Source organism: Somniosus microcephalus, chromosome 3, assembly GCF_052327205.1.
Source record: "Somniosus microcephalus isolate GS21.2 chromosome 3, FLI_Smic_1.0, whole genome shotgun sequence".
Classification (NCBI taxonomy): domain Eukaryota; kingdom Metazoa; phylum Chordata; class Chondrichthyes; order Squaliformes; family Somniosidae; genus Somniosus; species Somniosus microcephalus.
The window spans coordinates 249070183-249142271 of record NC_140989.1 but is presented as its reverse complement, the minus strand read 5'-3'; the positions used below and the strand labels follow the sequence as shown (position 1 = coordinate 249142271).

General features: G+C 46.0%; 1 protein-coding gene across 1 annotated transcript; it reads right to left on the bottom strand.

Moving 5' to 3' along the window:
- Positions 1 to 13676: 13676 nt before the first annotated feature.
- Positions 13677 to 53444, bottom strand: LOC147121815 (L-selectin-like). The gene is made up of 8 exons (XM_085982323.1): positions 53365 to 53444; positions 50947 to 51327; positions 27047 to 27154; positions 23941 to 24107; positions 23645 to 23830; positions 16842 to 16961; positions 15794 to 15821; positions 13677 to 14208 (listed from the first exon to the last, which is right to left on the bottom strand). The coding sequence occupies exons 1-4, from the start codon at positions 53429 to 53431 to the stop codon at positions 23962 to 23964; spliced, it is 702 nt and encodes a 233-aa protein (XP_085838449.1). The 5' UTR covers positions 53432 to 53444; the 3' UTR covers positions 13677 to 14208; positions 15794 to 15821; positions 16842 to 16961; positions 23645 to 23830; positions 23941 to 23961.
- Between the last annotated feature and the right edge of the window lie 18645 nt (positions 53445 to 72089).

Below are 72089 nucleotides of genomic sequence, written 5' to 3'. Positions count from 1 at the left end.
TGACCGCAGAGCTCCGTCTGAGGGCCTGATCCTGGTGACGGAGCCGAGAGGCAGGTGTGGAGGTAGCTCTCCATCAGAGCTCATAGAGAGGGAGTCCAGCTAGGAGGAATGTAAGATGGGCATTAGTGCAAATCAGCCAATGCCTCTCATTAAACTCATGCATATATTTTTATGCTCCCAAATTTTAGACTTTTACGAGATGACAAATTTTAATGGCCTTTTTGAAATTTTAAAATAGTTGATCTTCTGTTCCATTACTCACTGGCATTTTTTTTTTTACAGCATTATACTTCTGTAACTCCTTGGGGGTGAAATGGATTTGGGCGGGGATGCAAAACAGGCTCAATTGCTTTTGCCGCCTGTATTAGGACAAGCCCGATCAATTCTATTGAAGTCGATGGAACTGAATATTGGGCGGGTTGTACAACGGGTGACAGATGCGGTTCCGCCTATTTTGTATCCGAAGTCTAATTTCAGCCCGCCCTCCATCTGCTTGTCTTCCACTTTTTCTGTCTCTGCTTCACACTTCCTCTTTGTTATGTACAGCTTTTCCCTTTGTGTAAGTCTCTCTCCTGTATATCTGTTTGGATGCTTCTTATACTGTCTGTATGCCTTTTACTTTTTTTTGTAGGTCTCCCACTCTAAACTTTTTTTTCAGTATGTCTCTTATTTATGTAAGTCTTGCACTCCTTTTGCTCTCACTTGTCAAGGAGATCTGGAAATAGATTTGGGTTTCCAAACATCTGATGACCATCAAAATTATCACATCACTCTAGCAGGTAGAGGAGCGTGACTGAATTTGAGCTCTGAGCAAATGGGGATAGTGGTGTTATGGTGGCATGAAGCAGGGAAGTGGAGTTTGGTAACAGAATGAGAAGCTTCTATATTTGTGCCACGGGCATGACCTGCGTGTACCTCTCTCCCATATTTATGCTTGAGCAGTGCAACCAGTTTTGGTGTACACCAGCTGGGACTTTGAACCCAGCATTCAATATATGTGCAGGCTGGCTGTAACTGGCCATTTAACCAGCTTCTCGAAATTGTTGATGGAAGTGAAGGTGGATGGGGCAGGGAAGACGAGTTTAAGGACACACTTGGTAGTGGCGAAAAGAAGCAAAGATAACTGGCTTCTTTTCGCCACTTCCAAGTATGTCCTTAAACCCGTCTTCCCTGCCCCATCCACCTTCACTTCCATCAACAATTTTGAGAAGCTGGTCAATTTCTTTATCACTAAGATTGAGCTGGATGTCAACTCGCCCCCTCTTCCCCCCCCCTCACCCCCCCCACCAAAAAAAAACCCCAAACTCTGTCCTTGCAAACTACCGCCCATCTCCAACCTTCCTTTCCTCTCAAGCCCTAGGATGTCATGTTGCCTTCCAAATTTGTGCCCATCTTTCCTGTAACACCATGTTTGAATATCTCCAAACGGATTTCTGCCCCTACCACAGGCCTTAATCAAAATCACAAATGATATTCTCTATGACTGTAACTATGGTGCATTTCTTTCCTCAACCTCTCTTCAGCCTTTCCACACTATCCTCCTCCAATACCTCTCCATGTCCAGCCCAATGGGACTACCTTTGCTTGGTTCTAATCTTAGCCATCCAATCGTAGCCAAAGCATCTCCAGCAATGGTCTCACTTCCCACCCCTGTATTATCACCTCGAGTCTCCCACGGGTCTAACCTTGGTCCACTCCTCTTCCTCATCTGCATGCTGTCCCCTGGCAATATCATCCAAAGACATGTGGAAAGCTTTGTAATGTATGCTGACGACACCATCTCTACCTCTTCACCTCTCACAACCTCTTCACTGCTTCTTTGTTGTCAGTCTATATGAGCCGCAATTTCCTCCTGTTAAACATTGGGTAGACTAAAACCATGTGCTTGGCCCCTGCCACAAATTCCGTACCCTTGCCACAGATTCCATCCCCCGGCCACTGTCATAGGTTGAACTAGACTATGCAACCTTGGCATCTTATGTGATCCTAAGGTAAGCTTCCAACCCCACATCCTCTCCATCACAAAGACACCTGGTTCCACCGCCACAATATCACCAGCGTTTCACCCTTGCCGCAGTCCATCATTCGTGCCTTTGTCACCTCCAGACTCAACTATTGCAATGTTCTCCCGGCTGGCCTCCCATCCTAAATCCTCTGTAATCTTCAGCTCATCCAAAAAAAATTGCTGCCTGTACCAAGTCCTGCTCATCCATTACTCCGGTCCTTGCTAACCTACAATGTCTCCCAGGCCTCCAATGCATCCAATTTAAAATTCTCATCCTCGTGCTTAAATTTATTTATGGTCTCATCCCACCTTATCTCTCATCTCCAGCCTTCTCCACCCCCTCCCTCCCCCCCCTGACCCCCGAACTGTCTGTTCCTCCGATTCTGGCCTCTTGTAATTCCCCGCCTCCTTTTGCTGCACTATTTGCGGCCGTACCCTCAGCTGTCTAAGCCCCGTGCTCTGGAATTTCCTCTCAGGGCAACTCTGCCTCTTCTCCATCACTGACGAGCTTTTTGTCACCCCCTTCTAATAATTCTTTCTTAAACTCTGGACCCGTTTTTGTCTGATTACACCTCTGCGAAGTGCCTTGGAACTTTTTTTATATTAAAGGTGCTGTATAGATGCGAGTGTTATGATATTAGCAAGTGTGATGCCAAAAAACCCCATTCACTTGGCTATATGAATCTGAACCGGTCAATGAAAGAGCAATTGTGGACAGTCCAAAATACAGTGTTCAAGTTCCTGCCTTAAAACGTGTAAGGAATACAGAAATTCCCACAGAAGAATTACCATCATGCATGATCAATAAAGCAGTGTGGAAGACAGTCAGAGGAGCTCCGATGATAGCCGACCGATGATGTGCATCTGTGTGCTAGCGTAATATGATGTCGCAACAATGGGCTTACACTGCATCTGAAACAGTGCATTCTTTGGCGCCACGTAACTTGTGGCTGTCGGAATGACTCATTTAAAAATGGTCTTCCCCGTCACTGGATAAAACAAATCTGTAGATATGCTGTAGGCTGTGCAAATGTGTTGGGAGCTGATCGCATATGATCGATATGCAAGCAGTGTGAGTTGGGCAGGGAGAATGAATGAATATTGGTCCCTGATACATGAGTAAAGATGCTTTAAATCCCATGGTTACAATAAATCAAATCAGGTCTGTGGGACACGATGGAATAGCCTAATACAATAAATTGCTTTTAAGCAACCAATAGATAATTAAATTGTATACAAATACCTAATGGATCGAAAAGAGAAAACAATGAAACATTTTCTTTGACCTCTTTTTCTGCCACTCCTCCGTTTTATTTTTCATTCTGCTTTTGTTAGGAATAGTTTTGCTAGATTACTTGTACACTGCTGCCAACCTCTGTCAGAAGTTATTGAATAATAAGCTTTTTTGTTCAATCCAAAAAAACCTGCCAAGTCTGTCAAGGTTGCTAAATTTCTTTCCCTTTTATATGTCAAGCATTTTTGTTAACTGGGACCAGGGGTAACAATTTTATTACTTGGATTTTAAGTCGGCCGGTCCCTAGGCTGCTTGAAGTGATTTTTAGAATCTTGTAGCCAGACAGAAATAAAAAGAATGGAAATACAGACAAAAGGAGGCCAAAACTTAGAGAGTGGAAAAAGAAAGACTTGCATTTATATAGCGCCTTTCATGACCACCGGATGTCTCAAAGCGCTTTACAGCCAATGAGGTACTTTTTGAGTGTAGTCACTGTTGTAATGTAGGAAACGCAGCAGCCAATTTGCACACAGCAAGCTCCCACAAACAGCAATGTGATAATGACCAGATAATCTTTATTAGTGATGTTGATTGAAGAATAAATATTGACCAGGACACCGGGAATAACTCCCTGCTCTTCTTCGGAATAGTGCCATGAGATCTTTTCCGTCCATCTGAGGGGGCAGACGGGGCCTCGGTTTAACATTCATCCGAAGATGGTACCTCCGACAGTGCAGCACTCCCTCAGCACTGCACTGGAGTGTTAGCCTAGGTTTTGTGCTCAAGTCTCTGGAGTAGGAGATGAGACAGTTGTACGGGGAGGGAGAGACATGCCCATTTTATGTTCACTTTTGTCTGTGACCAATGCCACGGAGATCAACTATTATTCGAATATTCTGCTATTGGATATTATATTATGGATTGTTTAGAAACAACCAAAGATAATAACCTATCATCGCATTTAAAAATACCTAATGTTATGAATCATTTTATAAACAGCCATTAGATCAATTTTATAAATTATCTAAATACCAAATGCAGTCTACTGAAAATTCAATGTTGTTTTCTGGCCTAAAAGAGTTTGAATTATCCCGTAAGTTAAATGAAGGGAAGTAGACTGTCGATAAATGATTCCGATACTATAAATGCAAATCGTCTGGAAGAGTGGAGCAGACACAGGCCCAGGCCTGGGGTGCAAAGCAGAGTCCGTGGAGGGGAGGAGAGGAGGAGAGATTATGCGACCGGAACACTAGAGGCAAGTGGCTGAGGGGTGGAGGAGAGGAAGCTGTGGTTTAAGAGTCCCAAGTGGAAGAAAGGTGCCTATGGAGGTGGGAAAAAACCATGGCTTGAGAGCACTTGGGGTAGGAAAGTTTCTAGACTGACCAGAATGCATGAGTAGTTTGTGATTTAAAATGTAGAAAAAAGCACCCAACAGTATAAATCCAAACTTGGGTTGTCCAAAAAGAGCATTTTGAGCTCTAGAAAACTTGGGAATGTAGCTGGACTGGTGGGTATAGGTCTGTAGCAGTTGTGATGGTGAGTGCAGTTGAGGTAATGATTTAAGAGTAGCAGGCACAAAGAATTTTACACAATATATTGGCTTAAGTGCAAATTTTCATATAGTTGTTAGCAGTTCACTAAATCAATCTAATGACAACATTAATGTTTCTGTTGTAACCCTGCATCAGAGGTACAAAATATTAACACATTATCCTCTTTCAGAAGCTGCCATACTATGGATTTCTGGCATTTTCTGTTTTTGGTTTTTGTTCTGGGGAGGGGGAAGAGTGATTCTTTAACTGGCATTAGAAGAAGTGGATTAAAAAAAGTTTCAGAACTTTGCTGTCCTCCTGGTCAATCCTTTCTTATATATTTCAGCTTTCTATTTTGAGAATGACGATGTTGAGGATGTTGGAAGTGTCACTGTTGACTTGCACACTGAGGCCGATTCAACTCAACAAAACTTCAGTACAGCAACCACCGCTGATGCACAGCAGGAAACCTTTTCTGAAACAATGGATCTAACGACAACAACTGGAACAGTGGGTATGTTCAGAGGGAGAAAAGCAAAACCTCAAAAAAATGTTTACATCTACCAGCTTAGCCCAGTCCTCCCACCCACCCACCCCCACCGGCGCTTCTCCCTATCCTGCCCCCCCCCACCATGCGCTCTCTTCCCTTCTTCCTTGTGCTCATCCCTTCTCCCCCCTCCCCGCATTCCTTTCTCTCACTTCCCTGCCGCCCTTTGGTGGAAGCAATGGAAGAAGACGACTCGTATTTCTGTAACAAAGCTGTGCTTGCATGCATGCATTAGCTATTTTTACCATGTAATTTAAAATGGATATAATGTATAAGAGAAATTTAAAAAAAAAATTGTTTCCAGCACACTGAAATACATTTTTCCCCCTCAGAGAGACATATTTCAATCCAACAGTCTGACGGACCTGAAGAATCTTATAGATATTGAAGGAGGTGAGTGGTTGGCCAAACGTTCAAGAGCTGCAGAGAAAAAGTTTCATCTTTAGCAGTCCCAATACAGTACAGAGCAGAGATTTGCTGCTTGGAGTGCATATTGGGAAATGAAGAGCCTGCTCGATTTACAAGCCCACCCACTGAAATCATTTTCCTGATTATCTGCAAAAAACAATAAACCTGAAAGCAGCGGGTCCTTTAAAACTATGGCACTGTGTGTCACTTGCAGCAAACTACTTTAGAAATCCATTACTCAGAGAGATGATGGGGTGTGTTATCAAAAGTTTTTTTATAGACTATATAGGCCCTGCTCATTTGTTGGTTCTGCTGTTTTTCGCTCTCTCTCCACTTTTCTATGTACCCCGGTATCCAAACTAAGAATAGGGGAGCAGGGAACAGTAACCCATTCCCTACCATCTGCCAAAGACATGAAGATGTATGAGAGCACTGGTTTCTTGTGTGACCGTTTCCTCCACTCTTCATCTCCCAATATGTGATTTGCCTTTGTTCAGAGGCTTTAGTAGTTGATTTGAGATTAGCAACTGGCTCATGCCAATTCAGAAGGGAAGCCTATGTCCTATCATTGTGGAGCATATTGCTATATACCTACCAATGCACTGTTATGAAGCTGGCTGATTCTGAATTTTTATTCAATATGTTAACTAAAATGGCAGTTATGCATTTGGTATTATATCAAGTCAAGCGCATCATTAGGGCAAGATGTTCAGTTTCTTTACAACTAAAAAGCATCGTTGTATTGAAACTAATCCTTACTCCTGTGATCAACTTGTAAACGTTAGTCTTCTATAGTCACTGGGAAGTTAAAATGCAGATCTAAGAGCTGCTTATTTAAATAAATTGCAGATTTTTTGGCGCCTTCTCACTTTTTCTAAGTAGTTTGCGTTAACTGCAGAAACGGTGAAGATAAGATTTCAAATTTGATTGCATACAAATAAACTTCTGTTGAAAGTGTAGCTAATCTGAGAAACAATTGGGGGAGCAAACATTTTATTGCAAAGCATCAAATTTACAGGGGATGCTTTTTCAATGACCAAAAAACAGTGTCTGCTTCCTCTTTCATTACCCTTAGTGTGGTGTATGTAACCTGTTCCACCTTAAGAGAACTACCTTAAGAGATGTACTACTTTCTCTTGGCTGCTGTATACTGTAATACCGGTGGTGACCACACCGGTATATAAGTGTTGTGTAGGGATTTGCTGGGCAGTTCAGCCCTGACCTCCAAATAGTAAAGACCTGTTAAAAGTTATTCTTGTTGTCTGTGTCCAGTGATTGATCCTAAGCATAACTGGGACACACAGACTCAACAGTGGCAACGAGTCCGATCTTACCGTGCGGCAGTTTTACATCCAAGGCAGCTTCGTCCTCAGAACGGGCGTCGAGAAGAGCCCTCATCATCCTGCTGAGCACCATCGCACGGGAGGCATCGAGAACCCGGGTTAAAAAGAAAAATTCTGACCACGAAGCCCTCCATCAGCGACAGGCAGTGATCATCCCTTCTACCACGGTGGTGGGTAAGCCGATCAGCGACACGAGCAGAAAGTCGGCCGCGTTGGCTGTGGAGTAGGGGAGGGAAAACGGAGGAATAAGGGCGGAGAACTCGACCACGGCTGGTAAAAAGGGCCGGGCTGCAATCGAGGCTGAAAGGCGCAGCGACTGGGGCAGCTTAAGGCACGAGAGCCGCGGAGAACTCAAACGCAGCCGGTGTAAAGGACCGGGCTGCAAGCGGGGCTGCGAGGCAAAGCAGCGTCGGGGAATTGAGAACCGCTGGGGAGGCGAGAACGGCAGCAGCACGGCAATCGCCATTGCAGCCAGCGAGGGAAGAAGGCAAATGCGGGAATCCGCCATTGTAGTCGGCGGGGGAAGAAGACGAGCGCGGGAAAGACCGCCAAGCGCGGGAAGCCGCCATTTTAGTAGGCGGGGGGTAAGAAGACAAGCGCGGGAAGCCGCCATTTTGAGAAAAAGGAAAATTTAAAAACTTGCAAGGATGCCTAAACATGGGAACATTAATACCTTTGATAGCGATATCGAAGATTGGACCACGTATGTAGAACGCATGGAAGTTTATTGTAAAGCAAATAAGGTACCAGATGATGAGAAAGCACTAACCTTATTAAGCTCAATGGGTGCGAAGACATACGGGCTATTGAAACACCTTCTATCACCAGATAAACCGGCGGATCAGACTTTCGCGAATATTGTTACTGTCCTGAAAAATCATTTAAACCCCACGCCGCTGATGATAGCGGAACGATTTAAATTTTACAGAAGAACGCAGCTGAAAGAGGAAAGCAACGCTGAATTTTTAATTGAACTGCGTAAGCTATCAAAGTACTGTCAGTTTGGAACAGGACGAGCAGATGCGCTGAGAGATAAATTTGTGTGTGGATTGTTAAAAGAAGGAACACAAAAGCGACTGCTTGAGGAGAATGATCTTACGCTTGATAAAGCTGTCACTATTGCAGCATCGCACGAAGCCGCAGCGAGAGGCACGGCGGAAATGCAGCTACGGTCACCGGAACTCAGCACCAATCAAATGGTCTTGGGTACAGTAAAATGTTATCGTTGTGGAAAGACAACGCATGATCAGAACCAGTGCTGGTTCAAAAATCAGGAATGCAGAAAATGTGGCAGGTTTGGTCACATAGCTAAAGTGTGCCGGTCAGGAAAGAAGACCAGCAACAAAAAGTCACCGCAGGAAAAGTACAGAAAGGTACACAAGGTGACAGAGAACAGTTCGAACGAACAGAAGTCAGATTCAGACTCCAGCAGTAATGAACTGGGTAGTCTAAGAGTACACAATGTTGGTAAGGAAGCAGACCTCCAAACAATTTGGGTCACACTTCAGATAGCAGGAGTCCAAGTGAAGATGGAATTGGACACTGGATCGGCATTGACAGCCATGAATAAACAAGATTACAAAAGGTTATTCCCACATATTCCCCTACGGGATACGGAGATTGTATTGAAAACATACATGGGGCAAAGAGTATACCCCATCGGGAAGATAGAGGTAAAGGTGGTCCACAAGGGCAAAGAAAGCCGAGGAATGGACTTATATGTGCTACCTGAGGGAGGTCCACCACTACTGGGACGGGAGTGGATTAGGAAAATAAATATGGACTGGCATTCCTTAAAAGCACTAACGGTAGATTCCGGTAAAAAAGATGTCAAACCTAAACGATTGTCCAGAATATTGGACGATGCTAAAGAGGTGTTCCAACAGGGACTGGGAACACTGAGAGGAATTACGGCAAACATCAAGGTTGAAGAACATGCAAACCCGAAATTTTTCAAAGCCAGACCGGTACCTTATGCGATACGACCTGCTGTGGAAGCTGAGCTGGAAGGGCAAGAACGTTCAGGAGTACTGTCTAAGGTGGACTGGAGTGAGTGGGCCACGCCCATTGTTCCCGTCATGAAGCATTCATCGAGCAACAAGCCGGGGGAACCGGGGAAGGTTCGCATCTGTGGAGATTTCAAGATCACTGTTAATCCGGTGCTTCACATGGTGCAGTATCCGCTTCCGCGGATTGAGGATATCTTCGCTTCGTTGTCTGGCGGGAAACACTTCACCAAGATAGACCTGGCGCAGGCGTACTTACAGATGGAAGTTGTGGAAGAGTCACGCCAGTATCTCACGATCAACACGCATAGAGGCTTGTACCGGTATAATAGACTGGTTTTTTGAGTGGCATCGGCTCCAGCAATTTGGCAGAGGGCCATGGAGCAGGTATTACAGGGAATTCCAGGCACACAATGTTACCTGGATGATATTCTGATTACAGGAGGTGATGACGAGGAACACCTTGCAAATTTGGAACTGGTGCTCACCAGATTGAAAGAATATGGACTTCGTGTTAATCGCCAGAAATGTGAGTTCTTTCAGAAGCGGATCTCGTACTGTGGTCATGTCATTGACCAGGAGGGGCTTCATAAGTCTCCTGACAAGATCGAAGCTGTTGTGAAGGCTCCCGCTCCGGATAATGTATCCCAGTTGAGGTCGTTCCTAGGGTTGATTAACTATTACCATAAGTTTCTGTCAAATTTATCCACAGTGCTGCACCCGCTGAACGCTCTTTTGCAGAAGGGAGTACCATGGAAATGGAGCGAGGACTGTAAGAGGGCCTTTCGCAAAAGCAAGGCATTGATCACCTCAGAGGAAGTGTTGGCTCACTTCAACCCAACACTGCCTATTCGTTTGGCTTGTGATGCTTCTCCATATGGTATTGGGGCAGTACTCTCACACAAGTTGCCAAATGGCCTGGAGAGGCCAGTCGCGTTCGCATCCAGATCATTGACCTCCGCTGAGCGCAACTATGCTCAGATAGATAGGGAGGCTCTCAACCTTGTGTGGGGAGTAAAGAAGTTTAATCATTACCTGCAGGGCCAAAAGTTTACGCTTCTGACAGACCACCAGCCGTTGGTATCCATTTTTAACCCTAAGAAGGGTGTTTCGGTGATGACAGCACAGAGACTCCAGAGATGGTCCCTTTTCCTAGGGGCACATCAATATCAGATAGAATTCAAAGGTACAAAGCAGCATGGTAATGCTGATGGGCTGTCGCGCCTGCCACTACCTACAGAGGAGGAGGCACCGAAGATTGACCCTGTTGAGTTATTTCACTCGACCATCATCGAATGTTTACCAGTCACCAATGCAAGTATTGAAAGAGAAACCAGGAACGACCCGACACTGTCCCGGGTCTACGAAGTGACAGTGAAGGGATGGCCAGCACATGGTGATCCACTGTTACCGGCATTCTCAGCAAGACGAGAACAGCTGTCCGTCTGTCAAGGAACATTGATGTATGGAACAAGGGTGATTATTCCTCCTAAGTTAAGAGAGAGAGTTCTAAAGGAACTGCATGAAGGTCATCTGGGGGGAGTCAAGATGAAAAGCCTTGCTAGGGCTTATGTGTGGTGGCCGGGTATCGACCAACAGATAGAGGATCTGACGAAAAGCTGCTCAGGGTGCCAAAAAGTGCAAAATGCACCTCCGATTGCACCGCTGCATCCATGGGAATGGCCTTCAACCCCATGGCAACGTGTACATATTGACTTTGCTGGTCCATTCATGGGCTCCATGTTTTTAATTGCGGTGGACGCACATTCTAAATGGCCAGAAGTGATTAAGATGACTACCACTACCTCGGAAAAGACGATCGCGGTGCTAAGAACGATATTTGCAAGAAATGGATTGCCAGAACAAATATGTTCAGACAACGGACCGCAGTTCGTGTCAGAAGAATTCCAGAAATTCATGAAGAAGAATGGGGTGAAACATCATACCTCTGCCCCATATCATCCGGCTACAAACGGGTTGGCCGAGAGATTTGTACAAACGTTCAAAAAAGCAATAAAGGCCATGAGCGAAGATCAGATCCCACTACAACACAAGGTGGACAAATTCCTACTGGCATATCGAAACGCCACTCATGCAGTGACAAACCAAAGTCCTGCCATGATGTTCTATAACAGGAGGTTGCGGTCCAGGTTGGACTTGTTAAAACCAAATGTGCGGAGGGAAGTTGAAAACAAACAGTTCCAGCATATAAATAACAAGACCACTCGGAGTTTCGAAATAGGACAACCAGTGTTAGCCCGGGACTATAAAAACGAGAAATGGCAATCTGGAACAATTCGGGCCAGACAAGGACCCCTGATGTACACGGTAGATATTGGTGAAAATGTAATACGGCGTCATGCTGACCAACTGGTAGAATCGAGAACAAGGGTCGAACCTATGGTTACGGCAGAGACAACCGTGGAAGAAGTTAGTGAACCTGAAGCATCTACCTCAGAAGTGAATGTACCTGATGATGTCCAATCCATAAGAGACCAACTAGATGAGTCAACCCAGCAACGAGAATCAGAGACCCCTGAAAGGCGTTATCCAACTCGAATCAGGAGGCCTCCTCAGAGACTGAATCTTTGAACTGTTTTGCATGAAGTTGTGTATATATATATGTTATTATGTTATGTTAAATGGGGATATAACTGTTAAGCTAAAAAGGGAGGATTGTGGTGTATGTAACCTGTTCCGCCTTAAGAGAACTACCTTAAGAGATGTACTACTTTCTCTTGGCTGCTGTATACTGTAATACCGGTGGTGACCACACCGGTATATAAGTGTTGTGTAGGGACTTGCTGGGCAGTTCAGCCCTGACCTCCGAATAGTAAAGACCTGTTAAAGTTATTCTTGTGGTCTGTGTCCAGTGATTTATAATAAGCATAACTGGGACACACAGACTTAACACTATTCATTATTTGATTATAGTTGCCTCTCCCCATACACACTCTGATACTCTGTGAGGTTTGATATAACACACATTATAAACCTGTTAGCAAAATTGAAGCCCATGGGATAAAAGGGGCACTAGCAGCATGGATACAAAATTAGCTAAATGATAGAAAACAGAGAGTTGTGGTGAATGGCTATTTTTCGGACTGGAGAGAGGTATACAGTGGTGCTTCCCAGGGATCAGTACTAAGGCCACTGCAGTTTGTGATATACATTAATGACTTGGACTTGGGGGTACAGGACACAACTTTTAAATTTGCAGATGATACAAAACTTGGAAGTGTAGTAAACAGTGAAGAAGACAGTAATAGACTTCAAGAGGACATAGACAGGCTGGTGGAATGGGCGGACACAAGGCAGATGAAATTCATTTCAGAAAAGTGTGCGGTGATAGATTTTGGTCGGAAGAATGAGGGGAGACCGTACAAGCGAAATGGTACAATTTTAAAGGGGGTGCAAGAAGAGAGAGACCTGGGGGTGTTTGCACGCAAATCTTTGAAGGTGGCAGCACAGATTAACAAAAGCATATGGGATCCTAGGCTTTATAAATAGAGGCATAGAGTACAAAAGCCAGGAAGTTATGCTAAACCTCTATAAAATACTAGTTCGGCCCTAGCTGGAGTATTGTGTCCAGTTCTGGGCACCGCACTTTAGGAGAGATGTGAGGGCTTTGGAGAGGGTACAGAAGAGATTTACTGGAATGACTCCAGGGATGAGGGATTACAGTTACGTAGATAGACTGGAGAAGCTGAGGTTGTTCTCCTTAGAGCAGAGAAGACTAAGAGGAGATTTGATAGAGGCGTTTAAATGATGAAGGGTTTAGATAGAATAAATAAAGAGTGCCTGTTTCCAATGGCTGAAGGGTCGATAACCAGCGGGCACAGATTTAAGGTGATTGGCAAAAGATTTAAGGTGATTGGCAAAAGAACCAGAGGCGACATGAGGAAAAACTTTTATACGTAGCGAGTGGGTAGAATTTGGAATGCATTGCCTGATGGTGGAAACAGATTCAATTGTAGCTTTTAAAATGGAATTGGATAGATATTTGAAGGAGAAAAATTGCAGAGATATGGGGAAAGGGCGGGGGAGTGGGACTAACTGGATTGCTCTTCGAAAGAGCCGGCGCAGACTCGATGGTTGAATGGCCTCCTTCTGTGCTGTACTATTCTATGATTCTATAATTTATGGCTCTCTCCATAACAGGTCCTTCACTATAACATATAATTTAACACAATCTCTAATCATTTTTATGGCTTGCTTTCTCTTTATTACACACTGTTCACAATGACATACTGTTCATCTGGTTCCCAGAAGAGCTAGTGTAATTGTAGCTTTTCGCAGTTCTTTACATTTGCTGTCTCTGTCCGAATTCTAATGTGATGATTATTACTGGATGTCAGCAACCTCTGCCTGCACTTGGATTTAGCTATGAAGGAGTAACATACTAAACAAGTTGTCCCTGCGTAACTGGGTACTCTCTGAATGTTTTCACAGATAATGTGTGGTAAAACATAAGTGTATTTCTAACCTCTAATCAATTAAGTATCATTTATTGTACTTGAGCCAAGCTCAAGTACAGTAAATGGAGCTGGCCTCGTAAAAAGTGAAACATTCTTTGTGACGAGAAGACACAGAGCCAAGGATTCGTGAATCTAAAGTTGATACATATATTAAGGGTCTTTTTAAAAATAAATCATTCCTTTCCAAATCTACAATAAAAACAAATCTTAAATTTTAGGATCTTACAGGAGATGGTATCTTTGGATCAATACTATTATTGAGAAGTGCTTAGCTGCTTCCTCCATCCTCAGATTATATATTTTTTTAAGTTTTCAATATTTGTACAAGGTACCATTGGCAACAGGAGTGAACATTCTCGAGCAACCTCATACACCTCCATTGCACAGCATGACAATTTCTACAGTCTCATTCGAGTTAATCATGGATGGGGTTCTGTGGGTTGTTTCTCAGCGTCTCTGCAGAGTTGAGTTCTGCTCTTTAGAGAGCTGTTCCTGCCCCATGTCACAAGTCATACTTCACACCAGTCCTAGAAGTCACTGAAATACTGTTAGAAGCTACTAAATTTTCATTTTACCCATGTGAGCAATTTAACACTGGTTGCAATCCAAAACATCAGACAGTTAAACTGCAGTTGTTTCCATATTTTCTTCATTTCTGTAAGGTGAAACAAAATATTTAAAGCTTTAACTGTTGCTGCTGAGCATATTCATATAATGAATAACAAGGAGTCGCTGTAATCTAATTGAAGGGTTTCCACATAGCATCATATTTGTGAACTTGTGACTCCCACAAGTTAGGTCACAGCCTTGAAATTACTCCTTTCCATCTGTTTTACATTATATACACAGGAGGCTTTTGTTAAGTCACTTGTTAGCCTTATCATTTAAACCTTCTTTGTTTTATCCATGGAAATAATATTTCACTTTCCATGGGCAATGGATGAGGAAATTCTCCAGTTCATTTGTGTACACATTTATTTGACATTTGCTGATTCTTCAATGATTTCTTCAACAAACTTGCTGTACAATTATTGAGAGTAACTTTTCTGACTTCAGTTCACTATAGGTATGAAATTCCTATTATAGTTTTAAAATACATACACTGAATCCTAAACTCAGATTAAGTTTTATTTAAACTAACCAGCTGTGTAGTCTGAAGGTGTACTTAAAGATGTCAAAATCTCTTACTCTGAGGTTTTTATCATTTAAAATTTTTGTTCCCAGCTCGTATGTTTCATTCTGCAATTTCTTCAGGGTGCTGATTTGAAATTAGCCATGTTTTTCAGAATGTTTTCTGACATGGTGCAACCAATTGGTGCACACTCCCCCAAAAGTGCGAAGCAAATTTGGATAAAATTACTTGTTTTAAATTTGGAAATGTAAATGGAGGGTTAAGTCCCATAGTGCAGATCATGAGAAAGGTTGAAAATAGGAGGAAAGGAAACAAGGTAGGCAAAGTAGTGATGAGGTGAGATGCATCTTGGGACCTGTCAATTATAGGATGAAATTGAGGGAGGTTAGAGGTTCCACAGTTTTGATCTCCTAGGAAAGACCAAAGTAAGTGGGAGAGCTATGGAAGAATGAAAGGCAAATAGCACAAAGTGGAAACCTTGGACAAACGCTAAGAACCGAAAGTTGGGTGCGAGCAGGTAACTTTCTACAGTGATTAGACAGGGAGTAGATAAGGGTGAAAGAAAAGAGTTAAAAAAAAATCCTGACAACCGTATTGGAACATCCACATCAATAGGTAAAGATCTTTGAATCCTGGATGAGATGCCCCAGCCCCAATTCCTGCTGTTGAAGCAAAGACTCTGAACTTAAAACGGGAAACTTCCCAGCCACTTGTAGGTTGGTTGATAGCTTAACAGTCATGGCTCAATGGTAGCACTCTCGTCTCTAGGTCAGGTTGTGGGTTTGTCCCACTCCAGAGACTTGAGCACAAAATCTAGGCTGATACTCCAGTATTACTGAGGGAGTGTTGCACTGTCAGAGGTGCCATCTATTGGCTGAGACGTTAAACCGAGACCCCATCTGCCCTCTCGGGTGGACGTGAACAATACCAAGGCATTCGAGAAGAACATATGGGACCTTTGAGCACACGCTGCCCACATTTTTTCCTACTATTAATGGTTGGAAAATCATAGGCAGTACATGCCGTAATTTCTGATACGCTAGTGGATAAGGTCTCTGCCAGTAGCACAGATTCGTAAAATTACCCTTGTAATGAGTACAAAGATTACCTTGTAAGTGGAGTTTTTTCTTGTTTTACTGTAAAAGGAAATGAATATTGTTAATGTATTGATCATAGCTCTTAAATAACTTACATCATTTCTTTTTTTCCTCCCCACCTTGATCCCCCACTGTGTCACACCACATTCTGCAGTCACAACTGCAACCAGGCCACTTGCTCGCAAACCTCTGTAATTGCTGCTCTTGGGCAAGCCAATCGGATGTACACAAGAGTAGCACAGAATGATGTTTGATGTTTAGTTCCTTGCTCTGAGGTCACATTTGAAGGCAGGTTATCCTAGTTCTGTGCCCAGGCACGCTGGATTGACTGAACCAACGAATATCAGAAAGTTAGACATGTCAGAGTGCATGCCTATAAAGGAACCCACTCCATTTTCCTCCCATTAATTGAAATGGAAGGAAAATCAAGCATATCTTTGTTTGCAGCCGCTCCTCGTGGTGGAGCTCAGATCAGGAAGTAACCTTCAAGGAAATTAGGGATGCTAACTCGTATCTTATCATTCCAAAGATCCCATGGCGCAAATTCAAAGAGAGTAGGTCGTTCTCTCCGTCTCCTAGCCAGTTTTCATCCCTCAATCACCACCACCAAAACAGATTAACTAATCATTTATCTTGTTGCTGTTTGTGGGATCTTAAGGTGTGAAAATTGGCTGCTGTGTTTGCCTATGTAACAACAGTGACTGCAGTTCAAAAGTAATTCATTGATTGTGAAGCACTTTAGAACATGCTGACAATGTGAAGAGCGCTATATGAATGCAAGTTTGTATGTTGGCTTCTTTATTTCCTGATGTCACTTAAGCCTCCAAGAGGAACGGCTAGATGCTTCCTCGCAGGGAGGAAAGAAACAACAGATGACAAACCTTGAACCACTATCCCTCATCTCCTAAGGCCTAGCTGTACAGCAGCATTTGCAGAAGCCTAGTAGCAAGCTTACCTAACCACTCTTAACGACAGAGAGCAGTGCAAGGCTTACAGATGACTAAACAAGAGAAAATCATATTTTATAAATTAATAAAAATTATTTTCATAAAATCTTACCTTTTCTATACTGACGTATAAAAGCCCAAACTACGAATGACAGAAGAAGCAAAGCGAGTAATGTTCCAGTGGTTGCTCCTATAGATTTACGCGGTTCCCACATTCTGTCAAAAGTATAAACTGCACCAAAACAAAGTTTAAAAACAAGAGGATTAATTAAAGTGTAGGAAAACACAGTGTCATAGTAACAGCACTGTTAATCCTATGTCGACGGACAACAAGGAAACAACAATTTACTCTCAGAGAAAATGTTGCTAACACTGGGATTTGACCACAGAATTTAATTTCACCTTAGACCCCTAGAGACAGAGAGAGGTAAAGCATTAGGATCGATATTATGTTATCTGCTTGCACTGGGCTTATAAATTGACTGTATATCTCTGAGAGCCGATGGACCCATTGACATCACGATTCCACTGATGAGTTTAATACTTGATGTCATACCATGGTTCTGGTCACAAAATTCCAATGTGACTCATCCTAAATAGAATTGAATTATCTGTCTAAGTTGCTTCCTTATATTGTTGTAACTTTGGTTGTATCAGTTGGTAAGTCAATGCTTTATATTGAAAGAATGTAAAAATAGCCATGAAGGTGCAACCAGATATCACATTTGTGAAACAGGCTCATTGTTATATGTTAAGCTCCCATTTCAATAATGCCTTCATAATGTGCTGAGATCTTGATGTATCTAATTTCTGAATCACTAGCTGAATCCCAATCTCCTCTCATGAACTGATCATGGAAATCTGGCAGATTTTTACTGCAGTAGAATCATGAGCTCAGTCCAATGTAGGCCACATTGGTTCATCTCATTGATTGAGCCTCATTACTTCATTCATGGTAAGGGCTCTGGATATGATCATTTTCCTACAGGGTAATTGTAGTGTATGTGCTTTAAGTCAGAACTACTTTTTACAGCTCCTGTATACTGTAGTACCGGCAGTAACCACACTGGTATATAAGCTGTGCGCATGCCTCTGTACCCCAGTCTAGAGATTACCCTCCTCCAGTAAAGACCTGTTATTTGTTTATGTACAGCATCCGTGTAATTATTTATCCACTGAACCACGGATCTAACAGTGGCGATGAGTGTTGATGCGAATCTACCTGCAACATAAAAAAAAAGTCGAGTCCAGGAACACGGGCGTCGACCGCGAGCAACCGCCCAGCAGTCAGGCAGAGATCCAGCTTCGCTGGGGAGGCTGTGGAGAGCCGGGCTTGGTTCCCCAGCCACAACGAGCAGTAAGAGACCGACGACAGGTCGAGAGCAGACCCTTCCCGAGCAGCGGCGGCTGGAGCCGACAGACGGCAGAGAGAGAGAGCCGAGCAGCATCGACGGGGTAAGAAAGAGGGTGAAGAGAGCAGGGCGCAGCCGGGGGTTGATCACCGAGCGGCGTCGAGGAAAAATACTGCAAACTGGAGAGAGAGAGAGGGTAAGAAACAGCCGGGTTCTAGACTGAGCGGCGTCGACAAATATCAAGAGAAGAACGCGCAGAGCACAGCCAGGGATCACGGGCTGATCAGGGTCCGCAGGGCGAAGCAAGGGGAGATGCCATTGAGCCGCGGAGAAGCAGGGAGAGCACGGGAGACGCCATTGAGCTGCGGAGAAGCAGGGAGAGCGTGGGAGGCACCATTGAGCCGCGGAGAAGAAGGTAGAGCGCGGGAGGCGCCATTTTGCGAAGCCGCAGCGGAGCAGACGGGCGAGCGCGGGAAGGAAGGAAAGCGCGGGAGACGCCATTTTGTGCCAGCGGAGAAGAAGGGGAAGCGCGGGAGGCGCCATTGGTCATAGTTAACGCACAACCAAGGATGCCGAAGAGTGGCAGTATCTCTACGTTCGACAATGAAGTCGAAGATTGGGTGACATATGTGGAACGTATTGAGGTGTACTGCAGGGCGAATGAAGTGCCAGATGCTAATAAAGCACTGGTTCTGTTAAATTCCATGGGTGCAAAAACTTATGGGTTACTGCGAAATCTAATAACCCCAGAGAAGCCAGTAAACAAGAATTTTGAAAGCATAGTAGAAATCCTACAGGACCACTTAAACCCCATACCGCTGCTGATAGCAGAACGATTTAAGTTCCATAAAAGGAACCAACACAAAGATGAAAGCAATGCTGAGTACCTAACGGAACTGCGCAAGCTATCGAAATACTGCCAGTTTGGAGCGGGACTAGCAGACATGTTAAGGGACAAGTTTGTGTGTGGGCTACAAAAAATGAAGGAACCCAGAAACGGCTTCTATCAGAAAAGGACCTTACGCTGGACAAAGCTTTCAGTATGGCAGTATCACACGAAGCAGCCGCAAGGGGCGCTGCAGAGATACAACGGAGACCGCAAGAATATGGCACCAACGAAATGACCTATGGAACAGGGAAGTGCTATCGCTGCGGCAGAACGACACATGACCAGAAAGATTGTTGGTTCAAGGACTAAGTGTGCAGACAGTGTGGGAAAGCAGGACACATAGCAAGAGTCTGCAGGTCTGGGAAGAAAACCAACAGTAAGAAATCTCCACAGGAGAAGTACAAAAAGGTACACCAGGTGATGGACAGTGATTCAGACGAACAGAAAAGTGACACAGACTCCGGAAGCAAGGAGCTGGGTTGTCTGAAACTACATAATGTAACCGAAATGGAGGATCACCAGACTATCTGGGTTACACTCAAGATAGACGGAGTCCAAGTGGAAATGGAATTGGACACAGGGTCAGCTCTAACAGTCATAAATCAAAGAGACTACAAGCGGCTATTTTCACACAGACCCTTGAAAGCTACAGAGATTGTCTTGAAGACGTATACGGGGCAAAAAGTCTACCCCAAAGGAAAAATAAGGGTGAAAGTGACATATAAAGGTCAGGAAATACCTAAAATGGATATATATGTATTGCCAAATGGAGGACCACCACTGCTAGGACGTGAATGGATCCGGAAGATACATTTAGATTGGCATTCCATACAGGCACTGAAGGTGGAGGCCAAAAAGGATGACGACGTCACACCTGGACGACTGTCAAAAATGCTAACTGATGCAAAAGAAGTGTTCCAGGAGGGACTAGGAACACTAAAAGGAATAACAGCAAGAATTAAAATAGAGGATAATGCAAGCCCAAAGTTTCTGAAGGCCAGACCAGTGCCTTATGCGATCAGACCAGCGGTTGAAGCAGAGCTGGAAGGGTTGGAACGTTCAGGAGTACTGTCCAAAGTGGACTGGAGCGAGTGGGCTACACCCATTGTTCCTGTAATGAAGAGGTCGTTGAGTAATACGCCTGGGGAACCAAAGAAGGTCCGCATCTGTGGGGATTTTAAGGTGACAGTGAACCCAGTCCTTCACACGGTGCAATATCCGCTTCCACGTAGTGAGGATATTTTCGCCTCGCTATCTGGTGGTAAACGCTTCACCAAAATTGATCTAGCCCAGGCGTACTTGCAAATGGAGGTAGAAGAAGCTTTGAAACATTACCTTACGATCAACACCCATAAAGGTCTCTATCAATACAACCGGCTGGTGTTTGGAGTAGCCTCGGCTCCGGCTATCTGGCAAAGAGCGATGGATCAGGTCCTGCAAGGGATTCCAGGGACCCAGTGTTATTTGGACGACATCTTGGTCACGGGCGAAAATGACGGTGATCACCTCGCTAACTTGGAGAAGGTGCTCGCCAGATTAAAGGAATATGGGCTACGAGCTAATCGCCACAAGTGCGAGTTTTTCCAGAAACAGATCTCGTATTGCGGCCACGTCATCGATGAAGAGGGGTTACATAAGTCCCCTGACAAGATTGAGGCAGTAGTCAAGGCTCCAGCACCGGAAAATGTGTCGCAACTGAGGTCGTTCCTCGGGCTGGTAAACTATTACCACAAGTTCTTACCAAATTTGTCTACGGTATTACACCCGTTGAACACCCTACTGCAAACAGGGGTACCATTGAAGTGGGATGATGAACGTAGACGAGCTTTCCAGAAGTGCAAAGAATTGATTACATCAAAAGAGGTGTTGGCCCATTTCAACCCAGCACTACCAATTCGTTTGGCATGTGATGCATCACCCTACGGCATTGGAGCGGTGCTGTCGCACAAATTCCCAGACGGGTTGGAGAGGCCAGTAGCCTTTGCGTCTCGGTCACTAACCTCAGCCGAGCGCAACTACGCCCAGATTGACAGGGAGGCCCTCAGCCTAGTATGGGGAGTAAAAAAATTCAACCACTATCTGCATGGACAGAAGTTCACCTTACTGACTGACCACCAACCACTTGTCTCCATCTTTAATCCTAAGAAGGGCGTGCCAGTAATGACTGCACAGCGGTCACAAAGATGGTCCCTGTTTCTAGGGGTGAATCAATATGAAATAGAATATAAAGGCACGAGACAGCATGGGAACGCTGATGGGCTATCGCGCCTGCCACTGCCTACTGTGGAGGAAGCACCAGCAGTGCACCCTATTGAGATATTTTATTCGTCGATAATTGAACGATTGCCAGTAACAAACGCGGATATAGAGAAGGAGACCCACAATGATCCGACGCTGTCACGGGTATATGAATTGACGGTGAGGGGATGGCCAACACATGGCGACTCACTGTTGCCAGCATTCTTATCCAGAAGAGAACAGCTGTCAGTATGCCAGGGGACAGTGATGTGTGGATCCAGAGTGGTGATTCCACCCAAGTTAAGGGAGAGAGTGCTAAATGAGGTCATCTGGGGGGAGTGAAAATGAAAAGCCTAGCTAGGGCTTATGTGTGGTGGCCGGGAATCGATCAACAAATCGAAGACCTAATTAAGAGCTGCTTAGGATGCTAAAAGGTCCAAAATGCACCACCACAAGCCCCTCTACACCCATGGGAGTGGCCCTCCTCTCCATGGCAATGGGTGCACATTGATTTCGCTGGTCCATTCATGGACTCAATGTTAATAGCAGTGGATGCTCATTCAAAGTGGCCTGAGGTGATAAAAATATCTTCAACCACTGCAGAGAAAACGATTGCAGTCCTACGGACCACATTCACCAGAAACGGTTTGCCAGAGCAGATCTGCTCTGATAATGGACCACAGTTTGTGTCCGACGACTTCCAAAAATTCATGAAAAGGAATGGGGTAAGGCATTACACATCCGCCCCGTATCAGCCAGCCACCACTGGATTGGCTGAGAGGTTCATACAAACCTTTAAGAAGGCGATAAAGGCCACGTGTGATGAGGAAATTCCACTACAGCATAAGATGGACAATTTCTTATTAGCCTACCGAAACGCGACACATGCAGTTACCAACCAGACCCCGGCCATGATGTTCTTTAACCGAAGGTTGAGATCTCGTCTGGACTTGCTCAGACAAAATGTGCGAAGAAATGTTGAGGACAAACAATTCCAGCACATCAACGAGAAGCCGACAAGGAGCTTCAATGTAGGGCAACCAGTCTTGGCCCGGGACTATCGAACAGAGAAGTGGCAACCCGGAACGATATGTACAAGGCAGGGGCCATTAATGTACACAGTAGATGTCGGGGAGAACATTGTGAGACGCCACGTCGATCAGATCTTAGCATCACAGGAATGAGTCAACCCCATGTCTCGAGTACCTGGGGATGAACCCGACATACAGATAGCATCTACTTCAGACCCAGTAGCAGTGGAACCCGATGAACTACCCGATGAAAGGGGGTCAGAATCGCCTCTGCACCAAGAACCTCCGGAAAGGCGCTATCCCGAAAGGGTCAGGAAGCCGCCCCAAAGACTGAATCTGTAAATGGACTTTTGTTATTGAATGTACATGTAAAAATGTAATTGTTATTTGAATATTAAGGGGGTATTATTAATCTAAAAAGGGAGGAATTGTAGTGTATGTGCTTTAAGTCAGAACTACTTTTTACAGCTCCTGTATACTGTAGTACCGGCAGTAACCACACCGGTATATAAGCTGTGCGCATGCCTCTGTACCCCAGTCTAGAGATTACCCTCCTCCAGTAAAGACCTGTTATTTGTTTATGTGCAGCATCCGTGTAATTATTTATCCACTGAACCACGGATCTAACTAATAGTTTCAACATTGAGTACTCTAAGCTCAGGTGTTCCCTCTTCTCTACACCAAGAATTTACCTAACATCAGAAGAACACCCCCTACTGTACCATTGTAGCATTTTACTATTTACCACAATGGCATGAAAATCAGGTGGATTCTATAAAGGGTTAATGATCCTCTCAGCCAAATTATTGGCCAGGCGGTGAAGACAAAAATCTACCCCTAGGTGTCAAAAGTTGAAGAAGGGCTCCACTCTCAAGCACTGAGATCCTTCACCTTGACGAGTATCAACTTCACCTATAAGATCTACTTCTACAGCAATAATTTTATCTTGCAATGATTGTCTGAAGGATTTATTCAGGCCTTTTGGACCCTTGAATACACCAGCAGCCTTTATTGGCCCTGGAGTGTCGCCATTTGCAGTGATGACACAGGAAGGTGCTGGGCAGCATTCCTGGGGTCAGGGGAGCAACACTATACCTTTACAGATGGACATCCTTCCTATTCGTTATTCAGAAGCTCCACAGTGGCGTCTGACTGATCTATGTAGCTCAGACCCTTTGGCACAACTAATGTCACTTGTTGAGTTGTAAATGAAATCTCCAATCTGATGGGAGCAGTTCATCAGTCCTTGTCCAGGAATATCTGGGAGTTCACACTTTACAACTGAAATGTACATTTTGGAAATCAATGCATAGTTATAGACATATATTAAATTACTGACTAACTTACAATCATAGATGATTTTTGTTCTCACTTATATTCTAGGTATTGCAGTAATTGTGTGTACCTTCACAGGTGGGGGGCTGCGCTGTCCAATTCCCAGAAGCTCCACACTCCAGTATGTCTGCCCCATGAAGCTCCAACCCTTCAGTACAGCTAAAGTTACACGTTGAGTTGTAATTGAATTCTCCAATTGGATGTGTACAATTCATGAATTCTTGTCCGAGAATCTGCGGACTTCCACACTGTACAACTGAAGAATACATTCAATTAAGCACACATTAAATCAAGCCACTGTAATAGGCTTAGACAATCTTCCATCTACTTTCTTATTTTTTCTAGTATTACTGTAACTGATTGTACCTTCACAGTTGGCTTTCTGCCCTATCCATCGTCCAGAAGCTCCACACTGAAATCTGTCTGATCCACGAAGCTAAAGTCACATGTTGAGTTGTAACTGAAATCTCTGAAGGGATGCGAGCAGTTCATGAATCCTTGTCCAGGAATCTCCAGACTTCCACATTTTATAGCTGAAACATAAACGTTAAGAAGTTTGATGTAAACTCAAACACGCAAAAAGTTACTCATTTACATAATTCAGCTAACATTCTAAAATCTGATTCTGAATTTTCTCTTTGGGGGAAAAATTCAGTTGATTGCGCCTCCTGATAGCGCCTTAAGAGGGCGCCAATTGGGGCACAAAGCAACTAGAGGCCGGGCGCGGCAATGTTGTGCCGCTCGCGAAATTAACTAGACATTATGCGGCAGCGCTAAACATTACCGCCACGATCTCCTGCACCGGCAGATTGTGACGTCAGTCGAGTGCGCAACGCCCCGTTAGCGCCCCGTACCGGATATTGAGTGGCGCCCCCTGCCTTACCGCCTGCCACTAGCAACGACAGGTTGTGGGGAGCGTTATGCTGTCAGAAAGGGATTAGGGGAGCGCTATTTAAAGGCGACCACTTCCTGCCTTTTTTTGTCGGTGACATTTTTGCACCACGCATTCTGAGAGAGAGAGAGACTTCTGGAGAGATTCAACACTGTGTGAAGGAGTTTTGAGTACTGAGCAGCACTTTGCAGGTTTATTTTGATTTGGCCTTCCTTGCTTCGCCAGCACTCTGAGGTAGCGCCTCACTCTTCGGCCTTTGCACCTTAAGACAGGTGTGAAGCGCCTGATTTAGCGCTCCAATCACCTCCAGGGGAGATAAAAGCCAAGTTTGCTGTCGGAGGCGATAATTAGCGCCAGGCACTAAACTTTGCGCACGGCCGATAACGGCGCCCCAAATGGGGCGATACTGAATTTTTCCCCCTTTTTGTCTTGTTTGACCCTGTACCTTCACAGCTGGGTGTCTCCACTGTCCATACTCCTGTCACATTGCACCGGAGACTCTGTGATCCCTGCAGTGTAAACCCTGCTGCACAGTGAAAGTCACACGTGGAGCTGAAGCTGAACTTTCCATTAGGATGGGTGCAGCCCATAGTCGCTTGGTCAGGAGCATCGAGAGTGACACACTGCTCAACTGGACAGGAGGTATTGGAATGATACATGAATTATTACGTAATTATATATTATAATAATTAGTTGTCTAAGATCAAATATTTTCTTGTGTTGATACCATTCAGTAGTTGGTCTTGAGTGTGACAGATTAGAGATCTGTCCTGTTTCTTATATAAAGACTGTTATTTTATATTTTTTTGTGTATTAGTGTTGTTTCAAAGGGCAGATGAGTTTTCTCTATCTAACTAGACTGCCTAACAAGCATTAATTGCTAAGTCTACATAGACGGCAGGAACACTTAACATTGATTACCAGGCTATGAGATGGTAACAGAGCTCTGACCACTGTCTCAGACTAAAACAGACTATTCACAAGCTGAGCATCCTGTTCAACCTCAAGCTGAGCTTCCAACCCCATGTCCTCTCCATCACAAAGACAACCTATTTCCAATTCCGTAATATTGCTCACCTCTGCCCATCTGCCACTGAAATCCTCATATATGATTTTGTCACCTTCACACTTGGTTACTCCAATGCTCTTCTGGACAGCCTCCTATTTTTTGCATTTCATAAACTGCAGCTCACCCAAATCTCTGCTGCCTGTATCCTATCCAGCACCAAATCCTACTCACCTATCACCCCTGTCCTTACTGACCTATATTGTTCCCTAGTACCTCAAATTTAATATTCTCATTCTTGTGTTTAAATCAGTCCATGACTTCACCCCTCCCTGTCTCCAACCTCCTCCAGCCTGACAATCCTCCTCCGAACCCTCTATTCCTTTGACTCTTGTGATTCTGCCCTCTCCGTTCACCCAATCATTAGCAGCTATCTTGGTCCCACTCTCTGGAATTCCTCAAACCCTTCACACTATGGATCAGTGTCTGTTTTTATCCTCACAAACTGTGAGGCACCTTGGGATGTTATTCTACATTAAAAGCTCGATATAAATGCAACAAAGTTCTTATATATTGGCTTTGTCTTGAAAGGGAGTGGATGACTAGAAATCGGTTTCTGGGAGATGCGCCTGATACCGTTGATCCCTACTTTGATTGACAGAGTATTTAATTGTGAAAGTCACTGTTTTGATATTTCTTTGTTTTAATTTGGATTTCAAAGCACAGTGTGGGTATAACTGTTGTGCCTGTTTTTTTGTGATTTTCTGCTCTGTCAGGCAGCATGCTCCATGAAATCTCCAGTTTCACAGATTAATTTTGCATCATGGACTAGGGTCCAAACTAAAGGGAAAATTTAACCTGGCGGGATCGGATCAACCACCTGTTTTACCTCCCACCCAACTTTGCCTTCCAGTGATTTGAGTCGCCACTCAGATGCAATCCGTTTCCCACTGGTCGGGTTAGGTTAAAATTACCCATTAAGTGTGTTAACTCTGAGATCATTGTGAATTTCAAGATTTTTATAGTTCTGGAGCAGGGACTTTTAAGTGTAACGTAAAGGTTTGTAATCTGGTTCAAAGATGCCGTGTTACTTGAAGTGACTTCAGCAATTTGCTGAATTGCTTCTTTCTGTAAATGGCTCCGTGAATAAACCTTGTTAGTCGGTTATGAAAATGTCTTGCATGACTAATGTTAATCATTTTCTGAAGTGATGAGGGCACATAGTGAAAATTCTGAGACAATAAACGGGTCTATTTTTTGATCAGGGCACACTATCCAATGTTACTTTCTTGCTTGAGTTCAGAGCAAGCACAGGCTTGCCTACAGAAGCTGATGTTTGTGGGGCATGAGGAAAAGTATCTGGAGGAGTCCAAATCGCTCATAGATTTGTTGGATAGGAGTTCCTCATTTCAGGCACAGATTCAGTAGGGAATATTAGAAACTCTTATGACCGCAACTGATTTCAAATTACGTAGCTGAAGGTATTTTAAACTGAGAGTGCGCCCCCTGCAGCAGCCTTTCCGCTATAAGTCCTTTGCTTTTGGTTTCACAGTAACAGAGAACATGACTCTTACCAAATTCACACTCCAGTCCATAGAATCCTTCATTGCATCGACATGTATAATTTCCAATAGTTTCCACACATTCTCCGCGATTACTGCATGAAGTAGGCTTGCATGAAGCTGTTAAAGAAAGCAACACAAACCCAGAAACACATATATGTTCAGGAAAATATGCTTACAAGCAATGTGATGTGCACAGTAATGGGTAGAACCTTGAGGATTTAATTTTGCTTGCAACCCAGTAAAATCTAATTAATTAAGATTTCTTATGTAGACAGGTCAATGTGCTAGATTTAAAGATAATCTCTTCGGTAATAATTAGTTGCAAAAAGTATTTACTTTCTTCTGGTCATGCAATTGTTAGTGCATATGCATAAAAGATGTTGTGCCATCATAATGCAGTCATTACCCCTTTTATTTTATTAGCTGTTGGAATAGCACGGAAAGTTATTTTATATGAGCACGTTAACTGGTGCATTGTTAGGGGATAGTAAACCTCTAGAGGTCTATTTCTATTTCTGTAACTTATTAGCATTGTAAAAAATTGGGATTTTGTAATGAAACTGAAATGGAGGCTCATGAGCATGAACTATACAACACACAATGAAAGTGAGTTATCAATTTGGCTTCACTGATGCAAACAATTCCAGATTCAAGATTCCGGCATTTATTAACCTGGAAATGATAAACACTGCCGGTTATACTGGAACAAAATAAAAGTTTTAAAATCTTTTTTCAAAACAGCTGTGTGAGTGCACCCTGCTGTAAACCGGGGTCAGTGGGGGGGAGGGAGGAAAGAGCGTGAAACCAATTACTGCCAATGTAATAGTTTGCAGATTATCTCCAGAAATCCAGAGGTAGAAGATCAGCCATGATCTCATTGAATGGCGGAGCAGGCTCAAGGGGCCAAATGGCCTACTCCTGCTCTTATTTATTATGTTCTTATGTTATGAGAGCTCAAAGAGGTAAGCCACAGACTTCTGCTGCAACTTACTAATTATGCCGACTAAAGATCATGCGGCAGATTTTCCTGTTCCTGCATCTGGGCGTATTGGATCCCCTGGGCACAGTGAATAAGGAAAATCAGTCGGGGAGAAGCATAGACCTAAAAGGGGCTCTGCTTGATTGTCCATTCATTTAAATTAATGATGGAAATTTGGTTGGCTCTGTTATAGGTGGGTGCTCCTCCTTGCCTCATTTTCCTCTATTCGCTGCATTCTTATGATCCAACACGCCCAAGTGCAGGAACAGGAAAATCTGCGTTATGTGTAAAACCGAACACAGCAATTGTATTCCAAATGTAATTATCCTTCAGGTGGCTATCAGATACTATAACCTAGAACCCCTGTATGATATTAGCGCATCAATGCTTAGTGTCCTTATAACATTACTTGTCTGCTATTTTTTGGGGGTATTAACTATATTTATTTTAAACAAGTTTAACTCTTCAGTTAAAGTAGCAAAGTAATTTCATAAGAATGTATTAAGCACTCATACTCTTCTCACTCAGTGTAATTCGTAGGTTTGTATTACATCTTTAAAAACTAGGAAAAAACAAAATCCAATAAATGCATACATTATGCAAATAGTATAGCGCACTATAATATTTAATGAACTATATTACAATTATAAGCTGTCCTTGGCTCTACATTTATGGTTAAATATTTTTTCTAAATTAATTCTTGGGATGTGGGTGTCACTGACAAGGTCAGCATTTATTGTGCGTCCCTAGTTGTCATGAGACGTTGGTGGTGGGCAATCTTCTTGAACTGCTATGGTTAGATACCACTGAGTGGCTTGTACACCAAGAGCTGGATTTTCCAAGCCCCGAGGAGGCGGGCATGGAGGTGGGACAGCCAGTAAAATCGGAGAAAGTGGGGGCAGATGGCAAACCCATCCCCATCCCGCCTCCGTGCCCTTTTGCCAGGAGGCAGGAAGATGTGCAGCTTCGGGTCCCGTCTCCTGGAGATGGGAAAGGCATTTAATCCTTTTAACTGCCTGTGGTCAGAGGCACCTGGAAGTAAGGTGTAGAGGTGAGTGATGGGTGCAAGTGTGGAGTGGTAAGTATGTAAGGTGAGTGATAAGTTTAAAAAAGTGTGCACTTACCTTGTTTTCTTTCTACAGCCTTTAGCCGCACTGGATCGGGAGAACCGATATTCTCCTTGTCAATTTCACATAATGGCTGTTGGATCCTCCAATCTTACAGACATGTGAAATTTACAAAGTTGAAAGGTTTGATGAATCCTCACCACAAAGTCTCATCAAACTAAAGAGAATGGCAGTGTTTGACAGCTTCACAAAGCTGTCAAATGCTGTTATTTCTTATTTCAAGAAGTCATGACAGATAGCACGTCTGATGTTGACGTGATCTGTCAGTGACTTCCTCCCTAATTGGTCTGCTGAGCCCGCAGGGCGGACTTAACAAGCTCAATCAGGGGAAAATCCCTCTGATTGGTCAGACAAGGATGAAGGCGGGACATTGACACAACAAGCAGCAGTCCCGCCTCCAACTCGCATCCATTCACAAAATCCAACCCCAAGGGTCAAGCACATTCGTGTGGGACTGGAGTCACATATAGGCTAGACCAGGTAAGGATGGCAGGTTTCCTTCCCTAAGGGACATTAGTGAACAAGTTGGCTTGCTATGACAATCCAACAGCTTCACAGTCACTTTTACTGATACCAGTTTTTTTTTCCAAAGTATTTTTTTAAAACTGAATTCAAATCCTCAAATAGTCTTGCTAGGCTCACGTTCTCTGAATTATTAGTCCAGGCCTCCAGATTACTAGTCCAATAACATAACCATTATGGTACTGTAGCCAGATGTATTGCACTTCTCTTTTGTCCTTGAAGTTTATCTTGTTTATTTGAAAGAAAGATTTGCATTTATATAGCGCCTTTCACAACCACCGGACGTCTCAAAGCGCTTTACAGCCAATAAAATACTTTTGAAGTGGAGTCACTGTTGTAATGTGGGAAGTGCAGCAGCCAATTTGCACACAGCAAGCTCCCACAAACAGCAATGTGAAAATGACTAGATAATCTGTTTTTGTTATGTTGGTTGAGGAAGAAATATTGGCCAGGACACATATTTGAAGATACATAAAGAAAGCAACAGAATTGTCAATTTGATATTTTGATCTTTTGAAATTATGAAACTTTTTTTCAATGGAAAAACCCACGGTGAAGGGCCAAAACCCGTAGTTAACCCCAAAGTTGAAGCCTAAAAGAGATGAGGTAAATCACAAAAGTAGTAGTCGTGTCACACCAAGCTGGTGTAGGAGATTGTAGGAGGGAAGAAAGTGAAGTGTGAGGGCAGAAGTTGCAAGGCTTTGATTCTGGTGAAGGGTTCCAGACTGAAATGTTAACTCTGTTTCTCTCTCCACGGATGCTGCCTGGCCTGCTGAGTGTTTCCAGCGTTTTCTGTTGTTATTTCAGATTTCCAGCATCTGCAGTATTTTGCTATTGTATTTGATTCTGGTGTTGTGTCTTATTAGATGTGGGCATAGAGAAAATAATCAGGGCTACAATCTCTCCCTCTCTCTCTCTTTCAGCTTTATTTATTGATAATGCTACAGTGTTGCAACGATATCTCTGGTCCTCACTCACATCTAGCGAAGGTTCGCACTGGTGGCAGGGCTGTGCATTTCCTGTCCTAAGAAGTTTCCCAATTTTGGGAAAGAATGGGCCAGAAATTCGTGAACGGGGCTTGCCGCGCGTGCAAGCCCCGTATATGCACTTACCCTACGCTCTGGCCGTTGACCTCCAGGGACGCCTGGAATTGGTATTTCAAAAAGAAGAATCCCGGGCAGCGTATGACGTCACGCCGCCCAGGAGTGCAGCCAGCGCGAAGCCTGGAGCGTGCAGTGCAAGTGAGACATGCCCCTTGAGGTCTCAGTTTCACAGGACACGCCCCCAATGTTTCTGTCAAGCTGCTAAGCATTTTTACATGCAAAGCAGCAGTTTAAATAGGTTTTTGGAAGTTTTTTGAAGATTTTGGTAACTTTTATAAACTTTTAAAAATGTCTACATTATTTTGAAGAATCTGAAGTAGTTTTAAACAGAATTAAAGCAATTTAAAGACTTTTAAAAGCCCTAAAAGAATTTTTTAAATTCCATTTATTTATTTAGCAATGTCGTCGTCATACGTGTCTTCACACTGTTCCCTTTGGGGAACTGTATGAAGTGGTGGAAGGATTTATGGCCATGATTAACGCTCATTCCGTGACCGTAACCATCTTTGAACCAGCTGTTAGGGCGGTTAGTCCTATGGCGGGAGGGTTTTACGGGCTCCCACAAGCTGTACAAGGAGGGGGGGGGCCACCCACACCCACGGACGCAAATATCCCACTGGATGTCAACCCAGAATTTAGAGCCGGAGCTCCGACTCCACTTGCCGGGACTGTCTGGAGCGGGGTTCGAAACCCTACCCTGATCTGGCCCAGCGGCGGGGATCCTACCGCTATGCCAAAGGCCCAATCCGATTAGCAACGTGAAATGGCTGGAATGAGCACAATTCACGGCATTAAAAGAACTCACAATTGAACTGATGATGACCTCAGCAATCTCCTCAAGGAGGTGGAGGCGCAGCGCCTGCTCATCATTGGTAATGAGAAGTCAAAGGCGCCGCAAAAAGGGCAGATGATAGCTTGGTCTTTCAAGTGGCAGCATAGGGCTCCAGTCACGGGGAGGGAAAAGGCGCAGGAAACGTATGGGTGTCACCTTTTGTGCGGAGTGGGCCTTTTGCGTAGCAGTAAGCATCCCCGCCGCTGGGCCAGAAGGAGTAGGGTTTCGAACCCCACTCCAGACAGTCCCGGCAAGTGGAGTCGGAGCTCCAACTATAAATTCTGGGTGGACATCCAGCGGGATACTTGCGTCCATGGGTGTGGGTGGGCCCCCCCCCCCCTCAGATGGGTTGTGGGAGCCCGTAAAACCCTCACGCCATAGGACTAACCACCCTAATGGCTGGTTCAAAGATGGTTACGGTCACGGAATGAGCGTTAATCACGGCCATAAATCCTTCCACCACTTCATACAGTTCCCGAAAGGGAACAGTGTGAGGATATGTACGACGATGACCTCTTGCGCAATGCACCTCCTTGGACCCTCAGTCGCAGATGCGAGGGGGCAAATCGTGCAATTGTTAAATTTTTCATTTTATTGACATGTAAAATGTTGGCCCAGTAATTCCCTTCCAAATGCGCGAGTACGGTCGGGGTACTTACGCGTCTGGCCGGAGGAAATGCCGGTTTTCAGCATGCACAGTGCATGCGGGGAAAACTGGCATTTCCTGTCCTCTGAACGAAGGGGTTCAGAGGCAGAACGCGTGCACAGTAAAATTCGCCGCTTTCATTCATGCTTTCAGTGAGGTAAAGTCCTTACAACTTACACATGAAAAAAGCATGGGTACAGTTGCTCCAGAGGCTGCGGAGGAAGATATTTGTTATCGTGGAGCTTCTGAAAGTATGTATGTCTGTATATATTCCTTTGCGTGTTATGTATATATTCCTTTACTTATGTGTGTGACTTATTGGAAAATCATCATTAAAAACATACATTCATACACATAAGTAAAGGAATATAAAACATACATACATATATGTAAAGGAATATATGCGGACATACATACATAATTACTTATTACTGATGAAAAGTTTCTTTCTTAAAAGTGCTGGAAATGTTACATTACTCATTTTAGATCACTCATTTTCACATTCCATTCACACAGCCACAATTGCTCCTTCTACCTACCATTCTGAAAAATTTAAACTTTAAAACTTACTTAAAATTTCTTAAAATAAGTTCCCTCCCTTTCCCAAACAAAAATATTGCCTTTCAAAAGCTCCACGATAAAATTTATCTTCCTCCGCAGCCTTGGAACAACTTTACACCTGCTTTTTTCAAGTGTAACTTGTAAGGACTTACCCTCACTGAACCCATGAATGAAATCTACGAAGTTCACTGCGCAAGCGCTGCCTGTGCAGTCGCACGCGCTGTGCCTATGAACCCCTTCCTTCCGAGGTCTGGAAATGCCGGCGTTCCCCGCATGCGCTGTTCATGCTGAACGCCGGCATTTCCAACGGCCAGATGCGTGAGTACCCCGACCGTACTCACGCATTTGGTCACGAATTTCTGGCCCAATGAGTTAGAGTAGGACATTGTGTGCAATGTGTCTTGTTTTCAACATAGTGTCAGGCACAGCATATTTACAGCTTAAAGGGAACAAGAGTGTTCTGAGGAGCACTGACCTTATCATGATCAATAAATAAAGCTGAGACAGAGAGAGATGGGTTGGAGATTAGAGCTGAAAAATGAATCGTCTATGAGACAATGGGGTAGAAATTCCTTCGCACCCTACCGATTTTTAGAGTGAATTCAGTGTTGAACTTTCAAATTTCGCAAAAGCAAAATACTGTGGATGCTGGAAATCTGAAATCAAAACAGAAAATGCTAGAGATACTCAGCAAGTCAGGCAGTCTGATGAAAGGTCATCAACCTGAAACGTTAACTCTGTTTCTCTTTCCACAGATGCTGCCTGACCTGCTGAGTATTTCCAGCATTTTCTGTTTTTATTTCAAATTTTGCAGTCAGACGTCCCACACCGGAAGTGTGCACAAAAAAATGGCCACCGCCATATTGGTAAAAGCAGATATCAGGCGTCCCTGGCAACTGCCTGAATTGATTGCTGGCCTCACAAAAATATGTCAATAGGGGTCATGTGTCCTGTGTTGAATTAGGACCCCTTTCCGAAATTGGTGCCTGGGAGCTTTTCATTTGCGCTTCCTTACACCCACCTAGAGAAACATGGTGCAAAGGGGTCTGTGAAGATAATGATGGCTCTTAACTTCTATGCCACAGGCTCATTCCAGGCTGCAACAGGTGGCATCAGCAATATCAGTCAGGTGATGGATGCCCTCTTTGCAAGGAGAGAGCAATACCTCACCTTCCCCATAGGGGCGACTGATCAGGAGGAGGGAGCTCCCAGATATGCCAGTATCACTGGATTTCCCCAGGTGCAGGTCTCATTGACTGCACACCCTGCGTTCTCCCCATCACAAACCAGCCATGTTTTATCAAAGGAAGGGATTCTATTCCTAGAATGTTCAGCTGGTGCGTGATCACAGGCAGCAAATAATGCAGGTCTGTGCCCGGTATCCTGGCAGTAGTCATAATGCCTTCATACTGCACTAGCACCCCCTGTCTTTGACCCAGACCAGCAGGCACCAAGTTGGCTCCTTGGAGACGATGCCCCTCTACACCTGGTTCATGACTCCTGTCAGGAACCCGGGCACAGATGCGGAGCACCAGTACAATGAGAGCCACACAAGAACAAGCTCGCATTGAGCAACCCATAGGTGTCCTCAAACAAAGGTTCCGGTGCCTGGACCGACCCAGTGGAGTCTTACAGTATAGTCCCGAGCTGGTCTCCAGATTTGCAGTGGTTTGCTGTATGCTACACAACTACGCCATTCGGAGGCTGCTGATCATTCACTGAGAGCACTAGAGATCATCGTGGCGGGCAACTTTGAGCAGCTCTGGGCATTGAGAGACCAGGTGCAGACTGATGTGCCTCAGCTTCGGTCGGGGAAATCTTGGCCAGCTGGCTCTGTGGGACCAATAAAGGCACTGGGTCAACCTGAGAGAGGACGGCATGAGCCTCTCCCATGGAGCCAATGCAACTGTCATGAGAATGCGTCTCTACAGGCCCTCAGCTCTGTGTGAGAACAGAGTGAAGGAGTATAGCAATGCACTAGCAGCCCCTATCCATGCTCTCCACACTCCTATCCATGCTCTCATTCATGGATTGAAAGGCTGAGACGCTAAACCTGAGGGCCACGATGGCAGCAGTTGGAACTCCCAGTGAAGCTGTCAGAGCTGTCACCAGAGACTCCATCATTGTGGGCCCCACTACAGTGTTCATAAAGCTGACCACTTGCTCCATGGTTGCCTGCATGGTCTAAATGCCTTGCTGGATGACCCCACACAAGCTAGAGCTGAACTGCTCCATGCGCTGTGTCATTGTGCCCAAGCTCTCTGGCAGGCTGCACAGTGTACTTAAAAGGTCCTGGTGTATGCAGATCAGTCTTTGAATGAAGGCTGCACCCTCAAGATCTTCATCTCTGCCCTTCGCAGAAGAGCTATGATATATACTTTCCCTCCATTTGCTGCTTCCTGGACCGTCCCACCCCCCGCCCATGCTCCTGCACTGTATTGCTTGGTGATTCTCCCAGTACAGATCCATCTAATCTATTCTCCAATGTATGCATAGTACCAACCACTGAGCTGGTGCTTGTTAAAATAAAGTCAAATGGCTCCGTGCCATCTTCGGTGATGCTTTCCGTCAGCTCCTCATCCTCTGGGCACTCTACATTTATTGACCTGAAAGGGAAGAGAGGGAATTTAGTGGGAGAGATAACCAAAGACAGATGAGTGGCTGCTGGAAGCAGCTGCACTTTGTGATGCTTAGGCCGCGATTTTGCTGGCGCTCAGAGGGCGGGTTCGGAGGTGGGTCCGCTGTCAAAATTGAAATGATTGACAGCGGGTTGGGAGCCCATTCTGAACCCGCCTTCATGTAAGTTTCCAAAGCGTCGGATCTGTGATTTCAGAACAGACCCGACACAAAGCGGCGGGGGCGGCATTTAAGATAGTTAAATGCTTGTTAAACACTTGTTAACTATTATTTTGCCAGCCTTTCTCTATTTTACCACTTTTTTATCGAGGTTCATGCCGTTCGGAGATCACGTCAGGTAAGTAGGTTGGGTTCTCTATGTCTCCCCATTGCTGTGAATAGGTGACAGCTGCAAAAGTGGTATGAATGCTACCATTTCACAGCTGTTCACTTTCTAATGTCAGAAGCTTGAGCCTTCAGGACTTGGAAGACACTTTTGAGCTGTATGCAGTTTGGAAGTGTTTGGAGTAAACTCTCTATCCACTGTCACTTCCTTGGAGCAAGCTCGCTCACCATTGACAGATCACTTCTGTCATCTCAACTTCAGCTGCCATCTATTCCAGCAACATCGGTGCCCTTGAAAAAATCTCACCTTTGTCCTCAGGATCCCTCCATGATCAGCCCCAACACCAACATCACCAGGCACACCAACAACAACACCAACCTTCTCCGCAATCACCTGATGCTGCACAGGACACAAGGCATCAGCACCTGACAACATTGCTGCCCGGGAGGCCGGCGATGGCATCACCATGGCCAGATTTACTTCACTTGAAGTTGTACACCCTGGCTGCGTGATGGGCCAGGTTGGCACCACCCCACACCAGCACCATAAAGCATCCCTACAATGTCCAAGCCATTCCTTTCACACTCATCACAAATGAGGGGGGGGGGGGGGGGGTGAAGTTATGTCTCAACATTCACTGGAACTCACTAAGACATTTCCAAAGGCGAGCACAGATCCGTCCAATAAGGTAAAGTGTTGAAAATATAGATTTCAATGTTTGACAACACATTAACAGAAGCTTCACATGAACATTGGCTAAACCACCCAGGTGCCTATCCTTGTGTGTTGTTAGTTCGTATGCTTGCAGTAGGATGAGGGTGAGTGTGGGGAGTGGCTAGTGAGGTGGGGAAGTGATATTCCGATCCCTACGGGTGGGTACGTGTTGTGTACGCACCCGTAGGGACATCGGATATGCCGGTTTCAGGCATGCACTGCGCATGCGCTGGAAACCGGCATTTCCAATCTGTCAAGGAAGCTCTTGGTGTGGAGATGCCGGAGTTGGACTGATTTTTCATTTAAAAATACTTTAAAGGTAAGTTTATTTTTAGCCCCATTAAAAACTTTAATTATTTTTTCAAAAATTTAAATTTGTGTTTAAAATAGTTAATTTATGTAATTTCAAGTCATTTTAAAAATGTGATTTTTAAAAAATTTATTTGAAGTTTTACTATGTTTTTGGGGGTGATCTCCATTCCTGTCAAATGTATGAAGGGAGATTCCCTTCTGTGATTGGCTCCCCATGGCCCACGTGATCCCAGGGACGCTGCGAACTACCTGTGCCTCTGGGATATGTGGGCCCTGTGCACTGGCAGTTTGGAGAAGCCCAGCAGTGGAACTCTGCGCCTCCCGGGAATCCTCAGGTAAGGGCGCAGATCTTTCCAGATCGCAGCCCTCTGCCCGCGGGAGGCCTGCGATCAGAAAATCTGGGCCAATGTAGATAGAGAGGAATGGGTGGAGGTGCAAGGTAAGTTGGTGTGAGTAAAGATGTGCAGGAGTAGGGAAGGGAAGGCAGAGTGATGTGGAAGTGATGAGAGGCACAGCAGGATGAAGTTGAGTGTAACTTGACAGTAATGTTTCGTGATCTACTCAGATCATTGAAAGGCTTGCGCCGCTGCAGCCTGGTCCTTCTCATGGGATTGGGGGCAAAGTATTAACGTGGATAGAGAACTGGCTGGCGGATAGAAAACAGAGAGTTGGAATAAACGGCTCGTTTTCGGAGTGGCAGGCAGTGACCAGCGGGGTGCCGCAAGGATCTGTCCTGGGACCCCAGCTGTTCACAATATATATAAATGATCTGGATCAGGGAATTGGATGCAATATTTCCAAATTCGCTGACGACACTAAACTAGGAGGAGGGGTGGGCTCTGATGAGGATGTCAGGAGGCTACAGTGCGATTTGGACAGGTTGGGGGAATGGGCGGATACGTGGCAGATGCACTATAATGTGGATAAATGCGAGGTTATCCACTTTGGGGGTAAAAACAGGAGGGTAGATTATTATCTAAATGGCAATAGATTGGGAGATGGGGAAGTGCAGAGGGACCTGGGTGTTCTTGTGCACCAGTCACTGAAGGAGAGCATGCAGGTGCAACAGGCGATTAAGAAGGCAAATGGTATGTTGGCCTTCATATCAAGGGGGTTCGAGTATAGGAATAGGGATACCTTACTACAGCTGTACAAGGTGCTGGTGAGACCGCATCTGGAGTATTGTGTACAGTTTTGGTCGCCCCATCTGTGGAAGGATGTTCTTGCCATGGAAAGAGTGCAACGGCGATTCACCAGGCTGATACCTGGAATGGCGGGAATGACCTACGAAGAGAGATTAAATAGTTTGGGCTTGTACTCACTGGAGTTTAGAAGATTGAGAGGGGATCTCATCGAAACATATAAAATTATGGCAGGCCTGGACAGGCTGAATTCAGAGAGAATGTTTCCAATGGCCGGGGAGCACAGAACCAGGGGCCACAGTCTAAAAATAGCGGGCAAATCATTTAAAACAGAGATGAGGAAGAATTTCTTCACTCAAAGAGTGGTGAGCCTGTGGAATTCCCTGCCACAGAGGGCTGTGAAGGCTAATTCAATAAATATTTTCAAGAGAGAATTGGATATATTTCTGAAGGCTAAGGGGATTAAGGGTTACGGAGAAAAGGCGGGGACGGGGTACTGAACTGGTAAGATCAGCTATGATCTCCTGGGGAGGTCTCGTCCGCCCATGGGAAGAGAAGAGAACCTCGCTGCATGCTGTTACTCCCTCCATAAGCACTGGCAGCAGAAGTGTCAAGATAAGTTTGGACATGGCCCCTTTCAGGAAACTGGCTGATGACGCATCATAAGAACATAAGAACATAAGAAATAGGAGCAGGAGTAGGCCAATCGGCCCCTCGAGCCTGCTTCGTCATTCAATAAGATCATGGCTGATCTGATCCTAACCGCCAATCTACTATCACAGAACCATCTCCTGAATCTAACAGAATTGGACACACGAAATAGGAGCAGGATCAGGCTACACGGCCCCTGGGCCCGCTCCGCTACCCACAGGGCCATGACCGATCCGAACCTAGACTCATGTCCAAATTCCTGTCCGCTCCCTGTAACCCTTAATTCCCTTTACTTCTAGGAAACTGTCTATTTCTGTTTTAAACTTATGTAATGATGTAGCTTCTACAGCTTTTTGGGGCAGCATATTCCATGGACCTACCACCCTCTGAGTGAAGTAGTTCCTCCTCATCTCAGTTTTGAAAGAGCAGCCCCTTATTCTAAGACTATGCCCCCTAGTTCTAGTTTCACCCATCATCGGGAACATCCTCCCCGCATCCACCCGATCCAACCCCTTCACAATCTCATATGTTTCAATAAGATCGCCTCTCATTCTTCTGAACTCCAATGAGTAGAGTCCCAATCTACTCAACCTCTCCTCATATGTCCATCCCCTCATCCCCGGGATTAACCGAGTGAACCTTCTTTGTACTGACTCGAGAGCAAGTATGTCCTTTCTTAAGTATGGACACCAAAACTGTACGCAGTATTCCAGGTGCGGTCTCACCAATACCTTGTACAACTGAAGCAATACCTCCCTATTTTTATATTCTATCCCCCTAGCAATGAAAGCCAACATTCCATTGGCCTTCTTAATCACTTGCTGCACCTGCATACTAACCTTTTGAGTTTCGTGCACCAGGACCCCCAGATCCCTTTGTACTTCAGTACTTTCCAGTTTCTTGCCATTAAGATAATAACTTGCTCTACGATTTTTCCTGCCAAAGTGCATAACCTCACACTTTCCAGTATTGTATTCCATCTGCCAAATCTCTGCCCACTTACTTAGCCTGTCTATGTCCCCTTGCAGGTTTTTTATGTCCTCCTCACTCACTACTTTCCCTCCCATCTTAGCATCATCTGCAAACTTTGATATGTTACACTCGGTCCCCTCCTCCAAATCGTTAATATAGATTGTAAAGAGTTGGGGACCCAGCACGGACCCCTGCGGAACACCACTAGTTACTGATTGCCAGTCTGAGAATGAACCATTTATCCCAACTCTCTGCCTTCTGTTAGATAGCCAATCCTCTATCCATGCCAGAATATTACCCCCAATCCCGTGATTTTTTATCTTAAGCAATAATCTTTTGTGTGGCACCTTGTCAAATGCCTTTTGGAAGTCTAAATACACTACGTCCAATTATCATCAAATTACGTCATCAGACCCGCTTCCTATTAATTGGTCGGGAATCTCGCAGGGCGGGCTTAACAAGCCCCATCAATGTAAAATCACTTGGAGAGTGCGGGCTACAGTAGGCATCGGGCTGGGACCGCGACACCGACCCCGACCGCCCCAGACCCGCCTCGGTCGGCGAAATCATGGGCTTAGTGTCCGAGTGTGAGAATTCAGTGCGAAGGGACAGAGTGAAAGATAACCTGCAGGATGCGTCCTCCAACCTGGTCAGTCATAACACCCCTGACCTGACCAATCCCACAATCTCCATGACTTGCTCTTAAAGTGGGGAGAGGACCTGCCACCTCCTGTCTTCGGCCCCTCTCTACTATTGTTCACCAGCTTTGCCTGCAAGAAAGAAGGATGTTAGTGGTCACCTAGTGAGATGGTTTAAGAATGTGTACATTAAAGTTGAATAGTGCTGGAGTGTGAAGGGTGGCAGAGCTGTGACAAGGTGATGGCAGTACTAGTGAGGAGAGTATAAGGTGCAGAGTGGCATTAGGAGCAGATGGAGGTGGAGTGAAGTGTGCTGCAGTGAATGGAGGAGAGTGCTGGTACTTGGGGGAAGGAAGAGTGGTGAGTGCTGAGACTTCAGGTAGTGCAGGCTTTTGCAGAGAGTGCTGTGAGATCGGAGTTAGGAGTCTTACCTTAGTAACCCTCATCAAGTCATTAAACTTCTTCCTACATTGGAGTCAGTTTTGTGGGGCGATGCTCTTGGCGCACGCCACCTGTGCCCCTGCCACCAAGCAGCTTGGTGGGGTAACTTCCTGCCACTTGGTGGGAAGATGACATTCCTCGTCCTGCTGCCTCATCCACCAGGATCTCCATTGCAGTGTCGGAAAAGTGAGGGGCCCTTGAAGTCTCCTGCCATCTCCTGAGCTCCCTTCCGGTTGCCTGCAGCCAAAATGCACCTCCCCTCTAAGAGCTGCAGGCTGCCTTTAAGTAGCAGCAGGAACATTGGAAATTGAAAGCTCCAATTGGGCAATCTGCCAATCAGCAGTAGGACTAATGGTGGCAGCCCGCTTATTTCATTTATAATGAGGACCCCTGACCAATTTGCTAGTCTTGTCCTGCGCACGTGATTAGGCGCACACTGCTAGCGTAGCGGCAGCCCGAAAACAGGCCTACACGAATTTCAACCCCAATATGTTTTTCCCTTTATCTTATCTACGAGTGAGAGAGAGAGGCCTAGAAATTCAGTATAGCCACGTTTGGGGCGCTACAGCCGGGCGGCCGCTAAAGTTTGCGCCCGGCGCAACTTAACGCCACCTTCGCCGATATTCAGTTGCATCGCCCCAAGAGGTTGCTGCTGCGCTAAAACAAGCGATGCACGACTATCATTAGGCGCTAAGCCGGCGGTCCGAGGCAATACCCCCGAGGGCGGGCGCAGTGCAGGTGCGGCGAGTTGCTGATTGAAGGCAGACACTCTGGCGCCGGTCAGCTCTTAAAGGGGGAGGGTGGATTTGTTTGGCTGCCACGCCCTGCACACTGCAGCCCTGAAGCAAGGCCTGACCACTGCTGCTTGATCTGTTCAACGCCCAGGACAATGGAGAAGGCCAGGGAGAGAGCGCAGCGCTTCAGTGAGGGTGACCTGAGGGTGCTGGTTGGTGCAGTGGAGCGCAGGCGCCATGTTCTGTTCCCTGAAGGTGGCAGGAGGCCGCTGCCCAGCGCCTATCGGAAAGCCTGGAGGGAGGTGTCAAACAGGGTGACCTCCAACAGCGTGGTTGCCAGGACTCCTGTACAATGCCGAAAAAAGTTCAACGACCTCACTTGGGTTGTCAGGGTGAGTACCCTTTCCAGTGTCCTCCTCATCCCTGCATGTGCACCTCAGTTTATGGGCAAAGGGACCTGAAAGCCCTAATGCCCAGCCCTCATCCAGCAGCTATGGGACTGTCATGAAAATCACTTGCACATTCAGGACTTTACACACTGTCAGGGCTATTCCACCATGGGAGGCAGTGCAGACAAGATCAGGGCTTCACACTGTCAGGGCTATTCCACCATGGGAGGCAGTGCAGACAAGATCAGGGCTTCACACTGTCAGGGCTAGTCCACCATGGGAAGCAGTGCAGACAAGATCAGGGCTTCACACTGTACTTAGAGGCCGTCCTTTCTCTTGCAGGGCAAGCTGGCGCACAACCGAAGGCAGCAGCGTCAGACCGGGGGAGGCCATCCTGACCTCAAACAGCTCTGCGACCTGGAGCAGCGTGTGGAGCGCATTATGTCAGGCCGGCTGATTGGCCCCGTCGCCAGTGGAGATGCCGACCCTGTTGTGGGCCCCAATGGTAAGGGCACCACCTTTTTGACCTCTCTCTTTCCACTTGCGCCTCAGAACAGCATCCTTTGCCACTGTCGGACCAATGCAGTGCATAGCAGCACTCATGCCTCCCTCGCTGCCGCCCTGTCCTCACTCTAAAGCAACTCTTGTGCCTCCCTGCTTTCAGATGGTGACTCGCCAGGTGAGGAGGCAGCCCCTCAAGCTGGCACTGTGTCCGAGTTGTGGTGTATGTAACCTGTTCCACCTTAAGAGAACTTAAGCCTGGTCCACCTTAAGGAAAGTACTACTTTCTTTGGCTGCTGTATACGTAATGCCGGTGGTGACCACACCGGTATATAAGCACAGTGTAATAATATTGTATTCAGTATAGTCCTGACCTCCAACCAGTAAAGACCTGTTGAATTTACTCTTGTGGTCTGTGTAGTAATTCTCACTATAACGCACAGACGTAACAGTGGCGACGAGTCCGATTCTTACCCTGCTGCAGTAATTTCCACGGCGACTTCGTCCACAGACAGGACGTCGAAGAGAGGTTTCCACCCTCATCACCTACTGGAAGACACGTCGAGCGGCAGGCATCGAGCAACCGGAGTGCAGAAGACATCCTGACCTCGAAGCCTCCATCAACGACTGTCAGCTTCTTCTACTACCTCATGGTGGGTAAGCCGGGCAGCGACGCGACAGAAAGTCTACCGCGTTGGCTGTACAGACGGGGCTGGGAAGACGGAGGAATAAGGGCGGTGAGGTCGATCGCGACCGGAGATAAGGGCCGGGCCGCTTTCGAGCGAGAGGTGCAGCGCGGGACATCGATCGCGACCGGAGATAAGGGCCGCATTTGGGCTAAAGGCGCAGAGTCTGGGGAAACTGAAGGCGCGAGAGCCGCGGTGAAGTGGAGACAGCGTCGGGGGACGGGTGAAGACCGCCAAGCGCGGGAAAAGTGCCATTTTGTGGGCGGAGGACGACGACAAGAGCGGGAAGCCGCCATCTTGGATAACATAAAAAATACAATAAATTGCTACGATGCCTAAACATGGGAACATTAATGCCTTCGCCAGTGATATAGAAGACTGGGCTATGTATGTAGAACGCATACAAAACTATTGTAAGGCAAATAAAATTCCTGATGCAGATAAAGCACTAACATTACTAAACTTAATGGGTGCGAAGACATACGGGCAATTGAAACACCTGTTATCACCAGATGAACCGGCGGATAAGACGTTCGAACAGATTGTTACTGTCCTAAAAAATCATCTTAACCCCACGCCGCTGATGCTAGCGGAACGATTTAAATTTTACAATAGAAGACAGCTGCAAAATGAAAGCAATGCTGAATATTTGATGGAATTACGTAAGCTAGCAAAATATTGTCAGTTTGGAACGGGACTGACAGAGGCACTTCGAGATAGATTTGTGTGTGGTTTATTTAAACAGGATACACAAAGACGACTGCTCGAGGAGAATGAGCTGTCTCTCGAGAAGGCGGTCACTATGGCAGCAGCACACGAGGCCGCAGCGAGAGGCACGGCAGTAATGCAGCTACGGCCACCGGAACTCGGTACAAACAAATTGGGTTTGAGTTCTGTCAAATGTTATCATTGTGGAAAGACAACGCACGATCAGAACCAGTGTTGGTTTAAAAACCAAGCATGCAGAACGTGTGGCAGGCTTGGCCACATAGCTAAAGTATGCCGGTCAGGAAAGAAGACCAGCAACAAAAAGTCACCGCAAGGAAAATATGCGAAGGTACACAAGGTGACAAAGAACAGTTTGACCGAACAGAAGTCAGATTCAGACGCTAGCAGTAATGAACTGGATAGCTTAAGAATACACAACGTTGGCAAGGATACAGACCTCCAGACAATTTGGGTCACTCTTCAGATAGCAGGAGTCCAAGTAAAAATGGAATTGGACACTGGATCGGCATTGACGGTCATGAATAAGAAAGATTACAGAAGGTTATTCCAACATATTCCCTTACAGGATACGGAGATTATATTGAAAACGTACACGGGGCAAAGAGTGTACCCTATCGGAAAAATAGAGGTAGAAGTGGTCCACAAGGGCGAAGGAAGCCAAGTAATGGACTTATATGTGCTACCTGAAGGAGGTCCACCACTACTAGGATGGGAGTGGATTAGGAAAATGAATATGGACTGGCACTCCTTGAATGCACTAACGGTAGATTCCGGGGAAACAGCTGTCAAACCTAAACGGTTGTCCAGAATATTGGATGAGGCTAAAGAGGTGTTCCAGCCGGGACTGGGAACACTGAGAGGAATTACGGCAAACATCAAGATTGATGAACATGCACAACCAAAATTTTTTAAAGCCAGACCGGTACCCTATGCAATACGACCTACAGTTGAAGCGGAGCTGGAAGCACTAGAACGTTCAGGTGTACTGTCTAAAGTAGATTGGAGTGAGTGGGCTACGCCCATTGTTCCCGTTATGAAACGTCCTGCGAACAATAAGCCAGGAGATCCAGGGAAGGTTCGCATCTGTGGAGATTTCAAAATCACCGTTAATCCGGTGCTTCACACAGTGCAGTATCCGCTTCCACGGATTGAGGATATTTTCGCTTCACTGTCTGGCGGGAAACACTTCACCAAGATAGACCTGGCGCAGGCGTACTTGCAGATGGAGGTTGAAGAAGAGTCACGCCAATACCTCACGATCAACGCGCATCGAGGGTTGTACCGGTACAATAGGCTGGTTTTTGGTGTGGCATCGGCTCCAGCAATTTGGCAGAGGGCCATGGAGCAGGTATTACAGGGAATTCCAGGCACACAATGTTACCTGGACGACATTCTGATCACAGGTGATGGTGATGAACAACATCTCGCTAACTTGGAACTGGTGCTCAACAGACTGAAAGAGTATGGACTTAGGGTAAATCGGCAGAAATGTGAGTTCTTCCAGAAGCGGATCTCGTACTGTGGTCATGTCATTGACCGGGAGGGGCTTCATAAGTCTCCTGACAAGATAGAGGCAGTTGTAAAGGCTCCCGCTCCGGAGAATGTCTCTCAGTTGAGGTCATTTCTAGGATTAATTAACTATTACCATAAATTTCTGCCAAATCTATCCATGGTACTGCATCCGTTGAACGCTCTTTTACAGAAAGGGGTACCATGGGACTGGGGCGAAAACTGTAAGAAGGCATTTCGCAAAAGCAAAGAATTGATCACCTCAGAGGAAGTGTTGGCTCATTTCAACCCGACACTGCCTATTCGGTTGGCTTGTGATGCTTCTCCATATGGTATTGGGGCAGTACTCTCACATAAATTGCCAAATGGCACAGAAAGGCCAGTCGCGTTTGCATCCAGATCATTGACCTCCGCTGAGCGCAACTATGCGCAGATCGATAGGGAGGCCCTTAGCCTTGTATGGGGAGTGAAGAAGTTTAATCATTACCTACAGGGCCAAAAATTCACACTTCTGACGGACCATCAACCGTTGGTGTCCATTTTTAACCCTAAGAAGGGTGTTTCGGTGATGACAGCACAGCGTCTCCAGAGATGGTCTCTTTTCTTAGGGGCACATCAATATCAGATAGAATTCAAAAGGTACGAAACAGCATGGCAATGCTGATGGCCTGTCGCGCCTGCCACTACCTGAAGATGAAGACACGACGGAAGTTGACCCTGTTGAGTTATTTCATTCGACCATTATCGAGTGTTTACCTGTCACCAATGCAAGTATTGAAAGAGAAACCAGGAACGACCCGACACTGTCCAGAGTCTACGAGGTGACAGTGAAAGGATGGCCAACACGGGGTGATCCTCTGTTACCGGCATTCTCGGCAAGGCGAGACCAGCTGTCCGTCTGCCATGGTACTTTGATGTACGGGACAAGAGTGATTATTCCTCCCAAGTTAAGGGAAAGAGTTTTAAAAGAACTACATGAAGGTCATCTGGGGGGAGTTAAAATGAAAAGTCTTGCTAGGGCTTACGTATGGTGGCCGGGTATTGACCAACAGATTGAGGAGTTAACGAAAAGCTGCGCTGGGTGTCAAAAAGTGCAAAATGCACCTCAGATAGCACCGCTACACCCATGGGAATGGCCTTCAGCCCCATGGCAACGCGTACACATTGACTTTGCTGGTCCATTCATGGACTCCATGTTCCTAATCGCGGTGGACGCACATTCCAAATGGCCAGATGTCATCAAGGTGAATACCACTACTTCAGAAAAGACAATTGCGGTGTTAAGAACAATATTCGCAAGGAACGGGTTGCCAGAACAGATCTGTTCGGACAACGGACCACAGTTTGTATCGGAAGAATTCCAACAATTCTTAAAGAAGAATGGAGTTAAACATTATACCTCTGCCCCATATCATCCGGCGACAAACGGGTTGGCTGAAAGATTTGTCCAGACATTCAAAAAGGCTATTAAGGCCATGAATGATGATCAGATTCCGCTGCAACACAAGGTCGATAAGTTCCTGATGTCATATAGAAACGCCGATCATGCCGTGACTAACCAAAGTCCTGCTATGATGTTTTATAACAGGAGGTTGCGGTCCAAGTTGGACTTGTTAAAACCAAATGTGCGGAGGGAAGTGGAAAACAAACAGTTTCGGCATATTAACAGCAAGACCACTCGAACGTTCGACGTAGGACAACCAGTGATGGCAAGGGGCTATGGAAACGAAAAATGGCAGTCCGGAACAATCCGGGCCAGACAAGGACCTCTGATGTACACCGTAGATATTGGTCATAATGTGATAAGGCGTCATGTGGATCAACTGGTAGAGTCGAGAGCAAGGGTCGAACCCATGGTTGTGACAGAGACAGCTGTGGAAGACGTTCATGAACCTGAAGCATCTACCTCAGCCGAGAATGTACTTGATGATGATGACACCCAATACATTGGCAACCAACTAGAGGAGGCACCTCAACAACAAGAATCAGAGACCACTGAAAGGCGTTATCCAAGCCGAATCAGAAAGCCTCCTGAGAGACTGAACCTTTGAACTGTTATACCTGAAGTTATATATGTATATATGTTATGTTTATTTGGGGATATGACTGTTAAGCTAAAAAGGGAGGATTGTGGTGTATGTAACCTGTTCCACCTTAAGAGAACTTAAGCCTGGTCCACCTTAAGAAAGGTACTACTTTCTTTGGCTGCTGTATACGTAATACCGGTGGTGACCACACCGGTATATAAGCACAGTGTAATAACATTGTATTCAGTATAGTCCTGACCTCCAACCAGTAAAGACCTGTTGAATTTACTCTTGTGGTCTGTGTAGTAATTCTCACTATAACACACAGACTTAACACGAGTCAGACATAGAGGAGGAGGAAGAGGAAGCCAGACCATCAGGGACACCCTCAGCCGAGGCAGCCCATGGCCATGATGGTGACACGTCCTCCCTGGAGGGGAGCAGGGGGGAAGGTTCGGAGGATAGTGAAGCTCCGGGGACCAGCGGGCTGCAGCAACGCGGGAGGGGTGGGGAAGCTCGGCGGCCTTCTCCCCGGAGGGTGAGTGCGGCCTCCAGTCCTGCTACGGTGAGCGCAGAGGAGGTGCGGATCCTAGCGGAAATGGGCGCCCAGGCTGAGCGCAGGCACACTGAGCTCATGGCTGCAGTGGCAAGGATGCCTGACTCCATAGAGTCACTGTCAAGGAGTGTGCAGGAATTCGGGGCAGCACAGGCCAGGAGTCTGCAACAATTCAGTGCAGCACAGGAGTCTGCAGGACTTCGCGGCAGCACAGGTGGCTTCTAGCCAAGTGCTCAGTCGTGCCGTGCATTCACTGGCTGGTGTCATGCAGACACAGACCAGGGCCACACGGGCACTAACTGCTGCCACCCTCGCTGGATCGGCCAGGCATCGCCAGGGCACTCGCCGCGCCACAGCAGCCCAGCAGTCTGTGCTTCAGCAGATTGCTGCGCATGCTGCAGTGCTGGCCCGTGCGAGTGCCAATGTATCAGCCAACCAGGGAGTACCTGTGATCTGTCAGGTTGGCAGCATTCCTGCAGCCAAAACTGTCACTCCTCCATTGCAGCTGCCACCAGCCGCTGGACAGACTGCTGCCGCCCAAGCAGATTTGGAGCAGTCAGCAGCCGGCCCCTCCAGGCCCAGAGCTGGTCCAGGCCGACCCCCAAGGGCATCTGCCGTCTCACCATTTGACCCTCAGCAGCCTTCCCCCAGCCTTGCTGCAGCCACTGGGGTCCCATTGAGGAGGAGCTGCAGGGCGGGTAGGGGCCAGTCACGGATGCGAAACGCATCACCCTCGCAGGGGAAAAAGTAGAAGGTGTGGCCAAATGTTTTGTTTTACTTGTAAAGGCCGAGACTGGTGTATTTGTTTTACTTGTAAAGGCCGAGACTGGTCTATTTGTTTTACTTGTAAAGGCCGAGACTGGTCTATTTGTGTTTTTGGAAAGGCCGAGACTGGTCTATTTGTTTTACTTGTAAAGGCCGAGACTGGTCTATTTGTGTTTTTGGGGGGGGGGGGGGGTTTCTCTCCATTAGTTTGTTATGTGGGAAGGGCACAGAGGTATCATAGTAATAAATTTTCTTAAATCGCACTGTCCATGCTTTCTTTTGGAAGTCCTGGTTGCCCTGCTCGGCTGAGGGCTTGTGGAGCGGCTACATTCATCTTCTGCCATTGGCACAAGCCATTCCCTGAGAGGGGGCCTAGAACCGACGTGCAATAAGCCGCCGACGGGCGGCCCTTGCACTTTCTGCCTCCCTCCTGTGCTGGTCCTCCTCCTCCTCCTCCTCCTCCTCTGGTGGTCCTCCAATGTCTGGTGGCAGTGGCTGAGTCCTGCGGATAGCCAGGTTGTGCAGCATGCAGCACACGAGAACGAAATGGGAGACTCGCTCAGGCGAGTACTGTAGGGCTCCTCCGGAACGATCCAGACAGCGGAACTGTTGCTTCAGGACGCCGATTGTTTGCTCAATGATGTTCCTGGTTGCTTGATGGCTGTCATTGTATCCCTCTTCAGCAGGGGTGCTGGGCGCACGGAGCGGGGTCATCAGCCAGGTGCACAAAGATAGCCTTTGTCCCCGAGAAGCCATCCTTGTGGGTGAGGCTGGGCCTCGAACATGTCTGCCACAGAAGTCTGGCGCAGGATGAAGGCATCGTGGCTGCTGCCTGGAAAGCGGGCATTGACAGCTAGGATGAGCTGCCTGTGGTCACACACCAACTGCACGTTGAGCGAATGGTAGCCCTTCCGGTTGCGGTAATCCTCGGCATTCTCTAGAGGTGCCCGCAAAGCCACATGCGTGCAGTCAATGGCGCCCTGCACCATGGGGAAGCCCGCTAATGCTGCAAAGCCCATTGCACGCTGTTGCTGCTTGTCAACGGTCATGGAGAAGGAGATGAACTGACGTCTCCTTCTGAAAAGGGCATTGGTCACCTGGCAGATGCAGCAATGTACCACAAACTGGGAGATGTTGGAAATGTCCCCAGTCGTGGATTGGAAGGAGCCGGTGGCATAGAAGTTGAGACGCCGTCACCTTCACTGCCACCGACAGAGACGTCCTGCTCCTCAGCTGTGGCTGCAGGTCTCCGCAAAGCAGGTGGCAGATCTCAGTGACCACCGCCCTTCTGAATCGCAGCCTCCGAACACACTGCTCCTCAGACATGTTCAGATATGAGAACTGCTGGCGGTATACCCTGGGTGGGTAAGGCCCCCTTTGTCGACGCCTGTTGCCCCTTCTCCGTCTGGCCATGACTGGCACTCTCTCACGGCGTCTCTGAGCCCTTTGAATGCAATGGAGAAGCCCAACGTTTCCACTCATTGCAGCCCCCATTATATGTTTCCAATCAATGCTATGGCTCTGAAGTTAAAGACAAGTGCAAAGCTGTGGCCTGAAGCCACAAGTACCTGTGCGAGTGTTGATCCAAACCAGAAACCTCTCTACCTTTGTCTCTCTCCAAAGATCCGTCTCTCACAAAGAAGGAGTGGTGCAAAATGGCTGCCATTTATACTGCAGGAGGAGTGCCATTTAATTAGCGCCCCCCGTGCCCCACAGCGACTGGGAACCGTTCCCCTCTACCAGTCGCTAGGGGCGCCAGGCGCACAATAGGCCGGCGCCACTGAATTTCCGGTTTGGGACGCACAAAGGGCGTTGCACCATGAAATGACGTCAGGATATGCGCGCGCAAAGGCTTTGCGCCGTCGCTATATCTTAACTAAAGTTCGCGAGAGGCACAGATCGCGCTGCACCCAGGCGCTAGCCGCTTAGCACCCCACATCTCCTCCTCCTAAGGCGCTAGCGGCTGGCGCAAACCACTGAATTTCTAGGCCAGAGAGATTGCATATTAGAACTTTAAATAATTTGTATTGTTAGGCCTAAGATTTAAAGAATGTGTAATTGGTAACAATTATTTAGCAAAAAATGCTAGTATTATACTAAAAAGGTTCAAAGATAAATACAAGGGGGGTAATCGTGACTTTGGGTGAAGTCAGTAGAAATAAAAATCAGGAGAGATGTAAAATGGGTTGCTGATTCACTATCACCCATTTTACACTATCACACAATGTCAAGATCGACCCCCAGAGAGATTAGGAAAGAGAAAAGACCATTTTGATCCTTCCAGAAATTCCCATACAAAATATTTTAGTTGTGAGCTCAGTTAGGGTTTGGAGTTGTGCAAATACAAATGTTTGAAGATCACTCATCATAGTCACCAAGCTCTGATAATTGCAATAAGGTTTTGATCTTACCTAAATAGCATATTGCTCGTTTCTTTTTTTCACAGGGATCATTATTCCACTTTCCTGCATCTTTCTGTCTCTTTATATAAATTTCTACACAATCTTCTGCCCCAGGAGTTGGTTCACCTTCAGCCCAGTTTTCTGCCTCTTTATCCAGTGATTTGTTAGTTCCAACCCAGGTCCAAGCACCATGAATCTTTCTTATTCCAATCCAGTAGTAACTTGGATTTCTTTGTAACACCATATTCAGATGTTTATTTTCTTCACTGTTCTGAATTGCAACCAGGTCAGTGAAGGACACTCGGCAGAATTCTCTGGCAGCTGGCCATGTCACATCTGCTTCTGAATAGCTATAGTTCCAGCTGCGGACTCCTTCCAAAATTGCTAGTTCTGTGAAGACAATACACTTCCCTGTAACACCTGAACTAGTTGTATAATATACACATCGCAATTCATATGATCCGTTCCACAAGATTGTTGCATGCTTAAGCAGAATGTTAGAAATTTGAATCTAAATCTAGACTGTACTGGTACTCACTAATGTTCATTGGTTGAGCATTGAAATTCTCAGCAAGAACAGTAGAAGATGCCATCCTGAAGGGTGAGGGATACAGGTAGGAGAGAAACAGCTGGCTGGACCAGTCCACCTGCCTAACAGTTCATCTCCTGTTGAAGAATCATTAAGTGGTATTTATGACAGAAGTCTACAGTCCATGAGTTCTCTCCCACCCAGTAGAAAGAAGGAAAGGAGATTCACGGAGGGACCTTAAAAAGGCCTTAAAAAAAGTGGTTAACAGGGATTCATTATCTAGGAAAATAGTTGACATCAGATTAGAAATCAGAATCTGAAATCTGATAATAAATACACTAGCTACAGAAGTGAGGCAACAGAAGCCTAGATTTTCCGATAGATGGTATTTAATACTAGTGTTATCCCATAATCGTCTTAATGTGTTAAAATGCAGTTGACTGGAAAATCTAGGCTAGTGTTCCTAAATCACCAAGGAACACACAGACTTCCCCCATACTACAAACCACAGTGAATTTAATATAGCTCCCAAAAAGCTCAAAAAATAGTCTGACTATAAGCCTTATGAGATGCGAAGACGAGGGGTTTGATTGAAAGTACAGCAGGACACGGGCTTGTCACAACTTAAGCTGCAGGTGTATTGAACAGCTGGGGGGAAAAAATACACAATAGTGCATTTTACTAGAGTGGCGAATTTGGGAATATGAGTGAGATGTCAGTAGTAAAGCTTTAAGATTTATTTTCTAGCAGAGTTACTTTCTCTTCTCTTCCCCACGATAGAATTTTCCACTGTATTTGGTGCATTTTCTGGCATTTTGGAGCCTATTGCAATTCTGCCCTTCATGCCAACAGCTATTTGCCCAGCAAGGGTCACAGATATTTTAATATAAAAATAAAAGCCGCTGTAAAGACTTCAATACTATTTTACAGGGTCCACTTCCTTTCATTGCGAATCTAACCCCAGATCCATCCCATTAATTTGTGAAATTAAACCGTTTACAACACACACTTAACAATAATCACAACTGGCACAGCTTTCCACATTCACAGAACAAAAGTGGTTCAATATTGCATCTGCCCCGCACTGCCCCAGGCCCCATGGTAACCCAGAGCCAGATTGCGGATTACCTGCATTGAGTATATGCTGATTTAACTAAACAACTTTTATTTTAAAGTATCTTCTAGGGCGACAAGGGTGAATTCATGTCATCAAAACAAAACCTTTAGAACTAAGTTTTGATGAAGTATCACACTGAAACATTAGCCTGTATTTTCCTCTTTTAGATGCTGATCAATCTGTATATTGTGTATTTCAAACATTCCTTAAAGCTTTTAAATATATGAGGCTGTAAATTACTTTTGGCGATTAATAGTAGACAAACACATATCAGGGCCAATTTTCTTCTACTGGTGTAAATCAGGTCTAAATTGTTAAGAACTGTAGCCAATCCCATCATGGTAATGTAGGAATAGCACTCAAATTTTGTGGGTCAGCTCATTGACATAATTCTAATTATCTGTCCCTATAAATGGTCATCCAAGCTGCCTATCCTGCACCAAGTCTGACTCACCCATCACCCTTTCCTCGCTGACCTATGTTAGTACCCAGTCCCCAAATGCCTTCAATTTCAAATTATCTTTTTGTAATTTTATTAATTTTGTGAGCTGCCATTAAGGGGACCTGGAATTTAAATGGCTAATAAGTTTCATGCACTTCCCTCTTACTATTGTGGCTGCTTGCTGGCACAGATGAATCTTTCTTCTCATACTCTTCTCTCCAGTAGTTCAGTATTAGAGTGTTAAATTGAGTAGTGTTCCTGAAGTAACTGCAAAGGATTGCCAAATATATGCCATCATGAAGGTCACAGGAAGGCTATAGCATGAGAGTAAAACCTTACCATAGATGACGACTAAAAGCCAAAATTGAGTAGTGCTCCTGAGTCTGGCGGTGCCTTTGCCAATCATAGATTTCCATGCAAGATGCCTAGTGAAGGGAAACCCACCATTATATTATTATTCCAAGCAAACAAAGCTAGAATGCAACATTAAGAAAAATCCCTCTACATGTCTTTTAGAGTAGAACAAACTTTATCTCATAAATGTTAGTACTTGTAGCTCCTAGTGTAACATTTTCACATTGTCACAGGTCATGACGCCGTATTTCAAAAACTGGAAACATGTTATCCAATTTAGACAAGTTTCTCGTTGGAAAATTAGAAAAAAACATGACTGCAGTGAAAAAACAATTAAATATTAGCTGAGAAATGAGTGTTGGTGATATTAGTGGATAAACAATACGATCTGTGACATTTCACTGCACGTTGCTTTGGCTGGGGCACTAATCTATTCAAATTAAATGAGCTGACACCTACATTAAAATTGTGGCGAGAGGAACGTTGTGCAAAAAGCATTCAGCTTTCAACCACTCGTCTCGCCAAGTGTCATTTCTAGACATTAAAATGATCAAAACTAGAAGAGGGGATACAGTAATACATGTTACAATTAAAATTCCGGAAACCCATTCCATTTGACACCAGTGCTTTCTTTTCCTGCTCATAACCATCAGTGTTGTTGTCATATATGCCACAAACTGGCTCTGGTTCCCGCAGATACTGCAGAACGCATGCAGAGTGTCCCTCTGCATGACAAACTCCAGCATAATATTCATCTTAAGGTATTATTCACAATCTCATCATGGAAGTCGAAATAACAATCCAGATCACATTTGCAAGATACTGCTTTTCTTTACCGTTTTATGTATATTTATTATTTCATATTTCAGTATATATGGAAGCTCAGTTTTTAAATATTTTGTCATCTTGCTTTCTGCTGGACGGGTCAAAAAAATCCCTCCCAGAAGCAAATGTACCCTACCATTTCTTTAGCCTGCAGAATCCTGTCTTCGCTCCTCCAAGTCTCCATGCAGATATTCTGTTGGTGAAGAATCCAGTGGAATATATCTCTAGTGCTGCAACTCTGTGGTTCTGCACACTAACTCTTTCAGTGTTGTTCAGGGCTTTATATCCTCTAACATTGACCCTCCGATGACGTCGGACAATCAACATTAAATAATTGCGTGTTCCTGCTTAAACACGCAAAGCCACCAAAAACAAAAAGAGATTTTATCTGCCGTCCGCATCCCATTCACATTAAAAGTTATTTCCAAGTGAATTAAATATTTAATTTCGTATGCAGAAAAGAAGGAGAATTGTTACATCATGTGGCTGAATGGAGACACTGTTACAAAAGTTTCCAAAGCAGAAAACAAAGTTAGAATTAACCTTTTAATTAGTGCAGTTTATGTACTTTTAAAAGAAACCGTTTAAAGTTTCATTTTCAGTTTGCCAACTTGGCTCAGTTGGTGGCACTCTTGCCTCTGGGTCAGAAGGTTTAAGTCCCACATTGGTACTTAAGTGCATTGTCAGGATTGGAGGTACCATTCTTTGGGTGTGTTGCTAAACACTGACGTTCATTCTGTCTGTTTAGGTGAACGGTCATGGTATATTGGTAAGAAGAAGAGATCAAATGGGCCAAAAGGCCCTCTTCATCTGATGTGATCTTGTGAAGATGTTGCATTTATTGAATGAATTTGCTGTTGAGGAGGTAGCATGGTAGCATAGCACATCAAAGCATCAACATGTGCTACCCTGGAACTGGCCTTTCCTACAACTCTCCTGATTTTCTGATCTCTATGCCCTATAAGGAGGCAGGAGGGGAATATTGTAAGAACCTTCATCTGATTGCTCTCATGTGCCATCTGGTGGCTGACTCAAGAACAGCGTTAGTGGAGACTTTTGAGATGGACGGGACTGTATGGCATAAGTAAGCGGGTTGGAGACAGTTTCTCGACTGCTGACAGGAAAGATTGCCAGACGAGAAATAAAATGGGGAAAGGAAGAACATCCTCAAAGAGGCATCATAGTATAAAATGCTTTTTATGCTGAATTGATATTCAAACAAAAAAGCCAGCTTTTATTTTATAATATTTCACTCATTAAAGGAACAAAAATCTTATTAAACCTTTGGATTGTGTTAGAAAGGAAATGGCTTGGCTGCGATATTAATCTGAATACAATTTTTGGAGCCGTTAATTAGCTGTTGAAAAAAGCCAGTGCAAAAGTTTTATTTACTGCTAATGCTTCCTGTATATTCTCAAATGAAATCATATTCTTACTTTCTTGGCAAAGAGAACGTGATCAATTGACAGAAGTTAGGCAGCTTGATTTTACTCACAGTTACTTCACCCTTTTCCTGGTTTTCACCCATATTCCTGGGTCACGCTAAGCTCGTGCTTTGTTTCACTATGTAGGCAGTTGCATGATGGACAGGTGTAGACCTTTCACTTCAGTTCTAAATTGAGATTTAAGTTAAGTGTGAGGTGGTACATTTTGGTAGGAAGAATAAGGCGGCCACATAGTCCTTGGAAAATTAAAGACTGAACTTTAACCTAGAAGAGCGGGTGGGGGGGATAAAAGCGGAGAAAATGTCAGCAGTCGAGAAACTGGCTCCAACCCGCTGACTTATGCAATTAAGTCGAACGTGTTAGCTGCGTGAGCGCAACTCGCTTGGGAGAGGAGAAGGAGAGACCCCAGACTGCCACTACCACCAACCAGAACCAGAACATCCACAACTGAGGTGCCTGGAGGGAGAGGAGGAGAGGGAAAAGGAGGCCAGTATCCACCAGAGGTAAGGCTTTTTCCATCACTGCCTCCCCAAATTGGCCTCCATCCCAGGAGAGGGGAGAGGCAGATTGCCAATTACCATATGTTAATTGCTCAATTAGAATGATATTAACACACACTTTTGACTTTAACGTTGGGTCCACGGGTTTTCCAGGCTTCCTGAAACTCGCCAGTGAAAAAAGGCAAGTACGCAGCAGCAATTGAGGGGGCTGAACCAATCTTGGGGAAATATGCCAATAAATGCTCAGTACTCACGGCTGCTTTCTTACCTGTTTGTGAGAAAGGGTTTGCTCACAGTATTTTTGCTGAGAGGTTACGTTCTGCACTTTGGAGGTTTTCTTTATCACATCAGGAAGTGTGCCCATTATGCTGCCTTAGATTGGTCCTCAGATATGGACCAAGATGACCAGCAATGGCACCTGCAGCAGCATTGCTGCTCACAGATCTGTAGCACCACAGGAGAGAGCAGAGCAGCAGCGTGCGTGGATTCTTCAGCGCAGTCAAGACCACCTACGGCCCAAGCACCCAAGGTCCTACCCCACTGAGGGCCAAGAATGGAGAGGTGCTCATCAAGGACAGACAGGCAGTCAGTGCCCACTGGAAGGAGCACTTCGAAGATCCCCTTAACCGAGATTCTGTCTTCGACGGGAGTGTCCTCAACTCCATCCCGCAGCATGCTACCCGCCACCACCTCCGCACAACCGCAGCCCGGCATGAGGTTGGAAAGCATCCGACAACTGAAGAACAAAGTCTCAGGAGCAGATGGAATTCCCACCGAGGTGCTAAAACATGGCGGAGAAGCACATGAATACATGAGCCCATTTCTCTTATTTGGAAGGAGGAGAGCATGCCAGGGGATCTCAGACGCCATAATCATGATCATCTTCAAGAAAGGTGACAAGTCCGATTGCGGTAATTACAGTGGATTCTCCCTGCTGTCTGCCTCAGGGAAAGTCATCGCAAGAATCCTCCTCAATCACCTTCTCCCAGTGGCTGAAGAGCTCCTCCCAGAGTCGCAATGCGGATTCCACCCACTAAGGGGCACAATGGACATGATCTTCACCGCACGTCAACTACAAGAGAAATGCAGGGAACAGCACCATCCGCTGTACATGGCCTTCTTTGACCTCACAAAGGCCTTCGACACTGTCAATCATGAGAGATTATGGAGTGTCCTCCTCAAATTTGGCTGTCTTCAAAAGTTTGTCACCATCCCCTGCCTGCTTCATGACGACATGCAAGCCGTGATCCTGACCAACGGTTCCACCACAGACCCAATTCACGTACGGACTGGGGTCAAGCAAGGCTGTGTCATCGCACCAATGCTCTTCTCGATCTTCCTGACTGCAATGCTCCATCTCACCCTCAGTAAGCTCCCCGCTGGAGTGGAGCTAATCTACAGAACAAACAGGAAACTGTTCAACCTCCGTCGCCTCCAGTCCAGATCCAAGGTCGTCCCATCCTCTGTCATAGAATTACAGTATGCAGCTGACGCTTGCATCTGCACACACTGAGGTCGAACTCCAAAGCATCGTCAACACATTCACCGAAGCCTTACACTAAACATCCGTAAGACAAAGGTCCTCTACCAACCTGCCCCCGCCACACAGTACTGCTCCCTGATTATCAAAATCCATGACGAGGCCTTGGACAACGTGGACCACTTTCCATACCTCGGGAGCCTACTGTCAACAAGGGCAGACATCGATGACGAAGTCCAACACTGCCTTCAGTGTGCCAGTGCAGCCTTCGGTCGCCTGAGGAAGAGAGTGTTTGAAGACCAGGACCTCAAACCCAGCACCAAGCTCATGGTCTACAGAGCAGTAGTGATACCCGCCCTCCTGTATGCTTCAGAGACATGGACCATGTACAGCAGGCACCTCAAAGCATTGGAGAGGTACCACCAATGCTGCCTCTGCAAGATCCTGCAAATCCATTGGCAGGATAGGCGCACCAACGTCAGTGTTCTCGCTCAGGCCAACATCCCCAGCATCGAAGCTTTGACCACGCTCGATCAGTTCCGATGGACGGGCCACATTATCTGCATGCCCGATACAAGACTTCCAAAGTACAATCGCATTGAGCTTAAGCAGGCTTTGGTAAGTGGTAGAAAAAGTCTTTTAAGTGCATTTACTGAATTTTAGTGAGTAAAAAAGTGAATTGTTTGAAGTAAGTTTAATTTTTTAGAGTAAATTAAGCTGTTGGGGAGTTTAAACCGGAAGTAGAATCCGGGTATAAAAAGGGGCGGGCTTAGTGCGGTAGCGCTGAGTGCGGTCGCATTGAGTGTAAGTAGAGTTTGGTAAGTGGCAGAGTTCGGGCAAGTGGGAGGTGAGGGGGTGCTTTTTGCTCTGTTTTGCTTCCCTCTCTCAGGCTAATCCAACACTGAGGACGTGGAGCAGCGAGACAATTCAACCGGACAGATCCCCCAGACAGCATTCACAAGGGAGGTTGGTGATCAGCTGGTTGGTAGGTCCTCTTCCTTCTCTTCTATACCTTTTTAAGTTGGTAAGTCCTATTAAATAGTGGTGTAATATTATCATCTATATCGGGGCAGAGGGTCTTCATAACTAATAATAAGAAATTTAATTAATTACACAGATATGGGTGAACAGGTGTTGTGTCATTGTTGTGAAATGTGGGAGCTGGTGGACCCCATTGAGGCTCACGGTGATTACATTTGCGATAAGTGTTTGCTGCTACAGGAACTCAAGCTCCATGTTAAAGAGCTTGAGGCCGAGCTTCAGACACTGTGACACATCAGGGAGGGGGAGAAATTCCTGGACTCTATGTTTCAGGAGGTGGTCACACCTATGAAATGAATTACTGCAGATGTAGTCCATGGTCAGGGACAGGACGGTGTGACTATGAGTGAGGAAGGTACAGGGATCCAGGATGTAGTGTTGAAGGAGCCACAGCCCTTGCTCTTGTCAAGCAGGATCGAGGGCGGGAGCGGGGACTGCAGGGAGGATGAGCAACCTGGCCACAGCACCATGGTACAGGGGGCCATTCAAGTGGAGGGAGTAAAAAGAAATGTTGTAGTGGTAGGGGATAGTGTCATTAGGGGGATAGATAGGGTTCTCTGCAGTCAAGAGCGGGAGTCCCGAAGGCTGTGTTGCCTGCCCGGTGCCAGGGTTAAGGACATCGCTTCTGGGCTGGAAAGAAACTTGGAGTGGGAGGGGGAGGATCCAGTTGTCGTGGTCCAAGTTGGTACAAACGACGTAGATAGGACAAGGAAGAAGGTTCTGTTAAAGGAGTATGAGCAGCTAGGGGTCAAATTAAAAAACAGAACCTCAAGGGTAATAATCTCTGGATTATTACCTGAGCCACGAGCAAATTTGGCTAGGATAAATAAAATTAAAGAGTTAAATGCGTGGCTCAAAGACTGGTGTGGGAGAAATGGGTTTTGCTTCTTGGGACACTGGCACCAGTACTGGGACAGGAGGGAGCTGTTTCGTTGGGACGGACTCCACTTGGCCAGTGCTGGGATTAGAGTCCTGGTGAATCATATAACTAGGGCTGTAGAGAAGGCTTTAAACTAATTAGTGGGGGGAGGTTTCTAGAGAGCAAATAACAGAAATGACAACGGAGAAGGTCATAGACTTAGGTAGCAGTGTGGAAATTAAAAAACAGAACGTGTCAGGAAGGGACAGAAGGTATGGAGTAAAAGGTAAAGTAGTAAAAGGGGAAAAAACAGGAACTAAGTGTCACAAAACATATTTGAAAGTTCTTTATCTGAATGCACGTAGCATTCGTAACAAAATGAATGAGTTAACGGCACAAATAACTACATATGGGTATGATCTTGTGGCCATTACAGAAACATGGCTGCAGGGTGACCATGACTGGGAATTAAACATACCAGGTTATTTAACAATCAGGAAGGACAGGCAGGAAGGGAGGGGAGGTGGGGTGGCTATGTTAATAAAGGAAGGAATCACTATAATACAGAGAAATTATATTGGGTTAAAGGAACAGGGTAGTGAAACAGTTTGGGTGGAGATAAGGAATAATAAGGGGAAAAAAACACTAGTGGGTGTAGTCTATAGGCCTCCGAACAGTTGCAACTCTGTTGGACGGAGTATTAATCAGGAAATAGTTGAGGCTTGTAATAAGGGAACAGCTATAATTATGGGGGATTTTAACTATCATATTAACTGGACAAATCAAATTGGGCAGAGCAGCCTTGAGGATGAGTTCATTGAGTGTATTAGGGATGGGTTTCTTGAGCAGTATGTAACTGAACCGACCAGGGGGCAAGCGACCTTAGATTTGGTCCTGTGTAATGAGACAGGATTAATTAAAAATGTCCTAGTAAAGTTTCCCCTTGGAATGAGTGACCATAACATGGTTGAATTCCATATTCAAGTAAAGGGTGAGAAGGTTGGATCTCAAACAAGCGTGCTGAGCTTGAATAAAGGAGACTATGAAGGTATGAGAGCGGAATTGATTAGAGTGGACTGGGAAAATAGATTAAAGGGTAAGACGGTACATGATCAGTGGTGTACATTTAAGGAGTTATTTTACAACTTCCAAAAAAAATATATTCCACTGAGGGAAAAAAGGGTGCAAAAGAAAAGATAGCCATCCGTGGCTAAGTAAAGTAATTAAGGATAGTATCCGACTAAAAACAAGGGCATATAAGGTAGCCAAATCTAGTGGGAGGATAGAAGATTGGGAAGTCTTTAAAAGACAGCAAAAAATAACTAAAAGATTGATTAAGAAAGGGAAGATAGATTATGAAAGTAAATTAGGATAAAATATAAAAACAGACAGTAAAAGTTTCTATAGTTATATAAAAAGAAAAAGGGTGGCTAAAGTAAATGTTGGTCCCTTAGAGGATGAGGCCAGGAAATTAATGGTGGGAAACATGGAGATGGCAAAAATGCTGAACAAATATTTTGTATCAGTCTTTACGGTAGAGGACACAAAGAATATCCCAACACTGGACAAACAGGGGGCTCTAGGGGCAGAGGAGCTAAATACGATTAAAATCACTAAGGAAGTGGTACTTGGTAAAATAATGGGACTCAAGCCGGATAAATCCCCTGGACCTGATGGCTTACATCCTAGGGTCTTGAGGGAAGTGGCGGTAGGGATTGTGGATGCATTGGTAATAATTTTCCAAAACTCCCTGGACTCCGCAAAGGTCCTGGCAGATTGGAAAACTGCTAATGTAACACCCTTATTTAAAAAGGGTAGTAGGCAGAAGGCTGGAAACTATAGACCTGTTAGCCTAACATCTGTGGTTGGTAAAATGTTAGAGTCCATTATTAAGGAGACAGTAATGGGACATTTGGATAAACATAATTTAATAGGACAAACTCAGCATGGTTTCATGAAGGGGAAGTCATGTTTGACAAATTTGCTTGAGTTCTTTGAGGAAGTAACATACAGGGTGGATAAAAGAGAACCAGTGGACGTAGTGTATTTAGACTTCCAAAAGGCATTTGACAAGGTGCCACATAAAAGATTATTGCTCAAGATAAATAATCACGGGATTGGGGGTAATATTCTGGCGTGGGTGGAGGATTGGCTATCTAACAGAAGGCAGAGAGTTGGGATAAATGGTTCGTTCTCAGACTGGCAATCAGTAACTAGTGGTGTTCCGCAGGGGTCAGTGCTGGGTCCCCAACTCTTTACAATCTATATTAACGATTTGGAGGAGGGGACCGAGTGTAACATATCAAAGTTTGCAGATGATACAAAGATGGGAGGGAAAGTAATGAGTGAGGAGGACATTAAAAAACCTGCAAAGTGACATAGACAGGCTAAGTAAGTGGGCAGAGATTTGGCAGATGGAATACAATACTGGAAAGTGTGAGGTTATGCACTTTGGCAGGAAAAATCATAGAGCAAGTTATTATCTTAATGGCAAGAAACTGGAAAGTATTGAAGTACAAAGGGATCTGGGGATCCTGGTGCACAAAACTCAAAAAGTTAGTATGCAGGTGCAGCAAGTGATCAAGAAGGCCAATGGAATGTTGGCTTTTATTGCTAGGGGGATAGAATATAAAAACAGGGAGGTATTGCTGCAGTTATACAAGGTATTGGTGAGACCGCACCTGGAATACTGCATACAGTTTTGGTGTCCATACTTAAGAAAAGACATACTTGCTCTCGAGTCAGTACAAAGAAGGTTCACTCGGTTAATCCCGGGGATGAGGGGGTGGTCATATGAGGAGAGGTTGAGTAGATTGGGACTCTACTCATTGGAGTTCAGAAGAATGAGAGGTGATCTTATTGAAACATGTAAGATTGTGAAGGGACTTGATCGGGTGGATGCGGTGAGGATGTTCCCAATGATGGGTGAAACTAGAACTAGGGGGCATAATCTTAGAATAAGGGGCTGCTCTTTCAAAACTGAGATGAGGAGAAACTTCTTCACTCAGAGGCTGGTAGGTTTGTGGAATTTGCTGCCCCAGAAAGCTGTGGAAGCTACATCATTAAATAAATTTAAAACAGAAATAGATAGTTTCCTAGAAGTAAAGGGAATTAAGGGTTACGGGGAGCGGGCAGGAAATTGGACATGAGTCTAGGTTTGGAATGGTCATGGCCCTGTGGGTAGTGGAGCGGGCCCAGGGGCCATGTAGCCTGGTTCTGCTCCTACTTCTTGTGTTCTAATTCTGTGTTAGATTTCAGGAGATGGTTTTATTCCTGTTCCTGGCTGGGGTGGAGATCGCCTTTACAGAAGGTAAGTACTGTAGAAAATATAGTGACAGAGTAATCTCCTGGACGAGTTTCGATCGCCAAGATGGGTCGGAGAGGAATTTCCCAGATTTTTTTCTCCCAAATTGGCCATTGGGTTTTATATCTGGTTTTTCGCCTCTCCCAGGAGATCACATGGGTTCGGGTGGGATGGAGAGTGATAGAAGATTTGAGGTTAGAATCAGATCAGCCATGATTGTGGTGTATGTAACCGTTCCACCTTTAAGAGAACTATTTTAAGAGATGCACTACTTTATCTTGGCTGCTGTATACTGTAATACCAGTGGTGACCACACCGGTATATAAGTGCTGTGTAATGATTTATTGGGTAGTTCAGCCCTGACCTTCGACTAGTAAAGACCTGTTAAAATTTACTCTTGTGGTCTGTGTAGTAATTCTCACTATAACACACAGACTTAACAATGATCTTATTGAATGGTGGAGCAGGCTCGAGGGGCCGATTGGCCTACGTAGTCCTGCTCCTATTTCTTATGTTCTTAAAGCAAGCGCTCTACTCGGAGCTCCGACACGGCAAGAGAGCCCCAGGTGGGCAGAGGAAACGCTTCAAGGACACCTTTAAAGCCTCCTTGAAAAAGTGCAACATCCCCACTGACACCTGGGAATCCCTGGCCCAAGACCGCACAAAGTGGAGGAGAAGCATCCAGGAAGGTGCCGAACACCTTGAGTCTCTTCGCTGGAAGCGGAAGCCAAGCGCAAACTGTGCAAGGAGCGTACGTCAACCCAAGCACCCAATCCACCCACCCCTTCAACCACCGTCTGCCCCACCTGTGACGGAGACTGTAGGTCCCGCATTGGACTCATCAGTCACCTGCGAACTCATTTTTAGTGTGGAAGCAAGTCACCCTCGGGTCCGAGGGACTGCCTAAAGAAGAAGAGCTCGCAGGAGGCAATACCCACAAAACAGGGTCTACAGGCAGAGGCAGAATTTCCTTGAAATATCTGAATACCAGTGTCTCAGGAGGCTTAGGATGTCACGTCCTAGAAGAAGATCTGGTGGCCGCGCATTACCAGTGGCTCCCAAAGTCACCACCCCCCTCAACTTTTTAGCCTCCAGATCCTTCCAGGGCTCTGCCATTGTGTAACCTCGGACAAATATTTTTCCAGAATGCACCTGAGTGAGAGCACACAAAGAAATATTGAATTGTTTCATTGCTTCTTTTTGATGTGTTTGCACTTATGTCAACTCAAGAAAAGCAGCCATAAACACAGGGAGAATACAGGATAGGTCTAATCATGACGTGGCAGTCGATTGCTATTTCTAGTGAAATTATAAACCTGGGGGGAAAAATTGGCTCACTCCCCCTTTGGGGTGCTAACTTTGCCGGGGCATGAGCCAGTTTTTCCCCCCAGGTTTACAATTTCACTAGAAATAGCAATCAGCTGCCACATCATGATCAGACCTATCCTGTATTCTCCCTGTTGTGTTTATGGCTGCTTTTCTTAAGTTGACATAAGTGCAAACACATCAAAAAGAAGCATAGAAATAATTCAATATTTCTTTGTGTGCTCTCACTCAGATGCATTCTGGAAAACTATTTGTCCGAGGTTACACTATTGTGTACATTTATATTAATTACCTTCTGTCTCCAATTTCTCTCTGTTTTTCCTTACAGCTTATTTTCTTTGCTTAGGTTCTTTCTCTCTCTTCCCACTTTCCTTTAAGATTCCTTTCCCTTATTTACTGTTTTTCTGTCTGCTAGTTTACTCTCATAAGCTATTTTCTCTCTCTTTATTATTTTTTTAGTCATCCTTTGCTGGTTTCTAAAATGTTCCCAATCTTCTGGTCTACCACTAATCTTTGCAACATTGGCCCAGAAATTCGGGTCGGGGGCTTCCCGCGGGTGTAAGCCTCCGACCTGCACTTACCTTGCGCGCCGACCGTTGAGCTGTGGGCCCCCGTGGGATCCCGATCCGGGGCCTGCTCCAGCAGTGCTTGCGTATCCCAGGGGCGCAGTTAGTTCGATGCGTCCCCTGGGATCATGTGGGCCATGGGGAGCCAATCGGAGCAGGGAATGCTCCATTCATAAGTTTGACAGGAAGAGCTGTCAAAACTTATAAATACTACGGGCCCCAAAACATCACTAAATCTTCAAATAAATTTTACAAAATCATCACATTTTTAAAATAAACTATAAATTACATGAAATAACTATTTTAAACAATTTAAATTTTTGAAAAAAATAATTTTATTTTCTAACGGGGCTAAAAATAAACTTACCTTTAAAGTATTTAAAAAAGTAAACATATGGAAAAATTGTTTTAATTTTAATTAATTCACCACTTACCTTGTAAAAAACAGGCCTTACACCTGCTTTTTATATGTGTAAATTCTGCAGACTTACCCTCCCGGTAAAACCTGCAAAAAAAACGTAAGTTCGATGCGTATGCACAGCCTCTCCTGCACATGCGTTCGAACTCTGAACCCCTTCTTTCAGGGGAACGGAAGTGTCGGTTTCCCGCGCATGCGCAGTGCATGCAGGAAACTGGCACTTCCATTGGACCTACGGGTGAGTACCCCGTGCGTACTCACCCATGGAGACCCGAATTTCTGGGCCAATGTATGCCTTTTCTTTCAATTTGATACCATTATTAACTTCCTTGGTTAACTATGGTTGGTTCATCCTTCTCTTCGAGTCTTTCTTTCTCACTGAAATATATCTTTGTTGAGAGTCATGAAATATCTCTTTAAATGTCTGCCACTGCTTTTCTACCATCTTTCCTTCTAATCTATTTACCCAGTCCACTTTAGCCAACACTTTCCTCATACCTTTGTAATTGCCTTTATTTAAGTTTAATACTCTAGTTTCAGACCCAAGTTTCTCACCTTCAAACTGAATGTGGAATTCTATCATGTTATGATCACTCTTCCCTAGAGGATCCTTTACTTTGAGATCATTAATTAATCCTGTTTCATTACACATTACCAGATCTAAAATAGCCTGTTCCCTGGTCGGTTCCACAACGTCATGGCCCAGAAATTCGGGTCGGAGGCTTCCCGCGGGTGCAAGCCTCCGACCTGCACTTACCTGGCGCGCCGGCCATTGTGCTGTGGGCCCGCATGGGATTCCGATCCTGGGCCTGCTCCAACAGCCGGCGCGCAGTGCTTGTGTATCCCAGGGGCGCAGTTAGTTCGAAGCGTCCCTTGGATCACGTGGGCCATGGAGAGCCAATGGTAGCAGGGAATCTGTATTCATAGATGTGACAGGAAGACCTGTCAAATCTATGAATACAATTCAGCCCCAAAACATCACTAAAATTTCAAATATTTTTTTTAAATCACATTTTTAAAATAACTATAAATTACATAAAATAACTATTTTAAACAATAATTTAAATTTTTGAAAAAAATAATTGCAGTTTCTAACAGGGCTAAAAATAAACTTACCTTTCTTTAAAGTATTTAAAAATAATAAACCTGTGGAAAAAATGTTTTAATTTAACTTAATTCACCACTTATCTTGTTAAAAGCAGGCCTTCCTGGAGACTTACCCTCCCGGAGAAACCTGCAAAAAAACCGGAAGTTCCAGGCGTACGCGCTGCCTCTCCGGCGCACGTGTTCAACCTGTGAACCCCTTCCATTAAGGGAACAGAAGTTCCGCTTTCCCGCGCATGCGCAGTGCATGCACAAAACCGGCATTTTCGTTGGGCCTACGCGTGAGTACCCAGCGCGTATTCACCCGTGGGGACCCGAAGTTCTGGCCAATGTTCCAAGAAACTGTCCTGAATACACTCTCTGAACTCGTCATCAAGGCTGCTTTTGCCAATTTGATTTGTCCAATCTATATGAAGATTAAAATTGCCCACGATTATTGCAGTACCTTTCTTACAAGCCCCCATTATTTCTTGATTTATACTCTGTCCTATAGTGTAACTACTGTTAGGGGGCCTATGGACTACTCCCACCAGTACCTTCTTTCCCTTACTATTTCTTACCTCCACCCAAATTGATTCTACTGGAACTTCCGAGCCAAGATCATTTCTCACTATTGTACCGATTTCATCCTTTATTAACAGAGCTACCCCACCTCCTTTTCCTTTCTGTCTATCCTTCCGAAATGTCAAAATCCCCCTAAATATTCAGTTCCCAGCCTTGGTCCCATTGCGACCACGTCTCTATGATGGCTATTAGATCATACCCATTTATTTCTATTTGTGCCGTTAATTCATCTATCTTGTTGTGAATGCTGCGTGCATTCAGATACAGAGCCTTTAATTTTGTCTTTTTATCATTTTTCCCTACTCTGACCTTATTTGCTGGTGCACTTTTATGTTTGTACGCTCTGTCCCTTCCTGTCACACTCTGGTTTCCATTGCCCATATCGCTACCCTGCACTATTGCCCTGTCCTTTCTCTTTAACTTTCTAAATTTTCGCTCGCTTGAATCCTCCCCCCCACTATTTAGTTTAAAGCCCTATCTACAGCCCTAGTTATTCAATTCACCAGGACACTGGTCCCAGCATGGTTCAAGTGAGGGCCGTCCCAATGGAACAGCTCCCTCTTTCCCCAGTACTGGTGCCAGTGCCCCATGAATTGAAACCCATTTCTCCCACACCAATCCTTGAGCCATGCATTCAACTCTCTGATCTTATTGACCTTATGCCAATTTGCTCGTGGCTCAGGTAGTAATCCAGAGATTATTACGTTTGTGGTTCTGCTTTTTAATTTAGACCCTAGCTGCTCATACTCCCTTAGAAGAACCTCTTTCTTAGTCTTACCTATGCCGTTGGTTCCTACGTGGACCACAACAATTGGATCCTTCCCCTCCCACTCCAAGTTCCTCTCCAGCCCCAAGGAGATGTCCTTAACCCTGGCACCGGGCAGGCAACACAACCTTCGGGACTCACGCTCTCGGCTGCAGAGAACAGTATCTAGCCCCCTAACTATACCATCTCCTACCACTACGACATTCCTTTTTACACCCCCCACTTGAATGGCCCCCTGTACCATGGTGCCGTGGTCAGTTTGCTCATCTTCCCTGCAGTCCCTGCTCTCGTCCATACAGGTTGCAAGAACCTCGTAACTGTTGGACAAGTGCAAGGGCTGAGGCTCCTCCAATGCTACCTCCTGGATCCCCATACCTGCCTCACTCGCAGTCACACACTCATGTCCCTGACCACAGGCCAAATCTGAAGTATTTAACCTAAAGGGTGTGACTGCCTCCTGGAAGAAAGTGTCCAGGTAACTTTCTCCCTCCCTGATGTATCGCAATGTCTGCAGCTCAGACACCAGTTCATCAACTCTGAGCCGAAGTTCCTCGAGCTGCAGACACTTACTGCAGATGTGGTCACCCTGGATCACACTGGTGTCCACCAGCTCCCACGTACTACAACTGCAACGCATCACCTGCCCTGCCATCTCTATTGTATTTTATTTAATTAATTACATAAATATCAATCAATTGTCTATTTATATTTTAATCTAGGTAAACTAGGTAATAACCTTGTTTAATTTATTAAATTTATTAAAATAAGTTTAGTTAATAAGTTTAGTTAGTTATAAATTTAGTTATATGCTATAGGTCTTTACTGTAACTTAGCCCTCAGTAATATAGTCTACACACAGTGACACCCACTGCAGCAGACACTTCTGTAATTATACTGTTGAGTAAAGAAGTGAATAGTATTGTAGCAAATTGACAGGTACAGTCTACAAATGAGTTGCAGCCTTCTGCACTGTAATGCAGCATTGTAACTTCTTAGGTGCAGTGGTATCATTGAAGATTTTATTTAGTGACTTAAATTAATTTTATCCTTTGTCATTCATTGTCACTGAGGCACAGCAAAAGCATCGTAATGTACGAGACATATAGACAGAAAGAGAAAGTGCTGAGAGGCATACACACATACAGAAAAACGGCAGATAAAAAGAAAGAGACGCATACACAAGGACAGAAACTGTGCAACAAGCCTTGGAAGACAATAAGATGTACAGAAGAGAGGCGACAGAGACAAGTACAAGCACAAAAGGAGAGGAAATGTGAAAAAGAGTCATAAGCAAACAGAGATACCGAGGCAGTAACCAGAGAAAGTGTGTATTGTAGGAGTCTATGTACTCCTAGCAAAAAATACTGAACTCGGAGAGGTTCAACAGAAAAGGTTTAATTGTTGAGGCTGCATGCTGAACACAAAAATGGAGTCAGAGACTACACAAAGTACGACTGCCTTTCATCAGTGCACAGCTTCGACTGCTCCTCCCCCGCTCTGGGCTTAACTATGTTGCAGATCGAGTTTCTTAAAGGTGTGATCCTTCTTAAAGGCATGACGCCTGATTTATAGTCTACGGACTGGAAAGCAGATTGTGTCCTTTCTGTGATCGGTACGCCACACAGCTTCCTCCAGAATCCACTAGTAGGGAGTGTACGAACTGGCGTGGCGGCTTGCTGGCACGGCCGGAACGGCTCTTGGCGGTTGGTGTCAGGAGCGGGGCGGTCGGACGCGTCGGGCTCTTCGGCGGTCTGCCCCGCGGTGGGGGTTGGCCCACTTGAACAGGTTCATCGGGCTCTAGGTGCGCCAGCTTGAGCCGGTCGACCGACACCTTGTCAATTCTGCTGCCCACTTCGAGGAGGAAGAACTTGTTCCCCGTCTGGAGTACCTTGTAGGGTCTGTCGTATGGGGGCCGTAGAGGTCCTTGGTGGGTGTCATGGCGCACGAAAACAAATTTGGCCATGTGCAGGCTAGGTGGTACGCGGGTTGCTGGTTCGCCGTGCTGGCCGGTGGGTACCGGAGCGAACTGTTGTGCTCGGTTGGCGAAAGCGCGGCGTTGCTGGTCAGCCGACCAGGGGGTCGTAGCGGTGGGCAGGAACTCTCCGGGTACGCGCAGCGGCTGGCCATACACGAGTTCCGCCGCCGAGGCTTGCAGGTCTTCCTTGACTGCGGAGCGTAGGCCGAGTAGCACCCACGGGAGGCGGTCGATCCAAGCCTCGTCCTCGAGGCTGGCGCGGAGGGACGCCTTCATGGACCTGTGGAATCGCTCGCACAGTCCATTGGCTTGGGGGTGGTAAGCCGTGGTGCGGTGAACGGCCACCCCGAGGTTTCGGGCGATGGCGGCCCACAGATCAGAGGTGAACTGCGGGCCTATATCCGACGTCATGACGGAGGGGACGCCGAACCGAGCGACCCAGGTACCGATGAACGCCCTCGCGATGTCGGCAGTGGCGGTGGACGTCAGTGGAATGGCCTCGGGCCAGCGGGTGGTACGGTCCACGATTGTCAGCAGGTGCGTGTGAACTTGTGATGGCGGCAGGGGGCCGACGAGGTCGATGTGGACATGGTCGAACCTTCTTTCTGGCACGGTGAGCTCCTCGAGTGGGGCTTTGACGTGCTGGTGGATTTTGGCACGCTGGCAAGCTATGCAGAATCTGGACCAGACGCGCACATCTTTGCGCAGGCCGCGCCAGACAAATCGGTTGGCCACCAGTCTAATGGACGCGCAGGTGCCGGGGTGTGAAAGGCCGTGGACGATGTCGAACACCCGTTTTCGCCAGGACGCCGGGACTACGGGGCAGGGTTGCGCCAAGGAGGTGTCGCATTTGACTGTGATGGTGGATGGGCCGCAGGCGACGTCGGTCAGTCGCAGCCCTGGGAGGGTTGTGGGCACGGAGAGCAGATCGGGGTCGGTGCGTTGCTCCGCTGCCAGTTGAGCATAGTCCACTGCCAGGTGGGCGCCGTGGACGGCGGAGCGGGATAGGCAGTCGGCCACCACGTTGTCTCGACCGGAGATGTGCCGGATGTCCGTGGTGAATTCGGACACCGCGGCGAGCTGGCGTTGTTGCCTGGCTGACCACGGGTCCGCAGATTTCGCCATCGCGAATGTCAGGGGTTTGTGGTCGACAAACGCGGTGAAGGGGCGGCCCTCCAGAAGAAATCTAAAATGGCGGACTGCCAGGTACAGTGCGAGGAGCTCGCGGTCAAAGGCGCTGCATTTGGCCTCCGGGGGGCGCAGTTGGCAGCTGAAAAAGGCCAGCGGTTGCCAGGCCCCGTCGACCCACTGTTCGTACACGGCGCCAACCACGTGGTCGGAGGCGTCCGTGGTGAGCGCCACCCTGGCGTTGGGCTGTGGGTGAGCGAGCATGGTGGCATCGGCGAGCGCCTTTTTGGTCGAGTCAAAAGCGGTCAACATGTCCGCCAACCACTCAATCGCCATTCTGTCTTTCTTACCCCGGAGGGCTTCATATAGGGGCCGCATGAGGGAGGCCGCTCCGGGAATGAAGCGGTTGTAAAAGTTGATCATCCCCAAGAACTCCTGGAGGCCTTTGATGGTGGTAGGCCGGGGGAACTGCTGGACAGCTTGCACCTTGGCGGGCAGGGGAATGGCTCCGTCCTGCGTGACGTGGTGGCCGAGGAATTCGATCCTGCTGAGGCCGAATTGGCACTTGGCTGGGCTGATGATGAGCCCGTGCTCACTGAGCTGCTGGAACAGGGTGCGGAGGTGCTCGATGTGTTCCTGCTTGGAGGAACTAGCTACCAGGATGTCATCCAGGTAGACAAAGAGGAACTTCAGGTCCCGGAGGACCGAGTCCATGAGCCGCTGGAAGGCCTGGGCCATGTTTTTGAGGCCGAAGGGCATTCGGAGGAACTCGAATAGCCCAAAAGGGGTGATTATGGCCGTCTTGGGAACGTCCGTGGGGTGGACTGGCACCTGATGGTAACCGCGCACCAGGTCGACTTTGGAGAAGACTGAGCGGTCGGCCAGTCTAGCCGAGAAGTCTTGAATGTGCGGTATGGGGTACCGATCCGGCGTGGTGGCGTCGTTTAGGCGCTGGTAGTCCCCGCAGGGGCACCATCCCCCATCGGGTTTGGTGACGATGTGGAGCGGGGAGGCCCAGGGGCTGTTGGAGCGGCGGATGATGCCAAGCTGTTCCATTGTGGCGAACTCGGCCTGCACGATCTCCAGTTTGGCTGGGTCCAGCCTGCGGGCGTGGGCATACACCGGTGGGCCTGTGGTGGGGATGAAGTGTTCTACCCCGTGCTTAGCAACCTTCGCGGAGAAGGTCGGGTTGGTGAGGGCTGGGAACTCAGCCAGGAGTGCTGAGTAGTCGTCCGTTGAGCGGGCGTGGCACTGCCACGCCATTTCGGCGGGTTGGGGGAGGGCCATGGCGCCCAGGATAGGTGACATGGTGTTCATGTCCATGAGGCGGCGCCGAGGCATGTCGACCAACAGGCCGTGGGCGCACAGTAAATCCGCACCGAGGAGCGGGGAGAGCACCTTGGCAGTGA

Coding starts and splice junctions, on each gene's coding strand:
- LOC147121815 (XM_085982323.1), bottom strand. CDS start 53,431: ATGATTGGCAAAGGCACCGCCAGACTCAGGAGCACTACTCAATTTTGG. Junction 51,328..53,364: donor GCTTTTAGTCGTCATCTATG/GTAAGGTTTTAC, acceptor TTGTCTTCACAG/AACTAGCAATTTTGGAAGGA. Junction 27,155..50,946: donor ACGAGCAATATGCTATTTAG/GTAAGATCAAAA, acceptor TTTCTTTAACAG/CTTCATGCAAGCCTACTTCA.